Source organism: Malus domestica, chromosome 07 (genome assembly GCF_042453785.1).
Source record: "Malus domestica chromosome 07, GDT2T_hap1".
NCBI lineage: Eukaryota > Viridiplantae > Streptophyta > Magnoliopsida > Rosales > Rosaceae > Malus > Malus domestica.
This window is the reverse complement of record NC_091667.1, coordinates 12,625,611-12,697,699: the sequence shown is the minus strand read 5'-3', so window position 1 is coordinate 12,697,699 and position 72,089 is coordinate 12,625,611. Positions and strand designations below refer to the sequence as shown.

The 72,089-nt window shown below is 37.6% G+C and overlaps 2 protein-coding genes across 3 annotated transcripts; both read left to right on the top strand.

The window, feature by feature from the left end:
• Positions 1-17,781: 17,781 nt before the first annotated feature.
• On the top strand, positions 17,782-19,503 carry LOC139197712 (uncharacterized). Its single transcript, XM_070825662.1, has 5 exons — positions 17,782-18,033; positions 18,471-18,580; positions 18,683-18,775; positions 18,873-18,996; positions 19,102-19,503. Exons 1-5 carry the CDS (start codon positions 17,782-17,784, stop codon positions 19,501-19,503), a joined length of 981 nt encoding a protein of 326 aa, XP_070681763.1.
• A 15,454-nt stretch (positions 19,504-34,957) lies between these two features.
• LOC103439026 (probable plastid-lipid-associated protein 11, chloroplastic) lies at positions 34,958-40,349 on the top strand. 2 transcript variants are annotated; one of them, XM_029105608.2, is made up of 4 exons: positions 34,958-35,544; positions 35,690-35,755; positions 37,487-37,635; positions 40,065-40,349. In XM_029105608.2, exons 1-3 carry the CDS (start codon positions 35,087-35,089, stop codon positions 37,584-37,586), a joined length of 624 nt encoding a protein of 207 aa, XP_028961441.2. In that variant the 5' UTR covers positions 34,958-35,086; the 3' UTR covers positions 37,587-37,635; positions 40,065-40,349. The 2 variants fall into 2 exon arrangements, with proteins under 2 accessions (XP_028961441.2, XP_028961440.2); XM_029105607.2 differs by having other exon boundaries at positions 40,039-40,349.
• Positions 40,350-72,089: the final 31,740 nt, after the last annotated feature.

Sequence of the window (72,089 nt, the reverse complement as noted above, 5' to 3'; positions counted from 1 at the left end):
TTTCACATTGTACTCCAAATTTTTATATTTAGAAATGAAAAAAAAATTACACTTATAAGGAGTGCACGATGAGATTTTAAAGTGCTAGCAAAAGTAATTTTTAAATATAGAACATTATTACATATAAATATTAGAAGACAAAAATTTGAGACCCCTTTAAATTTAGGATCCTGTGCGACTGCATATTTCGCTCCCCCTTAACACCCCCTCTGACTCTGGCTTCTAAGTTGTTGCGGGCGGTTCCATTCATAAGGTCCAATCCTATGCTGCAACAATTAGGGTAAAAAACATGAGCGGTGATAGAATGTGCAAGGATTTCTATGCATCCAAGATGTGGAATAAGTTCAGTTGCATTGTTATCATATTGTTATACATTTCTTTTAAGAAAAACTAATGAAAATAACTTGAAAACTTTGAGTTTTAATTAAAAGGACAAAAATGTGTTGTAAGTGAATAGTATCATAAGTGACATTTTAGAGTAAGAAGGTCATTTTTCATTAAAGTGAACATTACCGAGAATGTTTCGTTAAAACTCTATTTTTTTTGTTCAAGCAAGTTTCAATTTTAAACTAATCTAAACTACGGAGAGGGGGAATCCAATTTGGGTGCATAAGGAAGCATATGTGCTCTAGCTAGTTAATGTATTGGCATACTTTTGTTAGCCTGCTGGCTGCTGCCTTTGAGCGAGCATAACCACAACACCACAGAAACTAAAACCCACGAAGAGTTATACGAAATAAGAACAAGGAAAAAGTACGTAGATTTTTCCATGACACAGCAATCAGAATACCTAGACAAATGCTTCTTGTCAGCCCTAGTTTGTGCGGTGTGGTGGAAGGCTCGTAGTTTAGCAACAAACTCTGTAGAATCCTTAGCATCATTGACAGCCAGAACCCGTGACCGATAAATTCACAATGTTGACGAAAAGCATGAACCGAGGACATTAGCAGATGCTAGAGGGATACAATATTCAGAAATTTCAAGGGCGGAGGTAGAGTATGGCTTGGTTGGCTATATATAGGGTAAAATTTGGAATTTTAGAAAACAGCATGTAGTTTGATAAGACAAAGTTGTGTAATTTTGAAATTAGCACGGCCTTCTTTGATAAAATTAGCCTACCTCGAACACAAAAAGAAAAATAGCCCACCCATATAAACTTTCCTAGCTCCGCCCTTGAGAAATTGAGAAAGAACCTTTGGTATTACTAAGAAATCTTCAGCAAAGGTTGCAATTACCAACTGCTCTCGAGATCCTAACGTTGTAGCAAGGTTCTCTCTACACAAACAATGCAGTTCCGATTGCACCTCCACCAGCTACCACCTGCACCATTAATATGAGAACAAATTAGGTTTAAAGAATAACATGAAAATCAAATCAAGCAATGACAACCTAACTTGGTAGCGAAACATTCCTAGTTTTTTCTTCTCCGCATTGGTCAAAACTTTGCAACTTCTCACAACCACAAATGGACAGATATGTGTGACAACCTCAGCAAGTAACAACGTCAAGGTACGATCAAGGTGATGGCCAGTGGCGAAGTTAGGAATTGTCAGGGAAGGGGCGAAATTTAAAAGCGTAAAAGGTTCCAAAAAAACCTAAACAACCAAATCATTTTACGGAGTAGACAATTTCAATATCGTTTATAGTGTCATAAACGCAAGAAACAGAATAAACTTCAAAAGTGTGGGTGCATTTGTTATGCCACTTGTGTGTATGGGTTGTGTGCAATGCATGTCAGTGTTTGCAACTCAGCATCCCAGAAAATGTTAACACTCTGATTAAAGATCAAAATGTTTTCACCCCACTTATGTTGGTAGTTTAGAAGAAAAGATTGCAAGTGAAATAAAGTGACCTGATTGCATAAACATTAGGTGACATAAACAAGACAATGAGGACAAGAAGAGAAAACAAAGGTGTAAAAATTGTTGATAATTTTATCTTTTATGCATGATAACTAGTTAATATAGTACTGACACATGATGAGAAAGCCAATTACCTTTGGATTGTTGATCCAAAAAAATATGTCCCATTAAACATAAAAGTGACATCTCCTCCAAGATAAGAAGCAACTTGGAAAATGATCTTCCCCTAAAAGGCCATCATCAAATATTTGGTCGGATCTTTTTTTTCTGTGATTGAGCATTGGGATGTAGAAACTAATGGGTCGCGCTTATTAGGTCCAGTGGCAGTTATGATATATCACACAAATGCAGTACCAATTTTGTAACAAAATCAAAAGCAAAAGACGGTCGTGTTTTCCCCTAAACTATTAACGCGTCGTTTTTGATTTTCCTCCTAATCGGAGAAGAAAGGCAACCAAATCTCCGTTGTACATCACCGTTTTTAGGGCTTCAAATTCATGCTCATCCAAATTTGTAGTTTTCTGATTCTTTCCCGGTATTTTCGCGTGCAGCAGCAGCAGCGAGTGAAGAGGGGCGGATTCTCGTCCTCAGTGTCAAATTCCAAAGACCGGAAGGGTGGCCGCCCTTCTTTGCTATGATGTAGCTTCGCCAGTGGTGATGACTAAAGAAACACTGTAATATGTTTGCTTATGCCACATCTTCGTAAAAGAGAATGGGAGCAAAGGCGTCTGTCTTCCAATTTGTTTGCTTATGCAACATTTTTTTGATGACTAAAGAAACACTGTAATCTGTTTGCTTACGCAACATATTTTTGGGGATTGAATAACAAAATATTATGAAAAATAAAAGATAGAAAACACCATTTTAAAAGAAAGTCGAAAAATAACCAAAGCTCTAGCTGAGTTATACATAGGGAAAACTAACCAAAAACTCCAAAAAAACTTTCCTTTTAATCATCAGGACAAATTTTTTTGATAATACCCAAACTGGGCATAAGAAAGGTGACAAAGAAGGGCTCCAGGGAGACAAAACATGTAGCAATCCTTGAAAACCTTTAGACAACAATTGAATGCAAAATGATAAAGTAAGGGCACATGCTCCAGGAGACAAACCATGCAGGAGGATTCACATGGGTTCACATGACCTTTATCAAAGCAAAAGAAAGAAAAGACAAGATCCCGTCAGAATCAGAAACAGTGTCTACAGATTCAGAAACAGTGTCAAGAAGTGGAAGATAATGCACACTATTCAATTGTAAAGATTTTTGTATGTTAGTATCCTCATTCAGTGTATATAAGGAGAAATTCCATTCATTGTAAACACACTTCAATACCTCAACACAGCAGAGAAACACCATACTCACATCATCCTTCAATCCTCATACACTCAAGCATCCAAAACCTTCATAGCATCCTTTGTAAACACTTCTCTTTGGAAACATTCTATATATCAATAAAAGTTCAAGTGTATATATTCAAGCAATCTCCAAGTCTTAAGTAAGTTTTTTTTTCTTTCTTTAGTGTGTTTAATTAGACTTCTAGTCCAAAACAGGGAAGCACTATTGTAATTATATTATTAACCTGCTAAACTGACGATCATACTTTGTTCGAGCACTCTGATATAGCTGAATGCTTGCCATACAAATAACTGGACATTAACCAGGGTACCTCTGAGTTCTTCGTACATCTGAGTTGAGCCGTTAAGGCCTTATACTTGTATTGTGAGTGGTTGTCATGCTAAAACATGTCGAGTTCCCTATGCAAGGTTTTATGTCTAGTTGTTATAATGGTCATCCGACTATTTAACTGGGCCTGCTGTGGGAATATGGTATTAGAGCCAAGTTTAACATTTTAATAGTATAATTATAATAGTAAAGTACCTTGAGGACGAAAGTCAATGATACAACTAATATCACACTTGTTTATTTTGTATGAACAACATATATTATTGTTCTTGTAGACCTTGTCAACCATTACTACCAGACATTTATTGGGTGTCTAGGAACCCAACTATAAATAGCATAAAAAGAAGATAATCCAACTATAATTAGCATAAAGAGAAGATTAGTATATATATCCAAAAGAATTAGCAGGACTTTGAAGAAGCAGACGTTTTATCTTGGTTATCTTGAACATCTTTCATTTATTCGTAAATATAATAATACAAAAGTGCAGCATAAAGTTTTAGAAGCAAAAAGAGCAACAGATCAAGTTTTAGAGACATTGAGAGAAGAAAGATAGTTTCTAAGAAACCAGTTAGCAGTAACGCTAGAGAAAGGTAGACTGTAATTTATGATAGATTATCTTAATTTAGAAATTAGTGAACCTAAAAAAAGAACAATAACCTTAGACCAAAATAGTTTAGTTTGTTATTTTCTATTGAGAAAACATAATCATATTTTGCATAGTGAAGAAATTCCACAAGCCAATAATATTGTAGATCTTATTATTAGTCAAGCAAAAAATATAAAATTAGAAAATAATAAGCATAATCATTTGTTAAACCAGTTGTTAGAGCACTTTCAGAAAAATTCCATAAAAAAAATTAGACAAAATTAAGACTATATTACATCTCAGTTAGAAGATAATAATAAAAATATTCAAAGGTTTCCTAGCAAAAGAGAGATAAAAGAGCTTATTGACCTCATAGATAGTAAGCCGAAACAAGTAGAACTTAGATCATTGGAAGTAGTTGAGCAGTTAAAATTAGAAGTTCAAAAAATTCAATTAGTGCAAAAAGAGTTGAGTGAACAAGTAGATAAGTTGCATAATAAAATAGATAAATTATTAGTTTAATGATCGATTCTAGAACTAGTAGAAAATATATTCAAGCTTTGAAAGAAATTAGTAAGTTAGATAAAGAACCAGTAAGTTTAACATATTTTTCAACACAAGTAGTCAGTAGTAATATTCTCATTAGGCAAAATAATTTAATTATTCAAGTAGTTTTAAGTTTGGCTGAAAAATTAGATCAAGTTGAAGAGCAAATAGTAGAAATAAACCAAGTTTTACATAACACATCTTCATCACTTCCACCATTTTTGCTAGATAAATTAGAAAATTTAAATTTAAGTGCAAATCGTAATATTAGAAGACCTAAGCTAAATCATTTTGATAATAGAAAATGGAACTTTTTAGGAAAAAAGGAAAAGAAATAGTTAGAGTTAAAGATATTTATCCAAATGAAGAAGAACCACAAGAATTTATTAGAAGAGCTTTTGAGAGAACATAGAAAAATAAATATATTTTGTATCAATTAGGTATATTTGAAAATAGAAGTAGAATTGTAAGTAGCACCAGTCAACATGAAGTTAACTGTATTAATAAAGAAGAGATTATTCATATGCTTTTGATAATTTAGATATTAATTTAGTTGAGCAAAATTTTGACCATATTGTAGATAAGCTTATAGAAGATATTGATCATTTAGATGAAGAAGAGTACTTACAAAAATATAAGACATATGATTTAAGACTACACAGAATTTCAGATGAAGAGATGAAAATTTTAATTTTAGAAATAGGAGCAGAACATATTTTATGATCAAAAGAATATAATAATTTATTAGAATTGAAAGAAGAATATAATCCAGTATAAGAAAGTAATACATTAGGAGTAGAAAATCCAGGATACATGGGTAAAACTGATCAACAATTTTTGAGACCAACAAATGAACAATATAATGTAAAAGCAAAAGTAGATTATGTAGAAGAAAGTATGATAAAACCATCTACAAAAAATAGGATTCCATATTTGAGAGGGTTATAACAAATTAATATAGTTGGTAATATATTAAATTTAGATAATGTAGATCGACAAGATTGGGAAAGAACGATTGAGAGATGGGATAAAGGTTGTGCACATGCAGCATTTGTCACATCCCGGCCTGGGCCCCCACCACATCCAGGGCTCGACTCTACCGTAGCACGATATTGTCTACTTTAGGCCCCGACCATGCCCTCACAGTTTTGTTTCTGAGAACTCACATAAGAACTTCCCAGTAGGTCACCCGTCATGGGATTGCTTTCGTGCAAACTCGCTTAACTTCGAAGTTCTAGTGGAACCTGAAGCTAGTGAGCTCTCAAAAGACCTCGTGCTAGGTAGAGATGAGAATATACATATAAGGTTTATAGGATCCATTCCCCTGGGTGATGTGGGATGTTACAATCTACCCCTCTTAGGGGCTCGACGTTCTCGTCGGCACACTTCTAGCTAGGAATTGGCTCTGATACCAAATTGTCACATCTTGGCCCAAGCCCCCACCACATCCTGGGCTCGACTCCGCCGTATCATAATATTGTTCACTTTGGGCCCTGACCACGCCCTCACGGTTTTGTTTCTAGGAACTCAAACTAGAACTTCCTAGTGGGTCATCCATCATGGGATTACTCTCGGGCAAACTCGCTTAACTTTGGAGTTCCGATGGAACCCGAAGCCAGTGAGCTTCCAAAAGGCCTCGTGCTAGGTAGAGATGAGAATATACATTTAAGGTTTACAGGATCCACTCCCCTAGACGATGTGGGATGTTACAACATTAATGTTAGATTTTAGTAATTCACAAAATATGTTAGATTATTTTGAGCATACTTTGGGTGATTTAGTTTTTGATTATTTTCAGTCATGAAAAGTTCAAAATCTAGAACAACATCAGGTAGCTAAAACACATTTTAATATTGATGGTTTTGTTACTTTGATTAAACAAGAATTTTTAGATCATAATAGGTTAGATGGTAGAAGTGAACAAGAATAAATAAGAGCAATTAGAAATTTAGAACAATTACAAATTTCTGATTTACAGTATATAGCTGAGTATATCACAGATTTCTTTAAATATTTAGGAAGAACAAGTAGAATTGATGATATTAATTTATTAGATACTTATATGACAAATATAAAAGGACCAATAGAAGAAAATATTTGGAATGAATAGCAAAAGCATCCAAAGAAAAATGATATTGCAATAGGACCTAGAATTCAACATGTATATGATATACTTAGATAAGAGTGTAGTCAAATAAAAGCTAAGAAACAAATTAGGAAGCAATTTTATATGAGTTGTAAAAATATAGATTTACCACAACAATATGGTTGTCATAAGAAGAATAAGTATAAGAAAATATACAAAAGGAAATATAAGTCATATAAACCATACAAACAACATAAGAATACCTTCAAGAACATATAGGAAGAGAAAATATATTCCAAAACAATTTAGGAAAAGAAGTGGCAGACCTTGGATTAGAAAATATAAAGCACCAAAAGATAAGAGTAGTTGTAAATGTTATTCATGTGGAGAAGTTGAACACATTAGACCTAAATGTCCAAAATTAGGTAAACAGCCGAGAGAAAAAGTACATTTAATGGAGTTGTTTAGGTTAGAAGAAGATGAAGATATACAGTCAATATATAGCTTAGATGATTTAAGTGATAATGAGAGTATTTATAGTATAGAAAGTATAAATATGATAGATTCAGACTCAGAAGATTCAAGTAGCATAAATAGTGATTTAGAAGAGTATATGTGTGCATTCATAAAAGAGCAATATGAAGAAGAATATAAATACATTAATCTAGGTTGGCCAAAAAAATGTCATAAGTGTAATAAATTAGTTGCAAATAAATACTATAATACGTATTCAATATTATGTGAAAAGTGTTATAGTAATAGGCTATTAGAAGTTAATTCAGCAGAATCACAAGAAAATACTGAAATATTAAGAAATATTGTTTATAGTAGGGAGAAGTCAAAAAATAGTTCTTTAATTACCATAAATTGTGAAATAGAATTAGCTTATGAACACAAAATACAAACAACAGCTATGATGTGACAGCCCGTCCCGAAATATATTTTTCGATGGTGTGAATTGACTAGAATACCCTTGGATGTTGAGTACATGGTGTACTGTTGTGGTTTGAGTTTGGGTGTTAGACTAATCTAATTAGTTCCTAAGTTTTTAGAAATTAAAAGTTATGGTTTTGTGGTTGTTAGTAGCCCAAAACTGGACCACACACTCACACTCACACACACCATTCCTGTTAACTTCTCTCCCTCCTCCTTCCCTCAGATTTCTTGCCATTTCCGTATAACCTGTACGGACAACCCTCAAAACCCTTTCAAACTTCATAGATCGAGGTTGTGATTGATGTTTTTAGACTCCGTGCAAGCTTAGGAGTCGAATGGTAGTGATGGTTGGACATGAAAATCCCGAAAACCCCGAGAAACCATAATTTCCGATTTGAGCACTGTTCATGCACTCATGATTTTGAAGTTTTTAGAAGATTTTAAGCTGCTAGTGAGCTTTAGGACATCTTCACGAACCTCGGAGAAGAAAAACGTAGTGAATTGGACGTCGAGAAGTTGAGTTTGGCGAGTTTCAAGTTTGGCCGGATTATCGAGGTTCCTTCGGTGAAATCCCATGGATTTCAAGGCTTGAAAGCGGTAAGGTTTTGTTCCTCTCATCCTAAGCTTCATTTTGGTACAAATTTCATGAAATTTGGTTGAGAAATGAGCGGGAAATGACGATTTGAAGTTTTCCAATTTTCCGACGACAGTGTTGGTCACCGAAGTTCGAAGGTTGAAGATGACGGAATATTCTGTCAAGTTTGACGAAATATTTTGATGGCGTCAGGTTAGTTTTAACGAAATATGCTGCTTTTAGACGGAATATTCCCTAACGCCGTTAAAGATTATGTTAGGCGTGCTAGGCACGTGCCTACGTGTGGGGGTGCGTCTGGCCATGCCTTGGCTGGCGCGTGGGAGGTTGGAAAATTTTTCTAAAAATATGGGGATGTTCCTGAGGTTGAGTAAGTCATGTTGGTATATTCAAATGCCCCATTTGAGCTTTGTATGAGAAGTTAATTCCTAGTTTTGTGTATGTGCTTTAAATAACGTTTATTTGCATATAGGTGAGATCTATCCTGAGGATGAGCGCCATCAATCGAGGCTCGGGGCTACGACCCTTTGACATATCAGTGAGTGGGCTTTTGATTTTCCGTATATACCTATATACTTGAGTTTTCCCAGAAAATGAATTTGAATGATTATACGTTTTGAAAGGCCATGCAAAGTATATGTCTATTTTATTATGCATTAGTAGTTGCATATATTTATGATTGGTGTTGCGGACGCACAGGTAAGTGTGAGGTAAGTTCATAAATTAAAGATGTGAGATTACTTTAGTTATGCGAGTTATGATGTGATGTGATGAGAGCTCATAAACTTGCACTCGGTGCTAATGCTCCCACCTAGAGTTAGGGCACAGTCTTTCACATGATGTTCACCTCCCGCACCATATGCTCACCTTGGATCCAAGTTAGGTGCACAAGCTTATCGTACATACCACTTTAGATGGTTCCGACTCGTAAGTGACTCGCGATTATTCGCATAACCTTCACGTGATCGTAGCACTAGAGCATATTTACTTTACACCTAATCTTGTCGTACAGACCACTCTTGGTGGTTCTGACTCGTGTGCAAGATTTGATTTGATTTGATATGATTAAGATTGGTTATGAGTTATATATTCAGCAATGCAGTTTGAGTTAGAAAGATTTGGCTGATGCGAAATTTGGTATTGATATATTTTTGCCTGGATTACTTGTAGCATAACATTGAGATACTTTGGCATGGTATACTTCTATGGATTTTCATCTTGAGTATGATTTCTGATATAACATATATTATATTTTCTGAGAAATTATACAGGTTTTATGGCGAGGGGTTAGAACTTTTAAGAAATGAAATGATTTTGAAAAGCTTTGTTTTTGCCCACTCACACTTTCTATTTTGCGCCCCTCCAAGTTTTAGGTAGAAGTGCTCTGGTGGATCACGAGAATTTCGACGATGGTTTTGATAGAACATCATAAATGTAGGATCACCTTTGGGTGTTGAATAATTAGTACTTATCCTGCTTGACTACACTTAGGCTATTTATGCTTTGGTTGTGTATTCACACTTAATATCTCTCTAGCACTCTATCTTAGCTAGTTCTCAAGTTGACTTGGTTTTTAATATCCGTAATTCCTTATATCTCTATTGCTTCTGCACTGTGCACATGGTTACGTCATTCTCACGTGACGGCTAGCATATCTTGATTTAGGTCGGGGTGTGTCAGTTTGGTATCAAAGCATTAGGTTTGCAGTCCTGCATATCTTGAGAATTTCTAATTATTTTGATGTTTTCTGTCAGAACTATGCCGCCTCGTAGAGATCCACGTCCTTCTGTTGAGCCTAGTTTCCCCGATATAGCTCAATTAGGGGAAGCTATAGCTGATGCTATTCAATCTTCACTTCGTCATCCCCAAATGACACCCCTTGAGACTGTGTATAACCTGAAGCTGAATCATTTTATAGGGAATGAAAGACATAAAGGAGTGGAGAAATGGATTAATCATATTGAGAAGACTTTTCGTGTAATGCAGAGTCAGGGGAATCTTCATTCTTATAAATGGGTCGAGACGACTACCTGGTTTTTGGGTCCAGAGCCTGCATCCTGGTGGAGACATGAGTCTTATCAGTTGACCCCAGAGGAAATTGTGGACTGGGAAGTATTTAAACAGTTGTTTCAGAAAAGGTTTATCCTCTTGAGTATATTGATCGCAAAAAGTAAGAGTTTACTCAATTAAAACAGGGGAAGATGACGGCAAATGAGTATTATAGGAGATTCACTGACTTGTCTCGCTATCATCCGGAGGTTGCTGCTAATCTGGTTGAGATGTTTCGTCGCTTCAAATTGGGTACTAAGAATAAATGGCGTTCTATAGCGACCTCGACTCCCTGTGCTACTTACCAGGAGTTTTACGAGATTTTGTTGATGATTGAGGACTCAAAGAACATGCCCAGTGAAAGTGAAGAAGAAGAAGAAAAGAATGGGAATCAAAGGTGAGATGATAAAGGTAAAGGTCGGTCTTCTTAAGGACCTCGCAAGACTCAGAGCTTTAAGAAGAGTGGAACTAGTTCTAGCTCTTCTAGCGGAGGTTTTAGTGCCACTGGTCAGAGGAGAGGTGGTAGATTTTCAAGAGGTCATAGATTCCAGAGGCAAGGAGATGCTGGAAGAGGAAGTGCTTCTTTGTGCCGCAGATGTAATAATAGGCATTTTGGAGAGTGTAGGAGAGGCAGCAGTGGATGTTTTACTTGTGGGTAGATGGGACATAGAGCTATGAATTGTCCCTAGAATTAGCAGAGGACCCATCAGCTTTCTATGCCACCACCAGTGCCGAGCGTTAGTGCTCCCGCCCAGAGTTAAGGCACAGTCCTTCACGCAATGTTCACCTCCCGAACCATATGCTCACCTTGGATCCAAGTTAGGTGCACAAGCTTGTCGTACATACCACTTTAGGTGGTTTCGACTCGTAAGTGACCAACAATTATTCACACAGCCTTCACGTGATCGTAGCACTAGAGCATATTTACTTTACACCTAGTCTTGTCGTACAGACCACTCTAGGTGGTTCTGACTCGTGTGCAGGATTTGATTTGATTTGATTTGATATGATTAAGATTGGTTATGAGCTATATATTCAACAGTGCAGTTTGAGTTAAAGAGATTTGGCTAATGCGAAATTTGGTATTGATATATTTTTGCCTGGATTACTTGTAGCATAGCATTGAGATACTTTGGCATGGTATACTTCTATGGATTTTCATCTTGAGTATGATTTCTGATATAGCATATATTATATTTTATGGGAAATTATACAGGTTTTACGGCAAGGGGTTATAACTTTTGAGAAATGAAATGACTTTGAAAAGCTTTGTTTTTGCCCACTTACACTTTTTGTTTTGCGCCCTTTAGGTTTTAGGTAGAAGTGCTCTGGTGGATCACGAGGATTTCGACGATGGTTCTGACAGAACATCATAAATGTAGGATCACCTTTGGATGTTGAATAATTAGTACTTATCCTACTTGACTGCACTTAGGCTATTTATGCTCTAGTTGTGTATTCACACTTAATATCTCTCTAGCACTTTATCTTAACTAGTTATCTAGTTGACTTGGTTTTTATTATCCGTAATTCCTTATATCTCTATTGCTTCCGCACTGTGCACATGGTTACGTCACTCTCATGTGACGGCCATACACAGTCTCAAGGGGTGTCCTTTATGTCCATCTTTGTAATATTACAATGTGCTTTGTATCAGTCCATCTTTGATCCAAAACCAGGGATGGATATTATTACAAAGATGTATTCACCATGTATTTGTGATATTACAGAGAATTGTATTTGTAAACCAGAGGTTAGCATAGCAGTGGCTAGGATTAACATGAGAGATTTTAGACCATGGCTTTTTAGTTATGAGCTTTAGAAAAAGCATAATGTGGTAGAAGTCACCCCAGCCTTACTATTAGAGTTTGGCTATCTTGATAAAATATTCATTAACGATATTTCCCAACTAGAATTATTTCCTGAAAAAACTTATAAAAGTAGAAGAAGATTATTTAGAAAGGTGGAAAGAAATTTGTATAAGCTTTATTAGTAGTCTTCCAAATTGGTATGTACATATGCATAAGGAGAAAGCTAGGCACATAGCCATGATTAATGAAGAGTCCTTTAGACTATCCCTTTTCTTTCCATGCAGGTGGACTCCTTCATACAAAAGTATTCTAAAATTTCGAGGGATCCAAATGTTTGCCTTAGATGATTTTGAAGATTTTAGGTATGATATGGTATTAGTAGCAAAAGAAGAAGAAATACATATTTTCAGCAAGTCAAAAACCCATCATCAGCCATACTGGAAGCCTCAAAATTTCAAAGGAGAAACATAAGATATGTATTACAAGGTGAAAGAAGATAGAGAAAGAGATGTGGAGCTAGTAGAAGGTGATGAACAATACTGGAACAATTTGACAGAAGAAGAGCTGCATAACATCGACAACATGATGGAAGTAGGAAGAGCTGGCAGCAAATTAGCAAATTAGCATAAGTTGAATAACATCATGCAAAATAATGTATTTTGATTTGACAGAAATGTCAACATTATTGTGGACCCCGCTACAATAATGAAATAATGGCATAAGAGTAAATAAAAAAAAAGAGCTTGATCCATTATATACTTTTCATACACAAAATGTCATTTTGATTAAGAATGAATAGTGCCAAGCCCTTTTCATTAAAACTCCCTTATATATATAGCTGAAACAAAATCCAACCTAAACAGAGTCCTCTAATAAAATTGAAAATCTAATTCAAATAATAAATAAAAGTTTCTTAAGTTAAAAATCGGACTGCAATGAAAACCTCCCCTTGACCAACCAAATCAGTTCAGGTTTGGTCTCAAAATGTCTCGTTTTAAAGCTTGGCACATCATGTTCAAGTCCTCATAAGGAGCTTTCCTCTAAAAACGCCGTATTGATCGTCAAAATGCCCAAAATGTTATGAAACATCAATTTAGGAAATTACGCAGTCAACCTTCTTTTATTCACCACAGTCAAACGACATGGAATAAAAATATGAAATTTTGATACGATCATCTTGAAAGACTAATGAATCAACTCCAATTGAAATTACTCCAAAATTCCTCCGTTCTAGCACTTTTTTCCCAAAATAGATCGCATGCTTTACAATTGAAATATAGAACAAAGTATCAAAATTCCACCAAAATAATAAATAAAATATAAGGAAAACTAATAAAAAGGGTTTGAAAGCTTTGAGTTTAATCAAAAGGACAAATTGGTGTTATAAGTGAATAGTATCAAGAGTGACTTTTTATGGTAAAAATGTCCTTTTACGTTAAAGTGAATAGTACCATAAAAAGTAAAAGGACATTTTTACCATAAAATGGTTAATGGGTCAATATTTATCAAGAGTGACTTTTCTTGGTATTTTTCCCATAAAATGTGTTTAAATGAAATTATGTTTTGAAATGCCATGTCTATTGATTTATGCTTTCACTATGAATTAGTATAGTAATTGCATATATCTATGTTCGACGCTATAGACACTTAGGTAAGTACCAGGTGAGTTGTAGATTGTTTATGTGAATTGATGATTATGTGGGAGGTGTTGAGAACTCATAAACCTGCATCTCGGTGTTAGTGCTCCCGCTCGTGGTTAGGGCACAGTTCTTCACATGATGTTCACCTCCCACACTATACGCTTACCTTGGATCCAAGTTAGGTGCTCAGTCATGTCGTACAAACCACTATAGGTGGTTTCGACTCGTAGGTGACCCGCGATTATTCGCACAGTCTTCACGTGATTGTAGCACTTGAGCTTATTTATTTACACCCAGTCCTGTCGTACATACCACTATAGGTGGTTCCAACTCGTGTGCAGGCATACTTGTTGAGCTATAGATTCAGCCGTACAGGCCACTTTAGGTGGATCCGGCTTATATGTTATTTCTCATGAGTTAATTTACCTGAGTTACTTATTCAGTTATTTTGAGATATTTGGCATGGTATACTTTTGAATATTACTATTCTGAGCATGGTTTTGAGATATGTGTATATTCTATTTTCTGGGAAATTATACAGGTTTTACAACGAAGGGTTAGAACTTTTGATAAATGAAATGGTTTTGAAAAGCTTTGTTTTTGCCCACTCACACTTTATGTTTTGTGCCCCTCCAGGTTTTAGGTAGGAATGCTTGTTGGTGGCTCTTGAGGAACTCATGGTAGCTCTAACAGATTATCACCAATGTAGGATCATCTTTGGGTGTTATATAATTAGTATTCATCCTGTTAGACTGCACGTACGCTACTTATGCTTTGGTTGTGCAATCACACTTAATATCGCACTTGCACCTTATCTCATCTAGTGCTCTAGTTGGTTTGGTTTTTTATTATTCGTATTTCTTATATCAATATTGCTTATGCACTGTGCACATGGCTACGTCACCCTCACATGACGGCCAACATGCCTCGATCTAGGTTAGGGTGTGTCAGTCTGGTATCAGAGCTTAGGTTTGGCAGTCCTGCATATCTTGTGAATGTTCTAATTATCTTGGTGTCTTCTATCAGAACTATGCCGCCTCGTAGAGAGCCACATCCTTTAGCTGAGCCTAGTTTTCCTAATATTGATCAGTTAGGGGAAGCTATAGCTAATGATATTCAGTCATCATTTTGCCCTCCCCAGAGGACTCCCCTGGAGACAGTGTATAATTTGAAGTTGAATCATTTCTAGGGTAATGAGGGGTCTGAAGGAGCAGAGAAATGGATTAATCATCTTGAGAAGACTTTTCGTTTGATGCATAGATAGGGAAATCTTCCAGATGATAGGTGGGTTGAGATGACTACCTGGTTTTTAGGTGAGCAGCCTGCATCTTGGTGGAGAAAAAAGTCTTATCAGTTGTCACCAGAGGAAGCTGCTGATTGGGAAGTTTTTAAGCAGTTATTTCAGAAGAGATTCATTCCTCTAGAGTATATAGATTGTAAGAAATAAGAGTTTACAAATTTGAAGCAGGGGAAGATGACGGCTAATGAGTACTACATGAGGTTTACTGATTTATCTCGCTATCACCCGGAGGTTGCTTCTAATCTGGTTGAGATGCTCTGTCATTTTAGGTTGGGTACTCGAAAGTGGCGTTCTATGGCGACCACAGCTTCCTGTGCTACTTATCAAGAGTTTTATGAGGTTCTGCTGTGAATTGAAGATTCAAAGAATATGCCTAGTGAGAGTGAGGAGGAAGAAAATGATGGAAATCAGAAGAAATATGATAAAGGTAAAGGTCAATCATCTTTGAGACCTTACAAGACTCAGAGTTTTAAGAGAGGTGGAGGCAATTCCAATTTTTCTAGTAGGGGTATGAGTTCCACTGGTCAAATGAGAGGTGGTAGATTTTTTGGAGGTCCTCGTTTTTAAAAGTAGAGAGATTCTGGTGGCACAGATGCACCTTTATGTTGTAGGTGTAATAATCAGCACTTTGGGGAGTGTAGGCGAGGTAGTAGTGGATGTGGTACTTGTGGTCAAATGTGGCATAGGGCTATGCATTGTCCTCAAAATCAACAGAGGCCCCAGCAGCCTTCCTTACCACCACGAGTGCCGATCCAACAAGTTCAAGGATCTAGCAGTTATAGTCAGACGGGTCGCGGAGGTGCTGATCATTACCAGGGTGATGTAGCTCCTTATTCTATAGAGCAGTGTCAGTACCCACATGACCCATATCAGCAGAGTGGTTATCCTAAGTATCCTGGAAGTTATATGCCATATCCGCCATATTTAGCTGGTGGATCCCAATGGTATCATGAAGGACAGTCCCAGCACGTAGAGGTTGCTTTTAGTAGTGCCAGATCTTCGAGGTAGTCTGGTCAGCCAAGTCAGGGGCAAAGTGTGAAGGGGTGAAGTAATTAAGCTAACAGAGGTCGTGGAGGACGACAACAAGCCCAGGGACGTATTCACCACATGACAGTGCAGGATGCTCAGAATAGTCCTGATTTGATCATGGGTACGTTGAATATTCTTGGTTATTTTGCTAGAGTATTAATTGATTGTGGTGTTACACATTTTGTTATTTCTCATACGTTTGCTCAGTTGACACAACCTCATCCTACACCTCTAAGATATGATTTAGAGTTTGCGATGCCTAGGGGGAAAGATGTTATGTTAGTTATGTATATCCAGGATGTCCCGTGTTAGTGGAGGATGTAGTTATGCCAGCTAATCTCATCCCGTTAGATATTGTGGATTTTGATGTGATTTTGGGCACATATTGGTTGCATTACAATCGTGCCAATATAGATTGTTACGAGAAAACAGTTACTTTTCATCGTCCTGGATTACTTGAGGTTACTTTTGTGGGCGAGCACAGTGGGGTGAGGCATGGTGTTATTACTGCCATAAGAGCTAAAAAGTTGTTAGAGAAAGGTTGTCAGGATATTTGGCTGATGTAGTGCTGAATGATAATGTACCTAGCAATGTGGAAGATGTACGAGTAGTCAGGCATTTTCCTGATGTGTTCCCTGATGATTTACCTAGATTACCGCCAGACCGAGATGTGAAGTTCACTATTGATTTACTTCCAAGTACAGATCATATATCTTTAAACTCCTTATCGAATGACTCCTGCTGAATTGAGGGAATTGAAGATTCAGTTGCAGGAATTAGTTGATAAAGGTTTTTTCAGCCTAGTACCTGGGGAGATCCAGTGTTATTTATGAGGACGAAAGATGAGACTTTAAGGCTATGTATTGATTATAGGCAATTGAATTGGGTAACGATTAAAAACCGTTATCCATTGCCGCGTATAGATGATTTATTTGATCAGCTTCGAGGCGCCTGTGTGTTTTCTAAGATTGATTTGAGGTCTAGTTCCTAAGACAGCTTTTAGGACCCATATGGTCATTATGAGTTTCTCGTGATGCCATTCGGGTTAACTAATGCACCTGCAACTTTTATGGATTTGATGAATTGAGTATTCCAACAATATCTAGACAGGTTTGTCATTGTTTTCATTGATGATATTCTGGTATACTCTAAGTCTAAATTAGAGCATGTTCGATATCTTACTTTGGTGTTGAAGAAATTAAGGGAACATCAGTTGTACGCTAAATTTAGCAAATGCCAATTTTGGCTGGATCAAATGGCATTTCTGGGACATGTCATATCTGCTTAAGGTATTCATGTGGATTCTCAAAAAGTGGCAGCTGTTGAGAATTATGAGCAACCACTAACCGTCATTGAGGTACAGAGTTTTCTTGGTCTAGCTGGTTATTATAAACGGTTTGTTAAGGAATTTTCAGTTATTGCATTACCACTGACGAGGTTAACCAGGAATGATGTTAAGTATGAGTGGGATGATAATTGTGAGCAGAGTTTCCAGCAGTTGAAATATTGTCTCACTCATGCACCTGTTTTGGCGCTTCCAGATGATAGTGGTAATTTAGAGATCTATAATGATGCTTCCTTGAATGGTCTAGGTTATGTGTTGATGCATCATGGTAGGGCGATTGCTTATGCATCATGACAATTGAAGCCGTATGAGATGAATTATCCTACTCATGATCTTGAGCTAATAGCTATCGTCTTTGCTTTGAAGATTTGGAGACATTATCTTTATGGCGAGAAATGTAAAATCTTTACGGATCATAAAAGTCTTCAATATCTTGTCACTCAGAGGGATCTTAATTTTCGACACCGAAGGTGGATTGAATTGCTTAGTGATTATGATTACTCAATTGAGTATCACCCTGGTCTTGTAAATGTGGTGGCGGATGCACTTAGTAGGGAGCCTCAAGTGAGAATTAATGTTGTATATGCTTGTCATGTTCCTCTTCTGGCGGATTTGAGGTCCACTTGAGTGAAGTTAGGAGTAGAGGAACATGAGAAAGCCTTACTTGCAAATTTTCAAGTTAGGCCAATATTAATTGATCGAGTACTCGAGGCTCAAATGAATGATGAAGAAATCCAGGAATTAATTAAGACAAGAAATGATGGGAAAAAGAAATATCTCAGAATTCGGGAGACTGAAGGCATGTTTATGCAGGAGAACAAAATGTACGTACCGAATAATGTGGAATTAAAGAAAGAAATTTTGGAGGAAGCGCACTGTTCGGCTTATGCAATGCATCTTGGAGGTACTAAAATGTATCATACCATTCGACCATTTATTATTGGACGGGTATGAAAAGAGAAATTGCTGAGTATGTGAGTATGTGTGCTATTTGTCAGCAGGTCAAAGTTGAAAGGAAAAAGCCATATAAGTTGATGCAACCACTTCCCGTTCCACAGTGGACTTTGGGTACAAGCTTCCTCGTACACGAAATGGTTATGATGAAATTTGGGTGATAGTTGATCTGCTTATTAAGTTAGCGCATTTTATTCTAGTGGGGGAGAAATATTCTTTAAGCCGATTAGCTGAATTGTTCATATCGAAGATTGTTTAGGTACCATGGAGTTCCGGTTAGTATTATCTCATATCGGGATCCTAGATTCACTTCTAAATTCTGGGTGGCATCCCAGGAGGCTCTTAGTTCGAGGTTACTGTATAGTACAGCATATCATCCCCAGATAGACGGACAATCTGAAAGGACTATTCAGACGTTAGAAGATATGCTAAGATCTTCGGTATTTCAGTTTGGCGACGCCTTTTGAGGCACTTTATGGAAAATCTTGTCGTACACCCTTACGTTGGTCAGAGGTTGGTGAAAGACTTTTGGTGGGCCCTGAGATTATGGACGAGACTACTCAAAATATTCAGGTAATTAAATATAACCTGAAAACGGCCCAGGATCGGCAAAAGAGTCTAGCAGACAAGCATGCCACTGAACGGGTGTATAAAATAGGTGATTGGGTGTTTTTGAAGCTATCATCGTGGAGAGGTGTAGTGCAATTCGGGAAAAAGGGTAAGCTAAGTCCTAGGTACATCGGACCATATCAAATCACCGAGAGAGTCGGTGAAGTTGCTTACAGGCTTGAGTTGCCTCTAGAGTTATCTAAAGTGCACAATGTGTTCCATGTTTCCATGATTCGTCATTATGTTTTAGATCCATCACATGTGATACCTCCTCAACCGTTGGAAATTAATCTAAATTTGACTTATGATGAGGAACCAGTGACGATTTTGGATTGGAAATATAAGGTTTTGAGGAATAAGACCGTGCGCTTGGTGAAAGTTTTGTGGAGAAATCACTTAGTGGAGGAAGCCACCTGGGAGACGGAGGATTGTATGAGAGAGATGTATCCATGCTTATTCTATGGTTATTAGTGGGTTTTATTTTAATGTGTGAAATTTCAAGACAAAATTTTCCTAAAGGGGGTAGGTTGTGACAGCCCGTCCCGAAATATATTTTCGATAGTGTGAAATGTCTATATTACCTTTGAACGTTGAGTTGTGTTGTGTGATTGAGCTTAATATTTTGACCAATTAAATCCATTTTCTAATTTTTGGACTCAATTAGGACTTAAGTTTTTTTTTATGGGTGCCCAATCCGGACACACACACACCCACACATGCAACCTTTTATCTCTCTTTCTATCTCCCTCGAAATCTCTCTCTTTGTCTGTACAATCGTACGGCCATTCACCATCCACCCTCAACCAGTCGCGGATCGAGGTTGTGGATGTTAGTTTCGTGATTCTTTTAAGCTCAAGAGTCGAGTAGTAGTTTTGGTTGGACTTGAGGCCCTCGAAAACCTGATAACCAAAAACCTCGGATGTGGTGCATAGTAGCTCAGTCATGATCGCGAGTGTTTCTTGAAGTTTTGAGCTTCTTAGAAGTCTTAAACCATCTTCACGAAGCTTTTAGAAGAATTTTGGAAGGTTTTAGACGTCTGGAAGCTTGGGTTTGGCGAGTTGCAGGGGTGACCGGAATATCGAAGGATTCTCTAGTGACTTTTCGTTTGTTTTAGGACTCTTAAGTGGTATGAACTTGTTCCTTTCATCCTAAGCTTCATTTTGGTACAAATTTCATGGATTTTGGTTGAGAAATGAGTGAGAAATTAAGCTTTAAAGTTTTTCCAGAAACCAGCAGTCGCAGCGGTGACCAGCGTCGAACTTCGACGAACCAAGGAAGAAGGAGGAGAATATTCTGTCAAAGTTGATGGAATTTACTAACTGCGTCAGGTATCTTTAACGACATATGCTTTTATTTAACAGAATATTCCCTAACGCCGTTAGGGAATCCGTTAGTGTGCCAGGCACGTGCCTGCCCGTGGGCGGCACATGAGGTGTTGAGAACTCATAAACCTGCACCCCGGTGTTAGTGCTCCCGCTCGTGGTTAGGGCACAGTCCTTCACGTGATGTTCACCTCCCGCACCATACGCTCACCTTGGATCCAAGTTAGGTGCTCAGTCTTGTCGTACAGACCATTATAGGTGGTTCCGACTCGTAGATGACCCACGATTATTCGCACAGTCACTTGAGTACATTTATTTACACCCAATCATGTCGTATAGACCACTATAGGTGGTTCCGACTAGTGTGCAGGCATACTTATTTAGCTATAGATTCAGCCGTACAGGCCACTTTAGGTGGATCCGGTTGATATGTTATTTCTCATGAGTTAATTCACCTGAGTTACTTATTCAGTTATTTTGAGATATTTGGCATGGTATACTTTTGAATATTACTATTCTGTGCATGGTTTTGAGATATGTATATATTCTATTTTCTGGGAAATTATACAGGTTTTACGGCAATGAGTTCAAACTTTTGATAAATGAAATGGTTTTGAAAAGCTTTGTTTTTGCCCACTCACACTTTCTGTTTTGTGCCCCTTCAGGTTTTAGGTATGAGTGCTTGTTGGTGGCTCTTGAGGAACTCACGGCAGCTCTAATAGATTATCACCAATGTAGGATCATCTTTGGGTTTTGTATAATTAGTATTCATCCTGTTGGACTGCACTTAGGCTACTTATGCTCTGGTTGTGCAATCACACTTAATATCGCACTTGCACCTTATCTCATCTAATGCTATAGTTGGTTTGGTTTTTTATTATTCGTATTTCTTATTTCAATATTGCTTCCGCATTGTGTACATGGCTACGCCACCCTCACGTGACGGTCATCATGCCTCGATCTAGGTCGGGGTGTGGCAATTTGCTCTTTTATTTTATTTTTGAAAAAAACTTAAATTTAGAATATATGATTCAAAAAATTCAATAGAAAAATAATTAGCAAAGCTACTTCCATACGTGGAGAAAAAAGTAAAACGTGGGATGAGGCATTTTTACTATTTTGTCTTTCTTAATTAAATTGTCATTTTCAAGAGTTTTAAGCGGGAATTGACATTTTTGATATATTGAAAGTTTCACCATTTTAGGATGTTGACTTTGTATATAGAGATGTTTTTATACTCCCATTGATTTCGTAGTAATCTTAATTTACTCATCCAAATGCAATATTAGTGTACATTAGCTTAAGATATCAATTATATTAAAAAAATTAATGCAGATTAAATTGAATTGCATTTCCCCTAATATTTTTAATATTTAGTGTCACAGCCCGTCCCGGAGTATTATTTTCGACGGCATGAAATTACAATTATACCCTTGAACCTTATGGTGCGTGATATGTTGGTTGCGGTTTCATTCTTAATTTTTCCTAAGTTTTGGAATACTTAAGACTTAAGTGTTTTGTTTGGTTTGTTGGGGACAAACTAGGACCACATAACACACCCACACACCACACCCGTGCTCTCTCCCTCTCCTCCCTTTCAGAATTTTCTGAAAATCCGTACAATTTTACGGACGAACTTTGGAACCAACCATATACGCACGGATCGACGTCAAGAAGGTAAGATTCGAACTCCTTGTAAGTCTCTGAGTTCATATATGCCATTTTTAGATCGTGAAACCCTCAAAACCCCAAGAAACCATCACCCTCAATTTGAGTATTGTTCATGTGGTCATAATTATGAATGTTTCAGGAGATTTTAAGCTTGTAGGAAGCTTTAGAACGTCCTTACAAAGCTCGGAGAAGAAAAACCAAGCAATTTGGATGTTGGGAGACCTAGTTTCGACGAGTTGCAATTTGGCAGGATTATCAAAGAATTTTCCAGCATGATTCTGTGATTTTTAGAGCTTGCAATTGGTAAGAATGTGTTCTACTCGTTGTAAGCTTCAATTTGGTATAAGGTTTATGAGTTTTGGTGCAAAAATGAAGAAGTTAATAGGTATTTTTCGAATTTCCAATTTTTCGGTAACGGCAACGGTCACCCGAGTCGAAGGAAGAAGACGAGCGAATATTCCGTCAACTTTGACGGAATATTCTAACAGCATCAGGTTAGTTTTAACGGTATATGCTATTATTTAACGAAATATTCCCTAATGCCGTTAGGGTTACTGTCAGTGTGCCTGGCACGTGCCCGCGCGTGGGCGGTGCGTCTGGCCATACCTTGGCCAGCGCATGATGACGCGTGGGTGGTCAGAAATTTTTTCTAAAAATATGGGAATGTTCGTGAGGTTGTGTAGATCACGTTGGTATATTCAAACATCCCATTTGAGCAATGTATGAGAAGTTATTAACTAATTTTGTCTATGTGCTTTAAATAACGTTTATTCAGTGATTTCGCATATAAGTGAGACCTATCCCGAGGACGAACGCAGTCAAGGGCGGCTCGGGGACTATGACCCTTCAACATACCAATGAGTGGGCTTTTGGTTTTAAGTATATATGTATATGCTTGGTATCTTTCCCAGAAAATGCATGTAAATGAGTTATGATTTAAATTGCCATGCCAAATGTTTTACATTTAGAATATGCATATGATGTTTGCATATATATATATAATTGTGGTGCTGTGGACGCTCAAGTAAACCCCAGGTGAGTTTATGAATTGTGAATGTGAATAACGGTTGTGATTAATTGAGAAACATTGAGCTCATAAACCTGCACCCCGGTGTTAGTGATTTAGCCAGAGATATGGCACAGGCCTGTATATAATGTCACCTTCCACACCATATGCTCACATTGGATCCAATTTAGGTGCACAGTCTTGTCGTACAGACCATTATAGGTGGTTCCGACTCGTAGGTGACTAGCAATTTATCACATAGCTATAATGAGAACGTAGTAATGAGCATAATTATATTACACCCAGTTTTGTCGTACAGACCATTATAGTGGTTCCGACTCATGTGCAGTGTAGTGCCGTATAGGTCACTTGTAGTGATTCCGGCTAGATTGACTAATGAGTTATGAATTCAGCTGTACAGATATCTGCAAAGGTTCCGGCTAATATGTTATTTTTCCATGAATTTATTTTCACCTGAGTTACTTATTCTGTTATATATTTTGGCATGGCATACTTATGAATATGGATGTGAAGCATGAATTGAATGTGTGTGTATGTGTGTGTGTGTATATATATATATATATTCTATTTATGGGAAAATTATACATGTTTTACGGTGAGGGGTTAGAGCATTTGATAATGAAATGGTTTTGAAAAGCCTTATTTTTTCCCACTTACACTTTCTGTTTTGCGCCCCTCCAGGTTTTAGATAAGCTTGTTCGTTGGTGGCTCACGAGGATTAGTGGAGGTTCTGACAGACTATCATAAATGTAGGGCATTTTTGGGTGTTGTTTAATTAGTACTTATTTTCTGGACTGAACTTAGGCTACTTACGCTCTGATTGTGTATTCACACATATTCCAGCACTTGTCTTAACTAGTACTCTTATGAGTTGGTTTTCATTTATTCGTATTCTCTATTATCATTATTGTTTCTGCACTGTGCACATAGCTACGTCACCCTCACATGACGACCAGCATGCCCTAATTCAGATCGAGGTGTGTCATTTAGCTAGTAATCCAATTACGTAATCTTTTAAAATAATAAATCCCCCAAGCCATTCATAATTGATCAAATTAAATGTGATTGGATTTGGGCAATTAACTTAATTTGATCAATTGACCTGGAGGGCCTAAGATTCAAATTGACATCATTGTGCATTCAACTACATTATCTTCACATGATCTTCGCATACTTTTTAAGTACAGCAGAGGGTTCCATAGTTGTTAGGGGAGGAGAATTGGGGAGTGAACTACACCATGGTGTCACAACCCGTCCCGAATAATTAACTTTCGATGACGTGAAATGACAATTTTACTCTTGGACGTTAAAGTGTATTGTGTGATTTAAGTTGGATTTGGATCCATTTATTATTTTCCCTAAGTTTTTGAACCCAATTGGAAGTAAGGGAATGGTTGGTTTTGATTGGTGGCTTTTGGACCACACACATACCTTTTTTCTCTCTCTCTCCCGTGGACTTCTCTCTCTCTCCCTCTCGGCATTTTCGTACGGGCAACCCATAAACCATCCCAAACCTTGCAAATCGAAACCAAGGTAAGCATTTTTGTGTTCCTTGTGACCTCAGGAATCTATTGGTACAAGTTTTAGAACCTGAAACCTTCGAAAACCCCGTGAAACGTAACCCTCGATTTGTGCATTGTTCATGCACACGTAAATATGTTGTTTTCAGGGAATTCTAAGCTCATAGTGAGCTTTAGGAGGTCCTACGAAAGCTCAGGGTAATTCGTTAGAAGAATTTGGACGTCAGGATTGCGAAAAACGAAGAGTTGCAGGTTTAGTCAGAATTTCGAAGCTTCCCCGACCTGATTTTGTGAGATTTGAAGCTTCAAATAGGTATAACGCCGTTCTTCTCACTCTAAGCTTTCATTTGGTTCAAATCTCAAAGAAAATGGTTGAAAAACAAGTGAGAATAGACGATTAGAAATTTTCCCAGCTTTCCGACGACTAGCGACTCGCCGGAGACGAAGATAGAATATTCTGTCAGTTTGGATGGAATATTCTAACACCGTCAGTTAGGAATGGCGGTTACCGTTAGGATTTAACGGAATATTCCTGACGCCGTTTGTAGAATCCGTCAGGATCCCCTGCGCATGGCAGAGCGTATTGCCGTGCCTTGGCTGGCGCGTGTGGGGTCAGAAAATTATTTTGAAAATTTGGGGATGATCCTGAGGTTGTGTAGGTCACTGTGGTATATTCATATACCCAAATTGAGCATTGTATGAGAAGTTATTAGCCAGTTTTTGCCTATGTGCTTTAAAATAACATTTTTATAGTTAATTCGCATATAGGTGAGGCTTATCCCGAGGACGAGCGTATCCACGGGTGACTCGGGGGCTACGACCCTTTGACATACTGGTGAGTGGGCTTTTGTTTTCAGTATATATTTATATACTTGATATATTTCCCAGAAATGTATTTTTTAAGGAGAGTATGCTTTGAAATAATATGTCAAATGCTTTTATATTTTGAATATGCATTTCATGGTTGCATAAATATATAAATGTGGTGCTGTGGAGGCATAGGTAAGTTCAAGTAAGTTATGTTTGGTTATGTGAATCATCGATGATGTGATATGTGATTGAATAATGTTGAGCTCATAAAACTGCACCTAGGGTGACTGTGATTTAGCCAAAGATATGAAGTACATGCCTGTTTATTTACGTCACCTCCCGCACTATATGCTTATATTGGATCCAACTTAAGTGCACAGTCTTGTCATACAGACCCTTTTTTAGTGGTTCCGACTTATGTGCAGTATATTGCCATATAGGTCATTGTAGTGACTCCGGCTAGATTGACTTTTGAGCTATGAATTCAGCTATACAGACTACCACAGGGGTTCCGGCTAACATATCATATTTCTATGAATTTATTCTTACCTGAATTGCTTATTCTGTTATATCTTGGCATGTCATACATTTGAATATAATTATGTGAAGCATGAATTGAATTGATATGATTTCATATATGTATATATTATGTATATGCTTATATCTTGATTCTGGGAAAAATTATACATGTTTTACAGCGAAGGGTTAGTATATTGATAAATGAAATGGTTTTGTAAAGAATTTGTTTTTGCCCACTTATGTTTTCTGTTTTGCGCCCTTCCAGGTTTTAAGTAAGCTTGCTGTTGGTGGCTTGAGGACGTCGGCAGTTCTGACCTATCTAAATAATAGTAGGACATTCCTGGTACTGGATAACTAGTACTTGTCCTACTGGACTACACCTAGACTTATTATGCTCTGATTATGAGTGTTTACGTTTGTAACGAACTCCTATCACTTACTGTTTAGTAGTGCATTCTAGTAATTTGGTTTTTGATTATTCGTATATTTTTTTTTTCATTATTGCTTCCCCACTGTGCACATGGCTCCGTCACTCCCACGTGACGGCCATCATGCGTTGATCTCTGTCGGGGTGTGTCAGTTTGGTATCAGAGCCTAGGTTTAGCAGTTCTGTATAATTCTTGAATATTCTAATCCTTGTGATGTCTTATGTTAGAACTATGCCGCCTCGTAGAGAGCTCCGTCAATCAGCTGAATCTAGTTTCCCTGATATTGCTCAATTAAAGGAAGTTATAGTTTCTACCATTCATAATGCATTATGTACTCCCTAGAGGACACCTCTTGAGACAGTTTATAATCTGAAGTTGACTCACTTCATTGGAAATGAAGGTCATGAGGGGGCAGAAAAATGGTTGAATCATATGGAGAAGACCTTTCAGGTGATGCAGAGTCAGGGGAATCTTTCTCCTGATAGGTGGGTCGAGACGACTACCTGGTTTTTGGGAGAACATCCTGCATCCTGGTGGAGACAGGAGTCTTACCAGTTGACCCCAGTAGAGATTGTGGATTGGGGAGTGTTTAAGGAGCTGTTTGGTTCATTCCTCCTGCGTATATCGATCGTAAGAAACAAGAGTTTACTCATCTGAAGCAAGGAAAGATGTTCACTAATGAGTATTACAGGATGTTTACTGATCTGTCGAGATATGATCCGGAGGTTGCTGCTAATCCGGTGGAGATGCTTTGCCGTTTCAGTTTGGGTACTAAGAAGAAATGGTGTTCCATAGCGACATCGACTCACTGTGCGACATACCAGGAGTTTTATGAGATTTTACTGAGGATTGAGGACTCAAAAAACATGCCCAGTGAAAGTGAGGATGAGGAAGGCAAGAATGGGGGCCAAAGACGAGATGACAAAGGAAAAGGGCAAGCATTTTAGGGACCCCGCAAGACCCAGAACTTTAAGAGGAGTGGTGGTAGTTCCAGCTCTTCTAGCGGAGGATTGATTACTAATATGCAAAGGAGAGGTGGTAGATTCACTGGAAGTTCGAGGTTCCAGAGGTAGAGAAATTTTGGTGGTTATCCGGTGCTCCCTTATGTCGTAGATGTAATATTAGGCATTTTGGGGAGTGTAGGAAATGCAACAGTGGATGCTTCACTTGTGGTCAGATGGGTCATAGGGCTGCTCAAAGCCCTCAGAGTCAGCAGACAGCAGCCTTCCTTCTTACCACCTGTACCGACCCAGTAAGCTTCAGGATTTGGTGGTTACAATCAGACAGGACAAGGAGGTGCCTACCATTACCAGGGCGACGCCTCTCCCTACACATCAGGACAACAGCAGTACTCTCAGGATCCTCAGTATCAGAGTGGGTATCCTCAGTATCAGGGAGGATCTACATCTTATCAGCCACATTCAGCCGGTGGATCTCAATGGTACCAAGGGGGACAGCCCCAGCAGGGAAAGATTGCTGCTAGTAGTGCAGGATCTTCGAGGCAGGCGGGTCAGCAGAGGCAGGGACGTGGTATTCATGCCAACAGAGGTCGCGGTGGACAACAGTAGAATCAGGGGTGTATCCACAACATGTCACTGCAAGATGCCCAGAATAATCCAGATTCAATAATGGGTACATTAAATGTTCTTGGTCATTTTGCTAGAGTATTGATTGACTGTGGTGCTACACATTCTGTTATTTCTCATACATTTGCTCAAGTGACACAACCTCATCCTACACCTCTAGGATATAATTTAGAATTTTCTATGCCTTGAGGGGATAGATGTTTTGTGGATCGGGTATATCCAGGATGTCTAGTGATAGTAGATGATATTATTATACCAGCTAATCTTATGTCGTTGGATATTATGGATTTTCATGTGATTTTGAGCACTAATTGGTTGCACTATAATCGTGCCAAGATAGATTGTTATGGGAAGACAGTTACATTTCATTGTCCTGGATTACCTGAAGTTACATTTGTAGGAGAGCCTAGTAGGGTAAGGCATGGTATTATTTCAGCCATGAAAGCAAAGAGATTGTTGTCGAAGGGTTGTCAGGGATATTTGGCTCATGTGGTGTTGAATGATGATGGTCCTAGTAGTGTGGAGTATGTTCGTGTGGTCAGATATTTTTCGGATGTATTCCCTGAGGATTTGCCTGGATTTCCACCAGATAGAGAGGTGGAGTTTGTTATTGATCTGCTTCCAAGTACGAATCCTATATCTTTGACTCCTTACAAAATGGCTCCTGCTGAATTAAGAGAATTGAAAGTGCAGTTACAAGAGTTAGTGGATAAAGGTTTTATTCAGCCGAGTACTTCACCTTGGGGAGCTCCAGTTTTATTTGTGAGGAAGAAAGATGGAACTTTGAGGCTATGCATTAATTACAGGCAATTGAATCGGGTAACTATTAAAAACCGTTATCCATTGCCTCGTATAGATGATTTATTTGATTAACTCAGAGGTGCCTATGTATTTTCTAAGATTGACTTGAGGTTGGGATACTATCAGTTGAAGATTAAAAATGAAGATGTCCCTAAAACTGCATTCAGGACTCGATATGGTCACTATGAGTTTCTTGTGATGCCATTCGGGTTAACTAATGCACCAACATCTTTTATGGGTTTGATGAATCGAGTATTCCAACAATATTTGGACAGGTATGTTATTGTCTTTATTGACGATATTCTGGTATACTCTAAGTCTAAGGCTGAACATGTTAGACATCTGAAGTTGGTGTTGATCAATTTGAGAGAACACCAACTATATGCTAAGTTTAGCAAATGTGAATTTTGGTTGAATCAAGTAGCATTTTTGGGACATGTCGTTTCTTCTCAAGGCATTCAAGTGGATTCTCAGAAAGTGGCAGCTGTGGAGAATTGGGAACAACCTCAAACCGTCATCGAGGTACGGAGTTTTCTTGGCTTAGCAGGCTATTATAGACGGTTCGTTAAGGATTTTTCAGTGATTGCTCTGCCATTGACAAGGTTGACTCGAAAGGATGTTAAGTTTGAGTGGGATAATAAATGTGAGCAAAGTTTCTAGTAGTTGAAGTACTATCTCACTCATGCTCCTGTTCTAGCGTTTCCAGATGATAGCGGTAATTATGAGGTTTATAGTGATGCTTCTCTGAATGGTTTGGGTTGTGTATTAATGCAATATGGTAGGGTGATTGCTTATTCTTCGAGACAGTTGAAACCTCATGAGAATAATTACCTTACACATGATTTGGAATTAGCAACTATCATATTTGCTTTGAAGATTTGGAGACATTATCTTTATGGTGAGAAATGTAAGACCTTCACAGATCATAAGAGTCTTCAGTATTTGTTTACTCAGAGAGATCTTAATCTTCGATAGTGGAGGTGGATTGAGTTACTTAGTGACTATGATTGCACGATTAAGTATCATCTTGGTCGTGCAAATGCAGTGGCGGATGCACTTAGTAGAAAGACTCCAGCTAGACTTAATGCCATCTATGATTGTCATGTTCCTCTTCTAGCAGATTTGAGGTCCACTGAAGTGGAGTTAGGAATGGAAGATCGAGAAGAAGCTTTGCTTGCTAATTTTCAAGTCAGGCCAATTTTAATTGATCGTGTGCTCGAGGCTCAGATGATTGATGAAGAGACCCAGGAAATAATTCAAGCAAGAAATCAAGGCAAAAATAAAGATTTCGGGATTTGAGAATCTGATGGTATGCTTATGCAGGAAAGTAGAATGTATGTGCCAAATAATGCAGAGTTAAAGAAAGAAATTTTGGATGAAGCACATATTTCGGCATATGCGATGCATCCAGGAGGCACTAAGATGTATCACACCATTAGACCATTTTATTATTGGCTAGGTATGAAAAGAGAAATTGCCGAATATGTGAGTAGGTGTGCCAATAACGAAATCAGCACATTTTATTCCAGTGAGAGAGAAGTATTCGTTAAGCCGATTAGCTAAGTTATTTATGTCGCAGATTGTGAAGTATCATGGTGTGCCAATTAATATTATCTAGGATCGGGATCCCAGATTTACTTCTAAGTTCTGGATAGCATTCCAGAAAGCTCTTGGTACGAGATTGCTTTATAGTACGGCATATCACCATCAGACAGATGGACAATATGAGAGAACTATTTAGACATTAAAGGATATGTTGAGATCTTCAGTGCTACAATTTGGAGATAGTTGGCATGATTGTTTGGATTTGATGGAGTTCGCCTACAACAACAATTATCATTCGAGTACTGGTATGGCATCATTTGAGGCACTTTATGGGAAATCTTGTCGTACGCCTCTGTGTTGGTTAGAGGTTGGCGAAAGAGTTTTAGTGGGCCCTGAGATTGTGGATGTGACTACTCAAAATGTTCAAGTAATAAAGTGTAACCTGAAAGCGGCCCAAGATCGACAAAAGAGCTTAGCAGACAAGCATGCCACTGATCGGAAGTATAATGAAAGTGATTGGGTATTTCTGAAGCTATCAACTTGGAAAGGTGTTGTACGATTTGGAAAGAAAGGAAAGTTGAGTCCTAGGTACATTGGACCATGTATGATCACCAAGCGAGTCGGTGAGGTTACTTACAGGCTTGAGTTGCCTCCAGAGTTGTCAAAGGTGCACGATGTATTTCATGTTTTGATGCTTTGACATTATGTTTCAGATCCTTCACATGTGATTCCTCCTCAACCTTTGGAAATTAATCCGGATTTGACTTATGATGAGGAACCAGTGACTCTGTTGGATTGGAAGGATAATGAACTGAGGAACAAGATCGTGTGCTGGTGAAAGTATTATGGAGAAATCATTCAGTAGAAGAAGCTACTTGGGAGACAGAGAATCGAATGAGAGAGATGTATCCATGCTTGTTTTATGATTATTAGTGGATGTAGTGGTTGTATGTAATTTCGAGGATGAAATTTTATAAGGTGGGGAGATTGTCACAGCTCGTCCCGAATAATTAATTTTCGATGACGTGAATTGATAATTTTACTCTTGGACATTAAAGTGTATTGTGTGATTTAAGTTGGATTTGGACCCATTTATTATTTTTCCTAAGTTTTTGGACCCAATTGGAAGTAAGGGAATGGTTGGTTTTGATTGGTGGCTTTTGGACCACACACATACCTTCTCTCTCTCTCTCCCGTGGACTTCTCTCTCTCTCCCTCTCGGAATTTTTGTACGGGCAACCCAGAAACCATCCCAAACCTTGCAAATCGAAACCAAGGTAAGCATTTTTGTGTTCCTTGTGACCTCAAGAATCCATTGGTACAAGCTTCAGAACCTAAAACCTTCGAAAACCCCGTGAAACCTAACCCTCGATTTGTGCATTGTTCATGCACAGGTAAATATGTTGTTTTCATGGAATTCTAAGCTCATAGTGAACTTTTGGAGGTCCTAAGGAAGCTTGAGGTAGTTCGTTGGAAGAATTTGGACGTCGAGATCGCGAAAAACGAAGAGTTGCAGGTTTGGTTGGAATTTCGAAGCTTCCCCAACGTGATTTCGTGAGATTTGAAGCTTCAAATAGGTATAACGCCATTCTTCTCACTCTAAGCTTTCATTTGGTTCAAATTTCGAAGAAAATGGTTGAAAAACGAGTGAGAATAGACGATTAGAAATTTTCCCAGCTTTCCGGCGACCGACGACTCGCCGGAGACGAAGACAGAATATTCCGTTAGTTTGGACGAAATATTTTGACGCCGTCAGTTAGGAATGACGGTTACCGTTAGGATTTAACAGAATATTCCTGATGTTGTTTGTAGAATCCGTCAGGATCCCCTGCGCGTAGCGACGCGTATTGCCGTGCCTTGGCCGGCACCAACAGAAAATTATTTTGAAAATTTGGGAATGATCCTGAGGTTGTGTGGGTCACTGTGATATATTCATATACCCAAATTGTGCATTGTATGAGAATTTATTAGCTAGTTTTTGCCTATGTGCTTTAAAATAACATTTTTATAGTTAATTCCCATATAGGTGAGGCTTATCCCGAGGAAGAGCATATCCACGGGATACTCGGGGGCTACGACCCTTCGACATACCAGTGAGTGGGTTTTTGTTTTCAGTATATATTTATATACTTGATATTTTTCCCAGAAATGAATTTTTTAAGGAAAGTATGCTTTGAAATAATATGTCAAATGCTTTTATATTCTGAATATGCATTTCATGGTTGCATATATATATATATATATATATATATATATATATATGTGTGTGTGTGTGGTGCTGTGGAGGCACATGTAAGTTCAGGTAAGTTATGTTTGGTTATGTGAATCATCGATGATGTGATATGTGATTGAATAATGTTGAGCTCATAAAACTTCACCTAGGGTGATTGTGATTTTGCCAAACATATGAAGTACAGGCCTGTTTATTTACGTCACCTCCCACACTATATGCTCATATTGGATCCAACTTAAGTGCACAGTCTTGTCGTACATACCTTATTTATGGTTCCAACTCGTAGGTGACTAGCGATTTATTGCCCGGCTATTATGAGAGAGTAAAATTGAGCATAATTATATTACACCCAATCTTGTCGTACAGACCCCTTTTTAGTGGCTCCGACTTATGTGCAGTATATTGCTGTATAGGTCATTGTAGTGACTCTGGCTAGATTGACTTTTGAGCTATGAATTCAGTCGTACAGACTACACATGGGTTCCGGCTAACATATCATATTTCTATGAATTTATTCTTACCTGAATTGCTTATTCTATTATATCTTGGCATGGCATACATTTGAATATAATTATGTGAAGCATGAATTGAATTGATATGATTTCATATATGTATATATTATGTATATGCTTATTTCTTGATTATGTGAAAAATTATACATGTTTTACAGTTAGGGGTTAGTATATTGATAAATGAAATGGTTTTGTAAAGCATTTGTTTTTTCACACTCACGTTTTCTGTTTTGCGCCCCTCCAGGTTTTAAGTAAGTTTGTTGTTGATGGCTTGAGGACGTTGACAGTTCTGACCTATCTAAATAATAGTAGGACATTCCTGGTACTGTATAACTAGTACTTGTCCTACTGGACTGCACCTAGACTTATTATGCTCTGATTAGGAGTGTTTACGTTTGTAACTAACTCCTATTACTTCCTATTTAATGGTGCACTCTAGTAATTTGGTTTTTGATTATTCGTATATTTCTTTTCATTATTGCTTCCGCACTGTGCACATGGCTACGTCACTCCCACGTGACGGCCAGCATGCCTTGATCTTTGTCGGGGTGTGTCAATGGTGTATACGTATGATTGTTTTATAGTATTGTGGTAAAGTGTATTTGCATAATCTTTGCATACTTTGTACAACATTGCTACATTAAATTTCTTTTTTAATACAATCATATATTTATAATAAGTGTTATTAATTTTAGCTAAGTCACATAATGAGGCAACTTTAATAATTTTTTAGTTCAGTAATTTTTTATTACAAGAATCATACCTAAGACATCGCACTTATAAATAAAAATATTATTACAATTTTTGTTTATAACCAATTGAGTTACGACTCATTGAATGACATGCTATTTTTGCTTGTTAGGTGCCAAGCGATCGAGTTCGAGGATCCTCCTAATCTTATCCAGGACCTTCTCTATCAAGATATGATGTACGGGGTTGATATCCACACACCTTTTTATACTTCTCACACATCCTTTGTTAATTTATGTCCCTTGATCTTGTTTAATTTAGTCGATCCAATGCCTACAAATTCAGAGGATGTGTATGAAGTAAAAAGAGATATGTGGATAGCACACCCCATGATGTAATCTTATTTGAAATTCAATAATATATTGATTTTTCATCAAAAAAAAAAATCTAAAATTATTTCATGCCATGCTAATTTATTTTCCCGTATTTGTGATATATTTACTCCAAGAATATTGGTTTTAGTGGTTTCTTGTGGTGGTTGAATAAGAGTTTAAAATTATTTACATTTTCTCTCTATATCAAGAGATTAACCTCTAGAAAATATATACTCATTTGGCACTATTACTCTTTTAATGAAATATTTTAATGAAACATTCAATCGTTAAAATTTTGAAAACTAAATGATATGAAATTTGATAATTAAATTATTAATTAAACGCGTATTCATTTCTAGAGTAAATTGTACAAATGGTCCCTCAACTTTAATCAAATTGGAGCAATGGTCCCTCAACTAAAAATCCATTACCATTGGTCCCTCAACTTATCAAAATGTGTAGCTATAGTCATTTTCATCAATTTTGTCAAAATTTTGTCAAAATAAGCTATGTTGGAATGACTATTTATATAATTAGGGTCCCTTAACTCATCAAAGTGTATAATTATGGTTCTTTTCGTCAACTATGTCAAAAAATTTGTTAAAACGAGTTATATTGGAAGGACCATTGCTACAATTGGGTTAAAGTTAAAGGACCATTTCTCCACTTGAATTAAAGTTCAGGGACCAATGGTAATGGATTTTTAGTTGAGGGACCATAGCTGCACGTTTTGATAAGTTGAGGGACCAAAGGTAATGGATTTTTAGTTGAGAGACCATTGCTCCAATTTGATTAAAGTTAAGAGACCATTTGTACAATTTACTCTTCATTTCTAATGACATATCATTTAACTTGTAAATTTTGTTTACGAATTTCTATTTTTGAATATTTGGCAATTATCCCCAATTATCCAGTTCACAAAATTCAACTTCCACTACCAGCCATGACCTCCATAACTCAAACCTTCAACACTACGCCACCATCATTCCCCCTCTCTCCTCTCCCCCCATAATCAAATGGCCACGTGCCTCCCGTTCCGCGCCATCCCCCTCAAACCCCACTTCACCCGCCCCGCTAAAATCACCTGCTCCGCCCCCACCGCCCAATCGCAGCTCGCCAAGCAACGCCTCCTCAACCTCATCGGCGACCAGGACCGCGGCCTCATGACCCAGAACAACCCCACAAAGCTCGCCTCCATCGTCAAGGCCATCGACGACCTGGCTGATCTTGGCCGAGACAGCGTCACCACCGGCGGCTCCCTCTCGGCCACATGGCGGCTGCTCTGGACCACGGAGAAGGAGCAGCTCTTCATCATCCAGAAAGCTTCCTTGTTCGGCACGCAAACCGGCGACGTCTTGCAGGTGATCGATGTCGGGCAAAGGGTGCTCAACAATATCATCACTTTTCCTCCGGATGGGGTTTTCTTCGTCCGCTCTGATATCGCCATCGCTTCAAATCAGAGGGTTAATTTCAAGTATGTGTTAGAATTTGGTATTGAAGTTGAATTTTGATTCGAATTACAATTTGGAAGTTTGGGAAGTGTTTATTTTTCTCTGTTTTGGTATTTACTTATTTATATTTTATTGTATGATCAATTGGTGATGTTTGGTTTGTGTTAGATTTACAAGTGCAGTTCTAAGAGGGAAAAGCTGGGAAATTCCATTGCCGCCGTTCGGGCAGGGCTGGTGAGTGCTTTATTTTCTGATGTTAAGAAAATCCCAAGTCATTACTGCTTTGCTTGGTATGGTTAGAAAAGTTATGAACTTCAGCCATATAGTTTGCCTCTATCACCTCATCTCTGAGCTTGAAACCGACTATTATGAACTTCACTCGTATGGTTAGCTTCGACACCGGTCTCATGAAGGCATGAACTGATTTTACAGTCTCATTAGTTTCTTTGTAAAGTGAGTTTTATCCATGGTATGTCTCCACTTGTTTTGGTTACTGGTTTTTATTTGTTTTGAACTTGATATGTAATGATAAATGTTTCTTTGGTTATTTATTTTACGTTACCTATTCTTTGTTATCCTGACCTCTGATTTCAATGACAAAGTGAATCATTCTGCTACATTGTGTGGGAGTGTACATATATCCGCATTTTCCAGTATTTTTTTTTCCAAATTTGAAACAAATAATAACAGGCCCTAGAGGTGCACAGCTTTATTCTGTTCTATCCCTCACCTTCCATGATTTAAACCCAAGAACTCCTTACTGAAGGGGGAACGTATCACTTTGGTACAAATTCCAGTTATTGGAATTCCTTGGTACTTTGTGCCAACAATAAGTCTTCTTATCACTGCTCTTGTTCTGATGAAGTTTCTTTGCATGAAAGATACTTCCTTTTAATTTATTCTTGACGTCTGAATCCCAGAAGTTGCTAGTTTTGAAAGAAGATAGGTAGTACCTATTTGATTTGCTCTATTTTTAATTCTCATTTGTGGGTTTTGAGGTGTGACATAGAGCTGCTTCGGAAAAGATGTCGCCTTCCTCCGTAATTTGGGATTCAATTACAAAGGAGCTTTGTTTGGTGTCCACTTTTCTTATCATATAGGAAGTGTGCCTGCTTGTTCCTCTAGGCAACATATCAGCGTTCCCAGTGCTTGAAACCTACCTCTTGTTGCTAGAGCCCTTTTTAATGGATGCTGAATTTCTGAATGTTGTTATTTTGAGAGAGTTAGCTTCTACTTCTGGATTAATATACTACCTTGAAAGATAGGTGAATAGTGTGACTAATGGCCCCGGAGCATTGAATTTTCAACTTTAGTAACAGACATCTGTTGAAAACTACTGCTTACTATAATAGTCAAGTTGTTTGTTTTGTAGAGCAATTTGAAAACTACTTGTTAAAGATCATCTTTTCTTTAGGTGCTTGGTTTTAATAGCGTGATTAACTTGGAATTTAGGTTTATCATGCCACAGAAAGCAGTCTAAACTTTGGTCTTTACGACCATAGGTTGTTTACTCGTAATTGATCAGGCTGAATCTTCTGTCACAAGGAAGTTATGCACCTGATAGTAGCATCTTGTTCATTGTTTTGTACACGTGGTTTATTCCAGAAGACTCATCATGTCTCCTGAAGAAAACTGCTGGTTCAACTCTTGAGTTGATTACTAACCAAAACTAGTAAGAAAGAAAGAAAGAAATTAGAAAATTTACGGCCTGGTTTAGTTGTATTTACCCTTGCATGATAGAAAAGCAAAACCTCTGACAGGCAATACTATCTGCGTGAATATCAGCATACAACTTGACATTACAGAAATCTGATGCTTTAATTTGAGGTGCATTTTGCATTCTTTAAGGCTTCAATACTAATGTTTTTCTAATCAACCCAAATCGGTATTTGTGATACTTGGGGAGGTGCTGCTTTGTTTTAGCTTTTATGTTTTTGGGTATTAAAGGAATTTGGTTCTTTTTAGGTTTGACACTGTGTACCTTGATGACGAGATTCGAGTTGTGAAGGATATCCGAGGAGACTATTTGGTTGTAGACCGTGCTCCCTACACTTGGAAAGAATGAAGAAGAAAGTTGTTTGCAGTGACCTCATTATTTCTCCTAGTGACACAATGTGAGTTCACTTTTCAAAGCCAACCATCACCGTTTTTTTTCTTCTTCAGAATGTTACTACTTCCATTCTCGTAATATTCCAGATCTTATCTTTTTGCATAACTTTGGTTTTTGAGTAAATTACATAGAAACCCCTCAAGTTTGAGGTTTATTACAACCTCATACAACATCTTTAAAACATTTCACTTTCATACCTCACGTACTATTTTATTTCAAAATAACACATCCGTTAGATTTTCCATCCAATGGTCTATTAAATGCTGACGTGGCTGCCACATTTGTGCTGATGTGGCTGCCACGTGGCAAAAATAATAATTTTTTATACATTAACAATATTATAATATTAACCCTATTATTAAAAAAAAAAAAAAAAAAAAAAAAAACCCACAAAAACCCGAACCCAGATCCCCTTCCCCTTCTCCACATCCCACCCCCTCATCTCTCTGCAACTCAACTCACATTTACAAAATCCCTTCCCCCCACTCCTACACACGACCTACTACCCTCTCCTCCCACCCCTGACGACCGCCTGCTTCCCTCGACGACCCACCTGCCTTCCCTCTCTCCCATTTATCATTTTCCCTCTCTTCGAATCCCATCACCAACTGGGGCTTTCGCTGCACTGCCATTTCTTCAATTTCTTGGTCTTCACCATTTTGCTAAGAAAAATCAGAGTTCCAGAAAGCCAAAACAAAGAACGACCCACCTGCCTTCCCCCCCTCCCCGGCGCGCGACGACCCACTTGCCTTCTCCACCCAAGAGCACGATGGTGCTCGGCAACTGGGCCAGTTTCATCATGGGAGCCCTCCTCCCTCTCTCTCTCTCTCTCTCTCTCTCTCTCTTCCTCTCTCTCTACTTTCTCTATCAAATGCGCATCTGTTTGAATTGGGTTTATGAATTGTATGTGAAATTGATCGAATTTATGGTTTTTTTGGTAAATTAGGGGTTTGAAAATTGCCTCTGACAGCTCTGTGTGGGGGTGGGGGGTTGCGGGGGAGGTCGGGGTGGGGTGGGATGGGGGGTGTGGAGGGGATGGATGGAGGGGTGGAGGGGAAGAAGAAGAAGGAGAAAAAGAAGAAGAGGGAGGAGGGTCGCCGGGCCGAAAGGGGGGACCGGAGGTGGGTCGCTGGGCGGGGGGTGGGGGACAAATTATTATTTTTTTTTTCTTTTCTTCCTCCCTCTTCTTTTTCTTATTACCCTCTTCTTCTTCTTCTTCTGTGTCGCTGGGGTTGGGGACAAATTTTTTTCTTCTTCTTTTCTTCCTCCCTCTTCTTCGGGGAGAAGAGGAGAGGAGGAGGGGGGTGAGGAAGAGGAATGAGGTTTCTGTGAGGTGGGTGGGTGGGGTGGGGGAAAAAGGATCTGGATTTGTTTTGGGAGGGGGGGGGTTGCGAGGAGATGGATGGGTTTTAATTTTCTTTTTTTTTTTATTTTATAATTTATTTGGAAGATGTAGGTTTTTTTTAAAAAAATTAAATTTTTTTTTGCCACATGGCACACATTTGGCAGCCACGTGGCACAAATGTGGCAGCCACATCAGCATTTAACGGACTAATGGATGGAAAATCTAACGGATGTATTATATTGAAATAAAATAGTACTTGAGGTATGAAAGTGAAATGTTTTAAAGTTGTTGTATGAGGTTGTAATAAACCTCAAAACCTGAGGGGCTACTGTGTAATTTACCCTTAGTTTTTTTACCTTAGAGTATGTTGTACTTTTCGTTGAATTTTGCATATTTCATCAATCCACAGCCTTGTCAATTTCCCATTTTTTTAAGGTCTGGTTAGGCGTTAAACATACAGTCTGTTGTATCTGAATTCCGTTGTCTCTTGCCTATACTAGAGGTATATATTTGTAAAATTAGGGGCTCATAGTTGCTACTGGTCAAAGTTATAGTATATACTGTCACGAAATGAAGCTCGAAAGACCAGTTAGACAACAGATTAGGAAATCTGAAGACAGTTAACTGCTTCAAGAAGTCAAAGTTATAGTATATACTGTCACGCCTCCTATTTTTGTTATATTTGCAAAGAAAATATCTTCTTAATTTTCTTGCTGAGAAATGCAATCATTTGTTATTACCACAAGAGAAAGGAACAAATTACAGAGGAGAAAGTAACTAAAATCTAAATATGATATTAATCGAAAATATTGCAATTGACTGAAACTGCCTTCTACAGAACTATTGAGTTCCAATCTGCAAAATTAGCAAAAGAAAAAAAAGGGTTGTCCATAAATATCACTAGTACTTTAATGATGCTCATGATAATCATATAGCTTGTTAGAGATGCACTCTCTACATAATGACTAGGTACTTGCTATGGTTCGCCAGCAACCATTTTTTTTTTAATGATTTTGATCTGCAATTAATTTGATGATATGATAATTGAAAACCCCCCAAAAGCTGTGGGTTTGAATCTGTATATGTAGATGATGATCGTAGAGTTGCAGAAGACATTCATGGAGATTACTTGGTTCTTGACCGTGCCTCCTTATGTTTGGAAAGACGGACGTGCAAAGAGTTGGTAGTTCACCCGTTTCCTGTGAATGCTTTGTTTATAAGTGAATATTTGAAGTTTTCCTTTTGCGATCATGTTTTTTGTTGTATAAATATCATTATACACATCTAGTGGAATTTCTCTCCTCCTGTTTATGTGAGGTCGTAGGTTTGACTCCCGAGAATGGTAATTTCGATACCAAAGTATTATTGGCTCATTGTGTGACTTAACTCAACCTCCGACCCCAATGGTGAGTTTGGACAAGTGTTTGATACTAATAGTAGTCTTTGATATTTAGATCACAAGTGCTTGCTACAATGGCTCTACTATTTGTTGTGAGTGCAGACTTTTGTGAGGGTTGTCGAATTAGGAGCCTAAAAGATAATCTTGTTTAACATCCCACCTCAGTAGCCACTTGCTCTCGCAATCAACACCAAAATGGCAAGAGTGATAAGGGAAGGAGATTTTCAGCAAAGCAATGTTTAATGTGGAGAGCAATTCTATGATTACGCACGAATACGCCTGCAAATATTGGTTCCATGGCTTTGGAAATCCTCACTCACTAACTACTATGCCTCAGGATTCACCAAATCTCATGTTTTATGATTTCCAAGTTTTCTATTTTCGAGTCATGCTAAGCGTTACTTATTGGATCACGAAACTTAGATCAATCGGGAATTCATTTTTAATTGATTTGGTTGAAATGAATGTGTTTGATGAATTTATCCTTGCAATAGAGGTGTACAACTGAGACGGTTGGGTTCTGGTGTGGTTTCTATGCTATGTATCATTCAATGTAAGTGTTTTAGCTGTTCAAATTTGATTTTCGCAACTGTTTAGATTTTCTATTTTTAATCTCCGCAATTTATTTCTCCATCGTCAATGCTATGTAGCATTTTAAAAATTTCCTCTTTATTAGAAGGAAAAAAAAAAGGAAAATCAAGAATGAATGCGTAGATCATCTCCTACCCTTGAGTTAAAATGTAAAATTTTAAAAAAAAACTGTAGCAATGATCCTCAACTTTAATTTAATTGGAGTAATGGTCTCTCAATTAAAAATTTGTGAATATTGGTTCCTTAACTCATCAAAGCGTGCAGCTATGACCATTTTCATAAACTCCGTTAGAACTTTCATCAAAATGAGTTACTTGTCACACACATGAAGTAAAACAAGGGCCAAATATAAAAAATCAAATGAGAAAAATTGTAGCAATAGTCCCTCAACTTTAACCCAACTGGAGAAATGGTCTCTCAACTTTAACTCAATTGGAGTATGATCCCTCAACTTTAACCTAATTGCAGTAATGATCCTTCCAACATGACTCATTTTGACAAAATTATGACGAAGTTGACGAAAATGACCATAACTACACGTTTTGATGAGTTAAAGGCCAATGGTCATGGATTCAATTGAGGGACTCTTGCTCCAATTGGGTTAAGTTGAGGGACCATTCTTGCAATTTTCTCAAATTTTTAACCTAGAAAATTTAGGTTTTAACCCAGAAATAGTTTTGGGTTAAAATTTTAGTTCGAGATTATTAAAATATAAATTTTGGCTAAATTTTTTTCAGTAACATTTTTCAAAACTAAATTCATGTAGATTATCATAATTTATTTTTAAGAACATTTTAACCTAAACATATTTAGATTCCGAAAAAAAATTTGAAAATTCACTAAACTGATCCAAAGAAACATGTATTTATAGAGTTTATGGTTGAATTTTGATTTAATTTTTTTAATTTGTTTCATACGTTGGATTTTTGGGCCGTTAGATTTTTTTTACCGTCAAATTTGATTATATTTGATCTCAACCGTTAGATTTAATGTATTTTAAATTACTCAAATTTTAAGTCTTAACCCAAAACTTTTTTCTGCCCAACAATTGAAGAATGAATAGGTTAATTTAAAACCTAAATTTTAGTGGGCCCTTGAACCTTGGGCCAAATTATGGGTTAAATTTGTGTAAATTTTAGGTTTAACATAAAACTTGGAAATGATGAACTTGTATGGATAGATTGATTGGTTGGGTAGGAGCAAGGTCTAAAATATCGATGATATCAGAAATTTCGGTAGTCCAAAAACACGGAAATTCCGTTGGAAATATCGGGATATTATCGATATCGATAAAAATTGAATAAAAATGACGGATATTGTAAGAAAAACTTGGAAATTTTTATTGAAACTTTGCAGGATGTTTATTTAGTCAATTATCTATTAGTTTATCACAAAAAATTGGAAGAAAATGCATTGCATGATGGATTTAACTGATTTAAGTTGATTATATAGCGAACTGGCAAACATTGTGTTTGTAGAAAATATGTAGTAATTAATTAAAGAAGTTTAAACACACTATAATCATTTATATATAATGAATTAGTACAATATTTTACACTTTATACATTGCATGGTAATATACATAAGTGACTTAGTACCACATAGAGTTCCTATCAGGGTTTAAAATATCGATGATATCGAAAATATCGGTAGTCCAAAAACACGAAAATTTCGATGAAAATATCGGGATAATATCGATATTTTAGATCTGGATGGGAGTTACTTCAAGTCCAAGTCCAAATCTGGGTCGTACCTCAGCCAAATTTAGTGAGCCCCACCATTGGGTATGAAATCACATTGTAATGTGGGTCATGGGCCCTCTTGATCATGAAATTATACGTACAAAAAAGAAAAAACTGTGGGGTCAAAATCTGATGGTGAATAGAGCAAAACGTGTTTTGTACACCTGTAGGCTCCCACCCTCCTCTCTTTTCCCTATAAATAGAAAATGGAGCTGGCTCTGTACGGAATCCTGCCCTGAAAATGTGAAGGCAAAAAGGCTGACGAGTGTTTTGAGGACTTGAGGGAGAGTGTTTGAGGACTTGAGGGAGGGGTTGATCGGCACATCAATGGATTATGAGGATCTGAAGACTCTGAACTTAACAGGTGAATTAAAGTACTGAAGAAAAGAGAAGGACAATGATTTCCAAAGGAGGAGGAGAAAAATGTAATAGGAGTGAGACTTGGGACGAGCAGTTGAAAAATTTGCGGATGGAGTGGGGAGTGAGGGAATGGAGGAAGTCTGAACGGACGGGGTCATCTTTCTTCTCAACCATACATTACATAATGTTGGGTCAATCTTAGGAGATAATTTTATAGAACAAGTTTACCGTTATTTGATGTCTCTTACTAATAATATAAAGTTGTGTGCGAAGAGAGTCCCACCCATGCATCTAGCTTGTATTAGTGGTCTTAGACACCACGATAGCTATTATCATGTTTCATGTAAGTTGTTATCTCATTTTTTACGAAAATCCACTTTCAACACATTGATGCAGATCTACTGAATACTTTTACTGCTGAAACACTCATAGGAAACTCTAATTCATACGTGTAGGCAAGGTCTAAAATATCAATATTATCCCGATATTTCCATCGAAATTTCCGTGTTTTTGGACTACCAATATTTCCGAGATCATCGATATTTTAGACCTTGATAGGAACTCTATGTTGTACTAAGTCACTCATGTATCTTACCATGCAATGTATAAAGTGTAAAATATTGTACTAATTCATTATATATAAATGATTATGGTGTGTTTAAATTTCTTTCATTAATTACTACATATTTTCTGCATTCACAATGTTTGCCAGCTCGCTATATACTCAACTTAAATCAATTAAATCCATCATGCAATGCATTTCCTTCCAATTTTTTGTGATAAACTAATAGATAATGGACTAAATAAACATTATGCAAAATTTCAATAAAAATTTCCAAGTTTTTCTTACAATTTCCGTGGTTTTTATTCAATTTTTATCGATATTGATAATATTCCGATATTTCCATCGAAATTTTCTTGTTTTTGGATTACCAATATTTCCGATATCATCGATATTTTAAACCTTGCGTGTAGGGTGATCTGTGATTGTTTATTAACTCGCTTGATCTTTTACTCATCCCCGAAAGAACTTCAGTCAGCCCCACCCCTGATAGATCCATAGTTTTTATTTATTTAATTAATTATTATATATTATTATTATTAGTATTATTTTGCATCGCAGCTTAATAGTCTGAGCTATATATTCTCTCAATTTACCCGTTATTTACACTTATGACCCATTAGGATAAAAATATTGCTTTTTTGTTGTTGGAAGTTAATATATAGTTTTTTCTTTTTGTCGAACGATAGCGTTACTAAGTTAAATATTAGATTAGCCACCGACGAGGTTTAAAACCACGCCGTCATGCATGGGCAAAACACATTTCCACTACTGTAGTAAATGACCACTTACTAATATATAGTGTTGTTAGAAAGGATAAGAGAGGTTTTGGTGAGCTCGACGAAATTTTCGAAGTGACATTTAACCATCCTACTTCTTACATGTGCTTATCAACAATCATTATCTTTATCTATCTCATTCATCTCGTAAGCCATCCTACTTGATGAGGAAGACAAAGAATGGTTGTACACAACAATGAAAACTAAGATTTCTCTTAGGATGTGTCAAATGTATGAACTCATTATATAAGGAAAACATTTTCATCTATGTATCTGCCATTGGAGGGAATACACACAATATTTCTCCATGCCAATGTAGCATGAGCAGATACGTGAGCGGTTGAAGCTGTGTGTGTCACTGAAGAATGTCTGCGCAATCAGACTGTAGAATCGCCCCAAAGATGAAAATCTTAGGTGGTCCGATGATCTGATTCATGTGTTCTAGGACGTCAGCAAAAGAATTAAAAGTGGTGCTGCCAAAGTGTTTTTCGTTTGGGAACACTTGTGTGTGGTTTACGTACTTAAAACTGTTGCCTTTGTGCCCAACCTCTCTCTCTCTCTCTCTCTCTCTCTCTCTCTCTCTCTCTCTCTCTCTCTCCATCTATATATGTATAACAATTTGACTTCAATATTTTTTGTATATTAACAACAGATTGAATGAACCAATATTATTTACCAAGATTTCAATTCCAAATGTTAATGCAACATATGAAGAATATATGTGTGTGTGTGTGTGAAAGTGTTGACAGAAACATAAGAATCACAAACAATATATAGAAAAGAACTTGACACTGAAGGCACTACCAGAAAGAAAAAAAAAAGAATCATTTTTTTTAACACCGCAGCATTCGATATATGATATGAGCTAATGTTTTTATTGTATCTAATAGGTATGATATTGGCTATTAACGTCCAAAATGGATCTGATACACCAAAAATATTATTGACGTGTGTGTGTGTGTGTGTATATATATATAATATATCAGATTCATGCTATCTCACATGCGCATTCTACTTAGATTAGATGTCACTCATGAACACTCCTTTTTGCTCCCCTCGGATCATGTAAACGTCGAAGTAAAGTTTTCATGACACGATAGACATGATATGAATTGCCACATGCAGGGCTCGGTAGGCTAGCCAGGGTTTTTGTCGATCTTATATATATTTGGATGCATAAGGATTTGACGTAACTTAGGAGTGTTGGTTATCGACTACTTGACGCTCTTTCCCTCCTCTTTATCCGGACTTGGGACCGACAATGTAAGATAAACTTACACAGATGAAGTTATGAATGTGAAATTTATGAACACGTTGATATAATAGCATATGCATGCATACATAAACAATTAATGTAAATAAAGTTAAATTGATGTAGGTCTAAGTGATGCATGCTATATATGCAAGTGACACTTGACACATATATATGTGAGAATTTAATCCATGAAATGCTGTGCTGATCATACTAATTAAAGGGGACGTCGCTTAACACACTCTACACCTGTGATGGAAGAGAGGAGAGCCTTACACATGTTATATATCATCAAGGTTCTAAAAGACAATAGACACTAGTTGGGCAACGAGTTGGGGTTTAGCGTCTAGGCGGTTAGGCGGGGCCGACATGGGTGCCTAAACGGACTAGGGAAATTTAAGCAAATTTATTATATAATAAATAAGTACCTATTTATACTTAAAAAAACACATGTAATTATATTAGAATCCATAAATTTCAAAGTAAAATGACAAATAAATTATAAAGTATTAGAAAAAAATATGGAGAACAAGTATATAATGAGTGTGTTAACTACATTGTAGTGTTTGGGAATTGAAGAGAAAATCAAGAAGAAAGATGAAGAGAAATAGATGAACACATAGAGTTTGACAGAGAGAGAGTTTAGAGAGAGAAACAATTGATGGTATTGATACTGAATTAATTTCTTTACAACTATGAGACTACAGTTTATATAGCCACATTCTCAACTGTCTAACTAACTATTGTTGAGTTAGAATGATATATTCAACAGAGTGTTCATCTAAGTATTCAACAAGTTTTTTTACATTTTATTGAAAAATTAAAATGCATAATGAAAGTTATCGATTTTCTGTCTAAGTGAGAGTCGCGACCTAGGCGGGTTTAGGTGGGCGCTTAGGCTGGCTAGGCAGATATCTAAGCGGGTCTAAACGCACTTTCTTAATTTTCAAATACTTAGGGACTAATCGGGGTGGTGTCCAACTTCCTAGCACCTAGGCGAGGTCTAGGCGGAGATTTTTTTATAACAATGTATATCATAATATAGTGGGCGCTTAGGGGGGTTATGCGGATATCTAAGTGGGTCTAAGCGCACTTTCTTAATTTTCAAATACTTAGAGACTAATCGGGATGATATCCAGCTTCCTAGCACCTAGGCAGGGTTTAGGCGGCACTATGCGAAGATTTTTTTTATAACAGTGTATATCATAATGTAGTGTAACAGTAAAATTATAGGTTACTTTCTTATGAGCAAAAGAGGCAGAAGATGGTGGTGGCCGGTTTTGCTGCACTGTATATAATTTGGTAGGAGAGCACGGGTACACCACCACAATAGCTGTGTTAACGGAACCAAAATTTTTTTTCCACCCCCCAGTCAACTATGACTTACTTCGTACTATACTTTTACTCTGTTACTTCATCCTCTACTTCTTATTGTTTTTAATGATGACGGTTTTGATGATTATAATATGTTTAGTAACCAATTTTTCATAATTAATAGATTTGAGGATTCCCTTTTTATTCATAAGCAAATTAATTTGAGCTTCGAAGTGAGATTGGGATGGGCCTAGTTAGTTAAGAATGGTTGTACGTGATCATAACATATATCAGTGGTTCAAAAATTCAGTAATTAATTAAAGTCATTAGGTTACCTTAACTAGTGCTGGCGGCTTTGAGGGAAGCGAAGTGTTTGACCATGCAGTGTTAGAGGATTCAAAATTAAACGGGAATTCTAGTAGTGGTTATGGAAGAGAAACTCAGAAAGCTTAAGCAAGAAGAAGAAGAGAATTTCGATAAGATAAATCAGAGAATATCCCTCTGCAATTCTTCCATATATTTCGGGCATACACACTAAGCATGTGAGCTCATACACCAACAATATAACTGTTGAAGGTGAGAGAGAAATAGACACATCTCTAAATTCAATCTCAATTATCCATTACATCCTACACTGAGATTAAGACACTTGTTCAATATCAAGCCCTATGAGACTTAACCAACACATTACATTCTAACACACAAGCTTAGCGTATGAGCTGAAGCATAACACTAATACAAACTTATAATCTTCTTTAATCAGTTCATCAATTTACACACTAACACCCCCCCCTTTAAATTGTGAATTGATTTCACCCCAAGAACTTCTCTAAGATAGGTGAATTGCTCTCTTGTTAAGGCCTTTGTAAAAATGTCAGCAACTTGCTCCTTTGTAGGATAGTTAACCAAGTCAATCACGCTGCAATGCCTCCTTGATGAAATGATACCTTCTATTTATATGCTTGGTTTTCTGGTGAAATATGGGTTTCTTAGTGATAGGAATAGCTGAAGTGTTGTCACAATTCAGTGGTGTTGCAACATATTGCATTTCACCAAAATCTTCCAGCACAAATCTTAGCCAAATGGCTTGTGCAGTTGCCTTCGATGCGCTGATATACTCTGCTTCAGTTGTGGATAAAGCAACACATTGTTGTTTGATAGAGGCCTTTTCTGAACCACTCCAATCACTATCACAGAAGCCTATCAAAATAGCTCATTTGCCTTTCTTGTACTCCAAATCAAAATCCAGAGTTCCCTGAACATATATGAGTACCCTTTTTGATGTCCCATAATGCTTGTTAGAAGGAGAGTGCATGAACCTTCCTAATAAACATGCATCATACATTATATCTGGCCTTGTTGATGTGAGATACAGCAAGCTTCCCACAATTTTCCTGTATTGAGCTTTATCTGCAGCTCCACTATCATCATCTTTTCTCAATTTGTCATTTGGTACAAGTGGAATGCTCACAGGTTTACAATCTTGGAGTCCAAATTTCTTCAACAGAGTTGAGGCATACTTCCTCTGGTGTATGAAGATGCAATCTTCAGTTTGTATAACCCCCATTCCCAGAAAATGGTGCAGCAAGCCTAAACCTGTCATTTCATACTTATTCATCATATCAGTCTTGAATTCCTTTATTAGTTCCTGAGAACTTCCAGTATAGACTATATTATCAACATAAATGGACACTATGATCAAATCCAAGTCTCCTCTACACTTGGTGTATTATGTTGCTTCACTGGTACTTCTTTTGAAACCACACTTTGCAAGATAGGAATCAATCTCTCCATACCAGGCCCTAGGTGCCTGCTTCAAACCATACAAAGCCTTGTGCAATTTGTACACCTTATCTTCCTCTCTTTGCATAATGAATCCATTTGGATGATCTACATACACCTCTTCTTCAAGTACATCATTTAAGAAAGCCGATTTCACATCCAGTTGAAATAGATGGTCTCCTTACCAATTCCCATGTCTGATTTTTCTCAATCATACTCATTTCATCCTCCATTGCCTTTTTCTATGCTTTATCATGTGCAGCTTCATCAAAGCATTCTGGTTCAACAATACATAAGTGACATCTCTCATAAATCTTCTTGTATCTCAGTGGAGTATCATCATACTGAGGTGTAGACAATGAGCCACTTGATTCATCAAAACCAGTGGCTAGAGAGCTTTCAATTTGAATTTGAGACCCATTAGATATCACATGTTCTAGAAATTCAGACACTTCATCAATTCTACCTATGTTAAGTGACTCATTTGCAAATAATGGGATGCATACTTCCTTGACTTTATGCTTATCCCAGTCTCATTTACCATTTTCATCAAAGATTACATCCCTAGAGAGCAGAACCTTTTTGAGTTGCAGGATTAAGCACTTTATATCCCTTCTCATAAGCACCATATCCAATGAAAATACCTATGACACTTGTTTCTTCTAATTTATGTCTCAAATTTCCTGGAATAAGAGAGTAACACACTGAACCAAACACTTTCAAGTGTTTAATCCCAATTTTCCTTCCATTGAACTTCTCAAAAGGTGTAATATTCCCCAAAGCTTTTGTAGGACTTTTGTTTAGCAGATACACAGATATGTTCACTACTTCACACCAAAGATTGTAAGGAAGTTCTTTCTCATGAAGCATGCACTTTGCCATCTCCACGACAATCCTGTTTTTCCTTTCTGCAACTCCATTCTGTTGTGGAGAATATGCAACAGTGAGTTGTCTTTCTATCCCCAAGTTTTCACAGAACTTCCAAAATTCATTTGAGATGAATTTTCCTCCCATATCTATTCTCAATTTCTTCATAGGAAATCCACAATGAAGCTCTACCATAACTTTAAACTTCTTAAATACATGGAAGGCCTCTGATTTGTTTCTAAAAAAATAAACCCAACACATCCTTAAGTAGTCATCTATGAAAGTAATGAAGTACCTGTTTCCACTCAAACTTAGAGTTTGCATAGGACCACACACATTTGAGTGTATTAATTTCAGTGGCTCATTTGCTCTCCACATTGATTCCTTAGGAAATGGCTCCCAGTGATTCTTCCCAAGTGCACACCGTTGACACACTTCATCACTATCTTGGATTTCAGGCAGCCCCAATACCATTCCCTGACTCTGTAATAGTTTAAGACTCCTGAAATTTAGATGGCCACATCTTTGCACACTCTTGCACATTTGTTCTCAATGCAAGCTCCTTGCTTGTACTGAAAATCAAGGGAAGACACTTATTCCCTTTTTGTTTCACACTGACCACCAAGTTTCTTAGAGATCTGTCATCAAACACATATACTTTATAGTCTCCAAATAGAAGAAAGTAGCTATGCTCAGTCATCTGGCCGACACTGAGCAAATTCTCTGCAAGACTAGGTATAAGTATAACTTCCTTTATGTATCTCCTACCCTTCATTATTTCAATGACTAGTGTCACCTTTCCTGCCACTTCAACCAAGACTCCAATGCCTACTTGAACCTTTGCTTTCACATTTTTGTCAATGTTTACAAGCAAATCTTCCTTGGATGTCATATGATTACTACATCCACTATCTATATTTCACACATCACTCATCTTCTTTACTGCACGAGAGTGATTAGCATAGAACAAATTACCAGCTTCTTCCACCTGATGAGCAAGATTTGCTTGTGGCACAACCTTGTTGGTATTACAATATCTTGCAATATAACCAATCTTATTGCACTTGTGACACTTGACCTTGTTCTTGACCTAACATTCACTATAGTGTAGTCTATCACATAATTTACATTTATCTTCAGTGTTGTTTAATTCATTTTTCACAAGAACACCAACCTTATTACTCCAATCTGTTTTGTTATTCCACTGCTTCCCTTTTGACTTGAAATTCTTCTGGTATTTGCTATTGTTTGTTTGACCATTAAACCTATTTGGTTTTGATGCAATGTTCAAACTAGCACATGCCTTCTCCATACTACTTGCACCATGCCTATCAAGCCTTTGTTCATAACCTTTTAAAATGGCAACCACATCTTAAGCATCTGGTGTCTAAATCCTTAGTATTTTCACAGCTGCAATACTATCATAGGATTCAGGTAGGCTAATTAACAATTTATGAACAATTCGTTGATTACTCAGATCTTCACCATAGCTTCTCATTTGATTAATCAGATCAAACAATTTAGCAATATACACAGAGAGAGATTCATTATCATTTATGCGAGTATACTTAAAATCTCGTCTAAGACCTTGAAGTTTCACGGATCTTACTCGCTTATCACCAACAAATTCTTCTTTCAGAATGTCCCACACAGCCTTTGCACTTTCCTGGGTTGCGATTCTTATGAAAATTTGATCTGAAACGGCACTTTGGATGATTCCTAGTGCTATATCATTTTTTTTTGGTTAGAATGATAATAGGATATATTATAAATGGATAGAAAGATTAATGTCTTGAGCCAAGTTATTAAACAGAAAATCTGGCCCAATACAGTCCCACATAAAGGTTTTTCTCTCTTTAAACACAAACTTCGCCATTGAGTGAGCAGCATGATTACACTCTCTAGACATGAACTTAAAAGTCACAGACCTCAAGCCACACGCTAGTGCCTCGATGTCACTAAGTATACATTCCTAGCTATAATTCTGGGTCATTTCCTTCCTGATCATATGAAAAATCAGTTTTGTGTCGGATTCGATCATCACACTGTCGACACCCTGTTTCGTACAAAACTCCAATGCCTCACAAATTGCAACTGCTTCTACCGTAACAGTGCTATGGCAGGTTAGCTTCTTCATACCCCCCGCTGCATGTAGCAACCCAGCAAAGTCACGGGAAACCCATCCTACACCCGCTTGCATCGAGTCCTTGCACCATGATGTATCTATGTTTATCTTGATTGACCTGAAACCCGGTTTCTGCCATTGCTTTACCTATCAATCCGGATCAGAGGTCGACGTCTTCTCCTTTGAGCAAACATCTTCCCCTCTTGCATCTTCGCATCTCTATAATCATAGATATTCTTCTTCTATATTTCCAAAGCTTAAGGGGCTATTGGTGAACACCATTAAAGACCACCTCATTTCTGTTTTTCCATGGCTCGTTTGCAGAATCTTTCCCAAGCTTCTAGGAAATCAGCCCCTACTAGATTGAAGGAGTTGATCTGGAGTGGGGAACAAAACCAGAATATATGGCTAAGGTCATAACCAAACAATATGTGGTTTTCCATCTCATCAAACTGTCCACACACCCCGCACATATTGTTAACCCTCATATGCCTTTTCTACAGATTTCGTCTCACTGCTAACACATTTTTACAACATTTCCAAAGAAAGAATTTCATTTTACTTGGGACCTCTAGACTCCAAATTCTATTCCAAACCTAAGTGTTATTTTTTGATTGCCCACTTGATGATCCTCGCCGTTTCCTCTCTTACCCTTCGTTCTCCATAAGCCCCATTGCGATCCCATAACCGAATTTAACCGTGAACACCCCATTCGCAGCGTGATACCATACCAATCTATCCCGACAGCCAGTCCTACTTAAAGGGATGCTTAAGATTAGCGACACGTCATCCCGATTAAAGCCAGCCTTGATCTTATCTGCATTCCAATTCTTTGTTTTCGGATCAATCAGATCACTTACCAATGCTTTGAAAGTAGTAGGTTTGGGGAGCCATGGATCCTCTCTTATATTTTTGCTAGTTCCATCTCCAACCCTCCAAAGAATACCATTGTCAAGCACCTTCCGGGCCTCAAAGATGCCCTTCCATCCCCACGACGTCCGTCTCCCACCATTCGCCTCTTTGAATGTCTTTCTAGGGAAATATTTATCCCTCAACACCCTAGCTAGAAGGGACTCTAGGTTTTGTATCAGGCGCCACCCAATCTTTTCTAGGAAGGCAAGGTTAAAGCATTGTATATCTTTAAAACCTAGCCCCCCATGCTTCTTTTGTTTCATTAACCGATTCCATGATGCCCAATGTACGCCCTTGCGCTGATCGTTTCCTTTCCACCAATAATTCATGATAGCTTTCTCTATATCTCTGCATACCCCAATGGGTAGTTTGAAACAACATATGGCATGATTCGGCATAACCATAGCCACTGCCTTTATGAGGACTTATTTCCCTACTGGAGATAGAAATTGTTCTGCCCATCTTGCAATTTGGGTTTCAATCCTCTCACGCACCTCCTCAAATACTGTTTTTTTTAGTGACCAAAATTTGCTTGAAGCCCTAAATGTTTTCCAAATCCCTCCTTGCTTTGAATATTCAAAATTTGCTCAATTTTCTTCTTATGCTTCTTCCTTGCATTCGACCCAAAGAAAATCGAGCTTTTACCCAAGTTAATTTCCTGGCTGGACCCATCCTCATAAGTCTTTAAAATGTCCACTAAGCCCTACGCATCCTTAACCGTCGCATCACAGAACACCACAAAATCATCCGCAAAAAAGAGGTGCAATATAGGCACCTCGTTATCCGACACTCTAAACTCATATAAAGCTCATCTCTCTAACCCATTTTGAATAAGGGCAGAGAACCCATCGATACATAAAAGGAATATGTAAGGGGAAATAGGGTCACCCTACCTCAGTCCCTTCTTTGGCACAATATACCCCGTAGGGTTCCCGTTCACAAGTATGCTAAAGGAAACAGTGAATATGCATTCAAAAACCCATCTACAAAATAATAGGGCAAACCCCATTTTGGTCATCACAGTTATAAGAAAACTCCATTCTACTCGATCATATGCTTTCACCATATCTAACTTTATTGCCATACTTGCATTGTCCTTCTTGGGTTGATGCATAAGGGAATGCAAGATTTCATACACAACAAGGATGTTGTCTTGGATGTGCTTTCCCGCCACAAAAGCTGATTGATTATCGCTTATCACCTTAGGCATCACCTTCTTTAGTCTATTCATAATCACCTTGGCAAGTATCTTGTAGCTAACATTACATAAAGCAATAGGCCAGTACTGCGTTATGTTCTTTGGGCATGCCACCTTTGGAATGAGCACCAAGTTGGTGTGGTTTAGTTTCCTTAAGAGTTTGCCCGAATGCCAAAACGCCTTGACGGTACTTACCACATCTTCCCTCAGCATCTCCCAGTGATCCTGATAAAAGCTATCGGGAAACCCATCTGGTGCCGGAGCTCTCATGGGGGGAATTTGAAAGACTGCTTCCTGAATTTCACTAACCATCATCGAGACCGTCAACATCTTATTGTTCTCAAATGTCACTCGAGAATCCACACACCTTAAGATGTCACCAATGTGATATCCGTAATCGACCGAATCCCGTGATCATCCTCCAGCTACTCCTCATTCAAATTCTCCAAGCCTCGAATCTGGTTAAAGCTCATCCGTTTCATCGTTTGCGCATAAAAGAACTTTGTATTCTTGTCCCCTTCATTAAGCCATTGTACCATTGACTTGATTTTCCACTATACTTCTTCCTCCTTATGCACTTTCTTTAGCTTTTTTTTTCCTTTAGGTGCACCTCATCCATGCCAAAACTCTTAGTCTGGTAAACCCTCCTAATTTCTTCCTTCAAGCGATCTATAGTTTTTTTTTTTAGTTCTGACCTCTCATTTTATACCATGTTTATAGGTTTCGGCTAAGCATTTTCATCTTTTCACATAGCTGGAACCCATGAGAGCCTCTGTAGTTCCTATGCCAATCCCTAATTACCAAGTCACAGCGTTCTTCTAGTTTCTGAAGAAAATATTTGTGGAAACAAGTTTATTTGAGCAACATCTATGCATGCAATTAACAATTAAAAGGTGGAATCATGCTTGTATGCACTCAAAAACAAAAATTTATCCATGAAATTCAAAGCGTAGTAGTTATGGTGAACCAAGACTCAACTCAAAACAAAGTGAGTTGAGAAATCTTTTACCTTTGTTGATTCCTCTTTGCATAAGCAAATACTAATCACCCAAGAGAGAGGGTCTTCATTCCTTACTTCTTAGCTCCATGGATTTCTGGGAGGAGGATGGATGAATGGATTCTCCAAGTTCCCAAAATAGAGAAACTTTAAGTCTCCACACCAAGGAGAGCATTAATGAAGAGATGAGTGACCTAGAGTAAGGAAGATTGCTAGCTATATTCCTCTAGGTTGGTCGGCCTTCATTAGAGAAGAGAGAGCTTTTGTGTTCTCTTCTCTTCCCTTAGAAAACCTAATGAATTTTGGCTATAAAGTTCTTTATATAGTCACTTCACTTCAGTGACAAAAAATAGCCAAAACCCTATTTCATCAATATGGCCGGCTTTCTATGGTCTTTGGGCTGTTTGGGCCCTCTTGAATCTTTATTCCTTAAGTTGTCATACAACTTAAGTCAATGGGCTTGACATTCGAAGCCCATTGGGCCTTGAGGCCCAAAACTAACCCGAGGTCTATAACGAACTTATTCGTTTGATTAATTAACATATTAATTAATCCTAGCCATAAATAATTAAACCATTTAATTATCATTACTCATCTCCATTGTTTCTTCAATCTCTACCTTACATGGTGTACGATCCATTAGGTTCCTTTTAGCGAGGCAGTGGGCGATTAGAACTCTTCAAATCAATTGTGAATTGAAACATACTTTCATTTCTCCCTTTAGTGATTACTCATCTTTAAGGCTTCCACAAACCATGAGTGACACCTAGCAGTATGTCATGGCTACCCAAGCTAATCAGAAGAGGTGGAGAACCTACTCACTTTAGGATTACAATGCAATACAGTCTTTCTCTAATACAATACTCTTGACCACATTGATTACTATCCAATGTGATTCTCTTACTTATATGATTACCTTGAATGTGATTTGGAATGACTTCTTAAATCTCATTCATACTCTGGCTAGAGATTCTTAACATATCATAGAGTATTCTCCCTCAAATGGTTTGAAGGTTAGAGATCTCTTGCTGCGCATTCACTTGCCTCCATGGCTAAATGGCTTAACCCCAACTATGTCGTGGACACCCTCTGATGGAGTGACTTTGACATAGTCAAAGATCAAGGACTTAACCATAAGACAACTATAATGCCTCAGGTCAAAGGACTACTTTGCATTATCCCAACCATGAGTTTTTATGTGACATGAATATGAGAACTCCTTGTTGATTGTGTTTAGTGGACTCATTCTCTATTGAGCACCTATATGCTTGTCTTGGTGTCAGTCACACCAATGACTTGAGACCAGTCACTTTCCTTAAGAGAAGACATAGCACGTACTGATCTTAACGGACCGTCAATGCCCAATTGGCAATCCTATGATCAGGAATTTTTAGGATATGTATACGAAAGAGAATGGTCTCATGAATCTAACTTCTTTAGATCACATTCTCTCAATTACATATTCCTTGGATTTATCGTTTAAGCATATAACATTTATATGAGACGGCTTAAAACAATAATCTTTGCCCTTTATATTAAACTAGATTAGTTTAACATGTGAAATGTCCGTAAAGTATCATCATATGATTGGTTTTAGGGCACATTTCCAACAGTTTCCCCCACCAAGCCTCATACATGAATCTTCTCCCCGTTCGGGCTCTCATCTACTTCGTGGAAAGAACAAGCATGGCATGGTCTAACCCTTCTAGCATAACGTGTATGATTTTGGTCTCTAGGTAAAAGTCGTGCCACCCCAAGCTCGCCAGCCCACGATCAAGCCTTTGTTTGATTGGCATAGCATTTCTATTATTCCTCTAAGTGAAGCGGTAGCCTCGTATCCCAGGTCCATAAGTTCGTTCCGTGCCACAAACTCTCTAAAATCTCGTATGCTGGCCGCTGTTCGGTAGTTTCCACCTTCATTTTCTTCATTGCTCAGTATATCATTGAAGTCCCCAATGAGGAGACACCTATCGCTTTCCTTTTCAATTCTCTTGCTCAACATCATCCACTGGTCACGTCTTTTGTTCTCATTCGTGCTAGCATAGATAGCAAACAAACGCAGTGGCACAACTTCCTCCCATCCCAGATCTTAACCTCGATCATAAATTTTACGTATTTTGCCAATATCACTTATGACACATCTCTCCAAAACAAACATAGTCTACCATCAATTCCTCTAGGTTTCACTGCATGCATAAACTCCATGCAAAGCTTCATTTGTAGATACCCATAGCGTTTGCTATTGTTCTTTGTTTCTAGTAGGATCACTATGTCAGAGGTGTAGAGCCTGCTTTGCTCCAATAAATTGTCAACTGTCAGGTTACCCCTAATACCTTGACAGTTCTAGACTATTAGCTTCATGGTGACTTAGGAGACCCCTCAAGGCTGGGCTCCTCCACCTCAAAAATATCTTTGGTTAAACATTGTCTTACATTCCTGGACATCACCACCATTGCATCTTCATACTCCCCACTCTCTATGAGTCCCCGTTTTTTTTTTCCATTCTCTCCCTAGAAATGGCCTCTATAATTGGCCCCAAGTTAAATGGATCTGAGCCTTAAGTATCCACCATTGAAGTCACCTCCTGAACCCCTTGTGACTCGATGTCCACTGGAAGTGACTGCCTTGAGGGAACCCCAATAACCTTCTCCTTGTTGCAGATTGGATTTCCCTCCCTCAGTGTGAGATTCAGGTCAATCAAACCTTCAAAAACCTTTGGCGTCAGGGTCCCAGTAGAGCATTCCCCTCCCGTGGATTCTTTCTTCCCCTCGTTCTCCATACTAAAAAAATCACATTTTCGACCCCCGACGCCATCGTTCCCCCTGGCCCAATTAGGCCCTCATCGAATGCTATCTCCCTTACCTTTCTCTCGTGGATCCGGTACTTTTTTTGCTGAAATTTTAGTTTCCTTTTCAACGGTGAGCTTGCAGTATCACCCTTTTCACCATCCACATCATCCTCCCTCTTCCCACTTTCATTGCCCTCTACCCCACTATGGTGACCACTTCCGGGGTTGCCACTAGTACTAGAAATCTTCCCCTCATTCCTAACTTTAAAGTTCTCTGTCTTCCTCACTCTGTTGTAGCCTTCTAGAGCTCCTACTCCTTTTGCTTTCTCCTGACCCTACGCATTTTCGACTCCCTGAAAATATCAGATTACCTATCAGATCCATCGTAGCATCGAGATCCATGAAAGCATCAAGACCGTCCCATTTCTTCTCGTTTTCCATCTTTGCATCTGCTCATTCCACGCTACCTTTGTAGATCCTAGATGGGTGACCCAGTATTCCACATATCAGGTAGTAGTTTAGAAGACATTCATATTTGAAGTCCACCCAAATCATCCCCTCATTGGGAAATTGTACGTACATTCCTCACATCAATTGCTCCTTGACATTGAAATGAACTTTAACTCTCAAAAATCTACCAATACACTCCTTGCTTTTGCTCCTGTCCACTTTTAGGATCGTACCCACCAAACCGCCAATGGCTATTGCAACCGCCCCTGTCATGCTCAGAGAGGGAATATTGTGCAACTGCATAAAAAAAGAACCAAGAGTAATGGGTTCTCATCGATTCATACATGCCTGTGTTCTATCCGCCATCATGACTAAGTCATCCTTGAACATCTATGGATGATCAACATCAAGCACACGGGCCATGTCTTGTTCAGTCACAAAGCGAGCAAGGAAGTGTCGTTTTCCCAGTCTCCGATTGAGATACTTTTCCTTCTCCATAGGGATGTAAATCTGTCGATGAAGGCATCCATGTGCACTTCCTTGTTCATAAGAACCTCAACAACAACACAAAACTAAAACCCAAGCAAGGCCTGTTCAATATCATTCGTTTCAATGACAATTCCTTTTGGCTCATTCTCTGATAACTTGAGGTTGAACCCTAACTTGATCCCTAGTTCCTCAATGTCTCTGGCTAGATCCTGTTCGCCCATAATTTTCGATACCTCTGCAGATCTCCAGTAGCCCCAGACCACGCGGAAGCTGGCCCAAGAAGGTTAAAGTCATTTACCTTTCCATCAATAGTGCATGTGGAGCGTAGCTCCAAACAAAAGCTCCCTTCATTTCGAGGGCTCCTATGATATCTTTAGTGCCCTAACATCTTTGACTTTATCTCGCATCAACTTCTTCTCCACCTATGTGAGTTCCCCCTCCTTCTTCGTTAAACTATCGTAGCCCTTCTCAACCAGATCTCACAATTCATGTGAATGGAAAATGGTCTTCATTTTGATTTGCCAGAAATCAAAATTCTCGCCATTGAAAACTGGCGCTCTAAGCTCTCCTCCTCCAGATCCAGCCATATGAAACTCAATCACAGATACAAGTTCAAATCACTGCAATAAACTTTTGCTATGAATCCGAGCTCGATCCCTTACAGATACGACGCCCAGAGAATTTAGACCCAACCTAGCTCTGAGGCCATATTAAAGGATTCAAAATTAAATGGGAATTATAGCAGTGGTTATGGAAGAGAAACTTAGAAAGCTTAAGCAAGAAGAAGAATAGAATTTCGATTAGATAAATAAGAGAATATCCCTATGCAATTCTTCCATATATTTCAGGCATACACACTGAGCATGTGAGCTCATACACCAACAATATAATCGTTGAAGGTGAGAGAGAGATAGACACATCTCTAAATTCAATCTGAGCCATCCATTACATCCTACACTGAGATTAAGCCACTTGTCCAATATCAAGCCTTATGAGACTTAACCAACACATTACATTCTAACACACAAGCTTAGCCTATGAGCTGAAGCATAACACTAATACAAACTTATAATCTTCTTTAATCATTTCATCAATTTACACACTAACATACAGGACTCCAAAATTTATTTAATAATATTTTAGTGGGCTCTACAACAATTACAAGTTGAATATTACATGAGGCCTCCACCACGAATTGTTTTTTACGCCGCCTCTTTTATTTTTCTCTTCCCTTCCCCTATATCTCTCTGCTAATTTTTTTTTCTCCTAGACACAATCTCTAATTCATAATTTCATGCCAATTGAAGAGAAATTTCGAAATTATTGAGACAATTCAAGTGGTTAGAGTGCTGCAAACTTCGATTAAGGTAAAATATTTACTAGTTCAAGTATATTAAGTTGGAATTTGAAGATTTAGGTATTTTTCATCTATAATGATTTTTTTTTCTTCTGTACTTTTTCATAGAAATTAATCAAGTAATCGTCGTAGCAAGAGAAAAGCAGTCACAAAAACCACTAGACGCATTGTGGACTACCAGGTTTCGTTGTTCATACTTATTATAATTTCATTGTGACCTTGTCTGAGGTATAAAAGATGGCATTTGCTAGAAAATATCCATCTGGCTACTTGAAGTGCTAATGCACAAACCCATCAATACATTGTAGCTTTATTTACATTTAATGATATTTGGAAACTGATAATTAGTGTGGGTTTTAAAGTTTGGTTCACTTCTAGTTATTGTTTTTAGCATCAATACATTGTTTACTTTTTTTGAATGACTATCTTAAGAGGAGCCTCCTTTATAAATTTCACACACAGCTCCTGAAATTTCATAGACAACCTTGACATAATGATGATGACGAGTACAGTGATAGGTAAGTTGGTTAGATTGATTCCTGAGTTCGAAACCTGCTCAAAGTGCTTGTTTTTCGCTCTTTTTCAATTTCTCCAAACCCTAGCCGCTCCAACTTCTCTCTCTTGCAGGAACCCTTCAAACCCCAGCCTTCGTCGCCGACTTCTTCCTCTGGTTGGGGTCAGCAAGCACCCCCTTGCTGCTACCCCTTTTCTTCCTCCTCTCTACCCTCTGATCTTCTTTCTCACCCCACACCCCCTCATCTTTTCCCTCCCCTGTTTTGGTCTCCACCCCCCCTTTTTATTTATCTTACTTCCCTTTCTTCCCTGGGATTCGCTTCCCAGTTTCATCCTCTTTCTCTCCTTGGCCGAGTGACTCCTCTTCTTTCCTTTTGTTTCATTTCCTTTTCACTTCTGCTTTTCCTTTATTTCTCTGCTTTTCTTTCGTGCGTTTCTCTAGCTTCTTTGAGCCTTGTCTCAACCTCTCTAAGCTTGTCTCAGTTTTGGGTTTTTATGCCCCTTTTTACCCCTGATGTTTCTCCCTGTCGTCAATCCTTCCCCGCCGACCTCCTCTACTCGGCCTATGGCGTTTCTCCTTCTAGCGATGCACCTTGGTGTTGGGTGGTTATTAAAGTGTGTTTAGCACTATTTGGTAGGATTGTGGGAGCGCTTTTTGCGCGGGTGGCTTGCTCACCCCCATTTTTAGTTCATCTAGTTTGTTCGTGGGTTCTTTTTCTTGGCGATGGTGACGGATCGGCGATTGTGGCGCAGCTGGCTTGGTTGAGTTCGCTTTTTTTCAAATCTAGGGTTTTTGTTGATGTAAGCTTGCTCTTTATGAGCTTGTCGGTTGTTTTTACTTGTATTTGGCTTGCCTCTGGGCCTTCCATTTCTTGTATTAGTTTTTATTAATGAAAGTTCTTTGTTTGTCCAAAAAAAAAAAAAAAAAACCTGCTCATTCAATATTAAAAAAAAATCCTAATAAATGATAAATTAAACAGTCCAACCTAGCTTTGCCGACCCCTACGCACGCCTCCACTAGAGCATAGATCTAGGAATCTAACTAAAACCCCTTATTACATATTTTTCACCATGGGTAATGCTAGGGAGACAAAATTTACAAACTAAATGATGTGTTACCAATAAGAATGAGCACGTTTATCAACATTTAAGTAATAAACCAATCATTAAATTCCTTGTCCTTTAGTTTTCAAACTTTTGTCTACAAATTTAGTCTCTCTAGCATTACCTTTCACGTAAACACTCTTTCGTTACTCTAGCCATCTTTAAGTTAAATTTAGTTCTACCTTTTGTTTTGTTTTGTTTTCATTAGATTAGATTCAATCATGTATCAAAAATGTCTATAAGACATCAAAGTAATAATTCCAAAAGAGAAAAAAAAAGACTGAAGTATAGCCTCACAACTAAAATTGAAAATATCTATACTATAAAATGAAGCTCATAGAGCAAAATTTAAGTAAAGCTCATAGCTAATCCCATGTAACCCAAAAAATTAAAACTTTAAATTAACTCATGACACTAAAATTTGATTGTCACCATGAATTGAAGGCGCGCTGTCACAAAATAATTCTTTCTCTCTGTTATTTCTTAACATGGTGTCATATCTTTTTTATGTTATGTTCTTCCTATTCTTTCTTGTTCTTGTTTATTATTAGCATTCATATATCTTCTTTGTAAAATTTAATCTTAAGATTCTTACTGATTGGCTCGGTCCTATTGCAGCTCATATTATCTCTCCTCAGTAAATGACATTCTTGAAAAGTATATGGATTTCTGATTGCTATGAGTTAGTTTCAGAAGGCTTCAATATTATGGACAAAAAAGTTTCTGCCTGTAACATGGGCATTAAAGTTGATATTGCTAAGGTTTTTGATACTTTGAACCATAACTTTCTTCTCCATGTGTTGTCTTGTTTTAGTTTCTATCATATTTTTGTGGTTTGGATCCATAACTTATTACAGCCAGCTCGTCTTTCATTTTGGTAAATAATACTTTGCATGGTTTTTCTCTTGTACACTAGATGTGCATTAGGGTGATCCTCTCTCTCCACTTTTTTTTTTTTTTTGTCTTGTTGAAGAAGCTCTAAACAAAGGTTTAACTTTATTGTATACAACTAGGAAAAATTCTTCTCTTTTGGTACCAAGAGGTTGTTGCATCCAACTCATGTGTTATATGCATATGATCTTTTTATTTTTTTACTATGGAAATGTTCGATCTTTTCGTTCTCTTCAGGGGGTTCTTGTTACAAGCATGGTTGTGCTTCTGGGAAGCTTGTTAATGTCAATAAAAGCATTATTTTTTTTTATCTTGGGTCCACCTCTTCCCTTCACAAGGCTCAGGTAGAGTCGGTTAGGTATGGTTCCTTTCACTTATCTTGGGGTTTCTATATTCCATTGTAAACCGAGTTGGGTTCACTTTCAAGCTTTGGTAGATAGGGCTAAGGCTTGTCCTTCAACATGGAAAGGTAAACTTCTATCAATGGTAGGGCGTGTTCAAATAGTGCAATCTGTTTACCAAAACCTGTTTCTGCATAATTTCTTAATTTATTAGTGGTCAGCTAGTCTTTTGAAGTATCTTTCTTTTTGTGCACATAATTTTATTTGGTTTGGGGATTTAGCTTTGCGTAAATTAGTAATTATTGCTTGCTATGAGACTATGATTTTTTAAGACCAGAGTAAGACGAATCAGAATACGCATGCCTCAGAAGTCCTGTCATGGACTCGATAGGCTCTACTGCGAGCTGAATAAACAAAGCAGTGATGCCACCAGCATCCTGTTCCGAAATCAAATGGTGAAGTCTAACGAATTTGTTGAGATTGACCATACTTGTTTCATTGGATGTAGTAACCTAATCCAGCAAAGAATTAGCAGTTTCCTATAATCTTGAAGTCCTTGCAATCTAAGGATTGACGTGCGCCGCAAGTAATCACACTCCTAAGATGATGCAATATTACTATTCAAAAAATCCTCGCTTAGCGCCACCTAAGCGCTAGGTTGCTGGTCATCACCCCGATTAATCCTTAGGCATTTGAAAATTAAGAAATGGTGCATACACTTGCTTAGGCTCCCATCTAGACTACCTAGGCACCCACCTAGGTAACAACTCTCACTGGCAAAAAATAAATAACTTTCATTTTGTATTTTTTTAATACAAAAAATTGTAATAGACTAGTTGAATACTTGGATAAACACTCAATATATACTTGTTCCCTATGTTTTCAATATGTTCTAATACTTTATAATTTATGTCATTATGTTATATAATTTATGCATCTTCATATGATTATGTAATTTTTAAGCATAAACAAACACTTATTTATACAATATGTAATAAATTTACTTAAATCCGCCTAATTCCCTAGCCATCTAGGTGCTACGCCCTAGCCCGCCGCTCGACTAGTGCCTATCGTCTTTTAGAACCTTAGCAATATTTACTTCATAGATATCCTTTAGGATTTTCCCGATTTAATAAGGATTTTACTGTTTTACTAGGTCATCTCCTCGACTGGTGCAAATACACCCTTCTAGGGTTCATCTCTGGTAAAACACTTATCAAAGAGTCTTTGACTAGCACACCCATCCCCCTGGTCTTTGGTTTGCTTACGACTGTTTGTTCTTTTACATGTACTTGAATTTGTGCATCTCCACCTTCAACGACAGTACACGAATTTGGTTCCAACACTTGACATATGTTGTGTGGGCCTAAGAGTGAAGAAGGCTTGGTCTACATGATCTAGCTACTTTGAACTTGACGGCTTTACTTGGTTTTGGTTGGATGGCTTTGTAGTCTTCTTGTTTGTGAGGTTTTTTTGCTCGTTAGCGTTTTCCTATTGTGTCTTATCAAAAGCATGATATCTACTTGCAATCTCCAGTGTGACATGATTTAAAGCATTTTATTCCTTTTCTACATAAGCATAGTCGTTGGATTATTGGTAATGAAATGTCAGTTTCATTTTGATTCGATAAATGGTTCAAGGAACCGCTTATTAATCCTTCTTCTTTATCTCTAGTAGTTTCTCTTACTGTTCTTCTTTGGGTTTCTAACATTATTCAAGCTCAGGGTTGGTCTTTACCAGACTATTTTGTGGATCTATTTCCTTATGTGGCGCAATTTACATCTTCCTTTGACTTTGATTGTGGTAAGATGCCAACTTGATTTATGAACCTTCTTCTTGTGGGAAATTTTTTTTTTCATCTGGTTATGAGCTTCTTCATATTAAACATACCGACTGTCCTTGGGCTAAGGGTATATGGCGATGTTCCATCCCCTCCCCCCAACGACACTTCAATGTTTGGGTATTTATTCATGGCTTAGAGGAATTTGGTGCTCATCTTTTTTTTTCGTTGTCCGTTATCGAAACAACTTTGGATGTGGTTGGCTTGTCAGTTTGGTACTTCTCTGTCTTTTTTTTATTTTTATTTTTTAACGATGTTTCGAGACACATTGATAGGTTTTCAATTTCAGAGATCATAATTTCATGGTTCATTTGTGATAAAAATCCTTAAAGAAATTTCATTCAAGAATGATAATTGTGTATTAGCATCTCCAATAATAATGTTAAATTTTTTCTTATTTTAGTTATTAAATAGTGTTAAAAAAATAATTTAGCTAGCCAATTTAACTTATCATCTCCAAAAACACTCCTTATTTAACAAACATTATAATATTTTATTATTAACAATCCAAATCCTTGAATATTTTTTCCATTTTTTTCTCACAAATCCACTTTACTCCTCACCTCACTTGGCAGCTGCTGGGTTAGGTCTCCCCATCTCTCCTAAACTTCCCCTGGTCTTCGGCCCTAGCTGTATGAGGCTGAAACTCATCCCACGTATGGTTTGGAGGCCGAGCACTACCCCAGCAGTAATGGTGTGGCTTAGGTCAACTAACACAAAGAAGATACAATTCACTCAACGATTGCCTTTGGGTTCCAAACTCCATATGGGGAAGAAGCGGTGTTGTTTGCGAGATCTCGATCATTTACATGGGCCCACTTGTCATTCTCTCTCTCTCTCTCTACCCCCCCCCCCCCCAACAATCTCTTCCAAATTTCCAATTTCTCATTCTCTCCTCATAGAAGTCTAGAAGTAGAACGTATCAAGATTTGCAAAAGACCCTCTTTCTTAAACTATGTCTGCGATTTCTTTCTCAAACAATTTCCACCTCCCTCTCTTTCTCCGTTGAAGAATTTCTATCTGCCATCACATCTGCCAGTCTACAATCTTAAATTTCAAATCTTATTGATCCGTCAGATCTTGTTGCTTCACTGTCAAATCTTTTTACTCTGGCTTAAGAACTCCTTGCCCTGTCGTATGCTGTAGAATAGAACACAAGGATTGGAAGAAGAAAGCAAATGAGAGATGGCGTAGAAATAGACGTTGTTCAAAGGGTACAGTGACATAATAATATTTAATGTCTAGCTAGCCAGTTAATTATCTACTCCTCCCTAATAGCTCGTTTACTAATCCGTAATTAGATTGAGAGGAATTGAATTAAGTATAAATTGAATTAAGGAAGAATTAGAATAAGGTGGAATCGGAATCATATTCTTATTAAAGTTGTTTATTAAAACTGAAGAATCGTACATTGATCTATATAAACATTTACTAAAATACCTAGTTTTAAATAATATAATTATTTTTAATAAAACTATTATTCTTTCTTTATTTAGTAGAGAGTATTTTTTAGTAGAACTTCTATTATTTCATTTTTAATTTTTTATTATGACCCTCTACTGCCTCATCTCTATCTTCCCCATTATTTTTTTCATTTTTTACCGTGATCCTCTCCTGCCCCATTTCTATCTTCCCCACCTCTTACACTAAAGCCACCGCCTTTCCTGCCACCATCAAACACCTCATATGTCACCACCAACGCCTCTTTGCTCTATATCTCTATCTCTCTCTGCATGTTCTTGCTTTTGTAAATGTTTAATTCAGGTCTTTGCAAACGGATGAGATCGAGTTGATGGATGAATCGAAGTGATTTGGTCGTCGCTAAACGACGAAGGATCAAAATCGAAATCCAAAATCCCCCATCTTCTTCTATTCTAATTCTTCTTTTTCTCAATATTGGTCATGAAAACTACATAATCCTGCAAGCCATGAAACCTAAATAATATTTGTTTGACAGAACGAAGTAGAGATAAAGGTGAAAGGAAGAAGAGGCAGAGGTGAAAGAGGAAGGGGATAAGGGTATTTTAGGTAGAAAAAGTTGATTCCTATTGTTCGGTAGTTCGATTTCGAGAAAATCAGGAATTAGATTCCCTATTTTAGGTGGTTCCCACATATATATTGATTCTCTAAGTATTGGTAAAACTCTTGAATCACTTGAAATGAGTGCAATTCCCATTACCCTAATTTATTCCCCTTATGTAAAAAAGCCATAAGTGTGAAAGTCGAGAATTATTGTTTGGCTTCCCTTGTCAAAACTTGTATATTGTACCACACATGCTCTAGTTAGATTTAGGGTTAAAATGCTACTTTGGGATCTTGATTTCAAGACCTTAACTTTTTATATCAAGGGTTTGTTCATTCATATGCATTTCACGCTATTATTACCAGTTCATTTTGTCTAGAGGCTATGTTTCGTCAAAAACTTTTTGCTACTTTCAGGCGAGTTGGGCACACACTTTGGGACAACCCACATGGACCATCTGACAGTTTTTCCTGAAAATGGATTTTCAACTTTAGATTTTTCCAGATTGCTCTTGCACATGACACATGGCTTTTTCATCCCCTCTATTGTTTGAAACCTCAAAGCCCACTATAAAAGTTTAATCTAGGGTTTCATTGTTCTTTGGCTTGGAGATTTAAATTTTCAGAAAAAAGTTGTTAGTTCTTTGAGCTGCATCTTTGGGTTAATCATCAGAAACCCTAGCCACAAAATCACACTCATGCACTAAACACCCAAACTGTTGCATACTAGGGTAGCATTGTGTTTGTGATTTTGTTTTAAGTTTATGGTCTAGTTTTCCAATTTTCAAATCTTTAAACTGACCTCTTGTTGGAATCGGGTTAGTTTTAGCCTTCAAGTGTTTAATTGGGCAAATTGACTTGACATCGAATCCAGATTTGCATCAACTTCATCTTCACATCATTTGCATAAGTTGATTTAATTTTGGTGCCACAAGGTGAAGAACTCAGAAGGAGCTGCCAATTCGTGAAAACGAAGGAATTCATCTCGTGTAAGGCAATATTGCACAAAAGTACAAGCTGCTTTGTAGATTATAATCTAGGAATTGAGCTGGTGTAGTTACTTTGTAAGAATCTTGTTTATATTAGTGGATTAGACTCAGTGGAGAGTCCCTAATTTTTTAACCCAAAGGTGGGTTTTTCCGGCAAAAAACATCATGTGTTAATTATTGCTTTTCTTGGATTTATATCTCACTTCTTGCATATGATACATGATTACCTTGATTTGCACATAGACTTGTCCATGTAACTAAACTTATTAGGGTTTGCGTTTACACTAAACTTGACCTTAGTTAACTAGGAACATTTGTAACTAAACTTATTAGGGTTTGCGTTTACACTAAACTTGACCTTAGTTAACTAGGAACATTTCAATAAACCTAGTTTTTAATTTGATTACTTCTGCTGCTGGTTAATTGACATAACTGACTTTAATTGACTGGTGTTGCTGACTTATCAGTCAAGCATATATGAATTTTAATTGCAGGTTATTCCGCTTGGTACCAATTTCAATTGGTATCATAGCTTTGCTATAGAAATACATATAGAGTGATCTCTGGGAGCTACTGGTATTGGGTGGATTCTTACCATGGATCGTGATCAAGTTACGGAATCTTGCAACTCTCCTCCGTTCTTTGATGGAACGAACTATGTGGCATAGAGTGAGAAGTTTCAAATCTTTCTGGAAGCACAAGGTCTAATTGCCATGGATTAGCTTACATTTTAATGGAAAGCTCATTTGAGGACTGTTGATGGAGAATCTATAGTAAGGGGTAAAACAAAATAAGCTTGGGACAAACTTAGAATTTTGCATGAAAGGGACAAACAAGTAAGCGAACTTAAACTTCAGATGACTTTGTCAAAGTTCGAGGATCTAAGAATGCTTTAGTCCGAGACCTTCTCGACTTTCTATGAAAAAGTAGAAATGTTGACAAATGAGGCCTTGGGGTTGGGAAAGCTTATCGATGAGACAACTGTTGTCCAAAAGATCTTGAAAATTTTGCCCAAGAGATTTCAAGCAAAGACGACACTTATTCAAGAATTTTAAGATTTAAATGAGATTAAGCTTGGAAAATTGATGGGTAAACTCAAAACCTATGAAAATGGAGCTTGACATAGAAGAATGTGATTTCAAGAAAAATAAAGAAGTTGCACTTCAAAGTGTAAAAAGAGTTGTGTTGAAAATGAATCATGTGATCAATCCCATGAAAATGATATTGCCTAGTTTGTTAAATAGTTCAAAAAGATACTTAAAAACAAAGGCAATGAGGTCAAAAGGACTGGAGAATCATCAACTAATCACATGACTCAATCTCATGGAAAGTTCAGTCTTGGAAGAACGCAAGAGAAGTTTGTTGATAGAAAGGACAAGTCAGTCTTTAGTGTACCTAGACCTTGCTTTGCATATGGTGGTAATGTTCATCGTGCTACTGAGTGTGCAAACAACAAAGTGTCAAGTCAGAGATGTGATGAAACCATGATGGCTACATGGAGTGATAGTAAAGATGAAGTTTCTACCTACTCTGAGGAGGCATTAGATGATGAAGAAGATGATGTTTCTTTTGTTGCATCTATTGAAGAAGTGTCTTCTGATTATGATGAGGTAACATTGAATGATGATGAAAAGATGTCTTATCAGGAACTGTCCATCATGTATGCATCTTTATTTGATAAGACCTGTGTTGCAAAATTAGACAATATTAAGTTGAATATGAAGGTTTCTGAATTGCAAGAAGAAATTGAATCTCTTTGATTGGTCAGAATTGATCTGAGTGAAAAAGTTATCTCACTTGAGGCTCAAATCAGGGTACTGAATGAAAGAGGCCCATTTGTGATGATGAAGATGAAATAGATAATCTTATTGCTGCACTTGAAGCTCAAGTTCAAGAGCCGATGATTCTCAAGAAACTCTGTTGCGTCAACTTCATTTGTTGAAGGCCAATAATGAAATATATTGTGATGTTAACTTGAAGTTAATGTCAGATCTTGTCACACCCTGACTCAGGGTTGGCGAATAAAATTAACCCTGCACCTGGCGCTTAAGTAAAAGTAAAAATAAAAGAAAAATGAAAAAAAATCTTTTCTTATAAAAATAACTCCAAAATCTTTACAGGGTGTACAAAAATAAATCAAAACTTTTAAATCTCTTTTATAACACAACCTTAGCTCGTTTAACACCTGTCTTGCCAAATAACTCATTTGAAAACTAATAGCGTGAGCAGTGAGCAACAACCACCGTCACTTAGTGAGTAAAATATGTAATATGCCTATCAAGCAATGTCATTTTACACACTCCAGAAAATATGATAATAATATCAAAGCTTTAGCCACATAGTGTCATATCACATCATCCCTTTACATGTTCATTATATCCTTCATAAATTGTAACTCATCACGTGACCCCTAATGGCCTTCCTGTCCTAATGTCTATGTACATTTATTATGCAACACTAAAGTTCTCATACTCCATGAATATTTCCAAATATTCCACATATCACCATAAATAATAAATTCTGAAACGTTTCAACAAATCCAACATGCTTAACTTGAAAAATAGATCGATATTTGTAAATAGATCAACACCGACGATAGCTCATGATTTTCACATTTGTCAAAAAATAAGAATATTTTAAACACATTACATAAACCATTCACCTCGATAATCCAAGCTTTGACAACCCGACTAACAATCTCCAGACACAAACTCACTAACCCTACTCCATTTCTAACCCTCTTTCAAACACACACACACACACACACAAAACGGACATGCATGGCTTCCTAGCAGCCAACATATGTTTTCTAATGTATGAATGAAAGAATAGAATGCAAGTCCTTTATTTATAGAATTGAAAGGCAGCAGATGGAGGGGGTGGGTTATGTAAATCAAGAGGTAAGGAATGAAAGCTTGACACCTTAAACAAATATGCATACGGGTAACCAAGAGTTGTTGCTTCCTCTGAAGACCTTTATATGATTCAATCATTCTATAATAGCAAGCTAACAACGTGTAAGGTTCTAAGCCTAAGCAAAGTTGGAGTTGCCAACATATGGATATGAATGGACGTGTAAGTACAAGCAAGAAGGTTAGTCATGACTTATATGGAAGATGTGTCAAAAATAGAAACATCTATTAGCATCTACAACTTGGTGGTATGGCTTCCACATACAAGAGGTGGGAAATTGATATTTTTCTAGTAAGATATGTAACTAAAAGATTAAAGGACAAGTTGAATGAATGCTACAGTGACAATACAAAGCTCTAGCAAAACTATAATGTGTGTATATAAATACATATATAAAAGAAACTCACTAGTATAATACTATTTTTTCTAAAAATAATACCAGTAGTAGCTGTATATTTTTTAAATATGGGTTCTCATAAATCTAAAAGTGGATAACAGCCGTTTAAAGCACCTAACCAGCGAGGATGAGACAATCAATGATTTGTTGAGTATTGGAAAACCATCTCATGACATGTGTGATATTGGTTCATTCATAGCAGGTTCAAGTTCTATGTGCACCTACACTGAAGCTGTGGAGAAATCATTTCATGTGACCTCTATGGCCAAATCTTCCTTAAAGAAAAGATTCCTCCCCACATGCCATCTCTGTGGTGAACTTGGTCATATTCGACAAATGTGCAGAAAAGATTTCGTGGAAAAGAAGAATGACTTGAAAGATCAGGTTGATCGACTAGACATGGAAGTCAACAGAATGACACAATTTGCTGATTCTTCTAGCTCAAAATGACCAAGTCTGTTTTAATGAGGCATTAAAGTGGTTCTGATAAATGTCTGGTTGCTTACTATGCTCCTTTTGGTCTAAAACCAGATATTTGGTATTTTGATAGTGGTTGCTCCTGTCATATGTCTGGGAATAAATATGTTTTCTTGTCATTGATACTGGATAATGGCAATGAGATTGAGTTTGGTGGAGGATATATGACTCAGATTGCTGGAAAGGGGTTAGTAAAGATTCTTGGTGTTCCTCCTCTTGAAGATGTTTATTATGTGGCTGATTTGACTACAAACCTACTTAGCATTAGCCAACTTTGTGATGATGTTTGCAGATGAAGTTTGTTTCTCCAAAAAAGGTTGCAGAGTAGTTGATGAAAAAGGAAAGAACTTGCTTTTTGTTCCTAGATCATAGGATAATTAATACACTTTTGAAATTCCTAAAAGTTATGACTGGTCTATTTAGGGCAAAGAAACTGATGAACTTTTGGTCACAAGAGGTTGCCACTGCCACTGTTTTATTTTTCTGAATGCCACTTGTGTGAATCATGTAACTTGGGAAAACACTTCGTCTCGTCTCACTTGGGAGTCTTCTTCACTAGAATTCCCAATGCTCCTCATCTGGTGGATATGACTCTTAGTGCTCATACCTTAATGAAGGTTCGTAGTAAGATGAAGACAATCTTGTCATGCTTACATGTGTTC

Bases quoted from the DNA above. Each gene is read 5' to 3' on its own strand.
- LOC103439026 (XM_029105608.2), top strand. From the start codon at position 35,087: ATGGCCACGTGCCTCCCGTTCCGCGCCATCCCCCTCAAACCCCACTTC. The intron at 35,545-35,689 runs GTATGTGTTAGA...GGTTTGTGTTAG, and splicing joins AATCAGAGGGTTAATTTCAA to ATTTACAAGTGCAGTTCTAA. The intron at 35,756-37,486 runs GTGAGTGCTTTA...GGTTCTTTTTAG, and splicing joins CCGCCGTTCGGGCAGGGCTG to GTTTGACACTGTGTACCTTG.
- LOC139197712 (XM_070825662.1), top strand. From the start codon at position 17,782: ATGAATTATCCTACTCATGATCTTGAGCTAATAGCTATCGTCTTTGCT. The intron at 18,581-18,682 runs GTGATAGTTGAT...AAGATTGTTTAG, and splicing joins ATGGTTATGATGAAATTTGG to GTACCATGGAGTTCCGGTTA. The intron at 18,776-18,872 runs GTTACTGTATAG...TCGGTATTTCAG, and splicing joins CAGGAGGCTCTTAGTTCGAG to TTTGGCGACGCCTTTTGAGG.